Source organism: Mus musculus, chromosome 7 (assembly GCF_000001635.26).
Source record: "Mus musculus strain C57BL/6J chromosome 7, GRCm38.p6 C57BL/6J".
In the NCBI taxonomy this organism is placed as follows: domain Eukaryota; kingdom Metazoa; phylum Chordata; class Mammalia; order Rodentia; family Muridae; genus Mus; species Mus musculus.
Genome location: NC_000073.6, coordinates 69,035,271 through 69,107,359, shown reverse-complemented (window position 1 = coordinate 69,107,359; position 72,089 = coordinate 69,035,271). Strand labels below are relative to the sequence as shown.

Genomic DNA, 72,089 nt, shown 5'->3' with positions numbered 1-72,089 from the left:
GCATAGAGGGTAGATATCTGCCCAGTTCTTGTGTTGTTTAGGGCTTATTGTAAATAATAAAAGTTGAGTGTCTTTTATCCAGGAACTGAATGATCCAAGGCAGGGTGGAAACCATGGAGTGAGATTAAAATTTTCTAAAGCACTGGTACCCAATGTGGGACTAAATCTCATTCAAAAATATTAATTTCAGATTCCCAAATGGAAAACACATTCTGTCCCTTTGAGATTAGGAGGCAGGGAGTACTACTTTATGGTTTAGTAACACTCCAACCTCCCTCCTAGTCCATCACCAACCAGAGGTAGGGGGAAAGAAAGGTTGGTAGGAAATAGAAGTTATGGACCTGTTTAAAAGTAGTTCTTTGAGGATAATTCCAATCTTCATTGTCAGCAGTCCAGTTCACTAGCAAAACACCAAACATGAATCAGACACAGTGTCTCTATCCAGAAGAAACTGCAAGGATCTGCCAATCAGTATATGTCCAAGTCTGCAGAAGTGGCAAGAAGCAGCTGGAATACCACCAGAAGTTCTTTGGTGCATTTCTCTTTATGAGGTTGCAACAAGTAATGATCAGCCAAGAGAGCAATGCAAAACAATGCAAGAGCATCTTCAGTGAAGACCAAAGCCCAACGATAACCAGCAAAGGATTGTATTGCTATGAAGAGACACCGTGGCCAAGACAATTCTTATAAAAGAGAACATTTAATTGGTGCTGGCTTACAGTTCCAAAGCATGGTATGGTGCAGGCAAACATCATGTTTGAGGAAATGACAAGAGTTCTACATCTTGGGCATCTAGATCTGAAGTCATTCATAAGAAGATCCTGGAATCTTGCACTGAGTGGAGCTTGAGCCTCAAAGCCTGCCTTCATAGTGATATTCTTTCTCCAAGGCCACACCTACTCATAATAAGGCCACACCTCCTAACAGTGCCACTCTCTATAGCTAACCATTGAAACATATGAAACTATGGATGCCAAACAAAAAATAAATATAGGTACACAGAGAACTATATGAGAACAGAGAGCCTAGAAATGGGCAACAGATAATCTTTGCAATGAGGTATAGGAACAACTCATGCTAAAGCAACTGAAAATTATATGAAAAATGAAGTTCTCTACATATCCAATAATATACAGGAAGGGAGCACAGTACAGTGTCAAAGAAAACTCCAGAAAAAAATGGGATGCCAACATTAATGATGGACACTGGTAATATTAGCCCTCAGGAGTAGAAACAGAGGGATGGATGCTGAAAGTTCAAGTCCACAGTTGTACAGTACACTCTAGTCAGAGTGGCACAGTAAAACTCTCTTTCAAAACCTATAGAAGAGAAAGAGGGGAATGAGGGAGAGAACAATGAGAGGAGAGGTGGAGAAGCAAGTAGGGGGAGGAGGGAAAAGACTTTGGCCTAGGTTTAATTTGAATATTCAACATGCAAACCAATAAAAATTATAAACATAAGAAGATAAAAATGGTTGTTTAGAAATTTAAAGCAAGGTACATAACACTGAACTGTTGGATATACACATGTCTAGAAAAAATCATTCATACAGATTAATAACCTGAAAAAGAAATAAAGTATTTAGATAAACAAGAGTTTGAGAAAAACATGCAAGTACCTCAAGGGACCGTCATATGAATCCTGGTGGCACATGCATTTAAACTGAATACTCAGGAGGCTGAAGAAGGATGTGAGTTTTGTTTGAGGTTATTTTAGTCTACACAGCAAGACCATGCACACACACACACACACACACACACACACACACACACACACACACACACACACATTTAGTTTGACTGCATGAATAAGAGAGTTTTAAGTTAAACATCCAAGAAATATCAGTACAAAACCAATATCATAATCAAGCATTTAAAGACTATTAATGCAAGGCAATGATTTATAAAGTTTTTCTGTCCTCCTAGAAATTCAAACACAAATGCTATCACAGGACTCAGTGTTCTACTTCCACACATTTCCCTAAGGCTCGATATTGTGCATCCATCCAAACACTGAAGAGGAGCAGCCCTATCTGTCAGTTCCAAAACCCAACACTAGAACATACCTAGTGTCCACGCACTGGTAAATGAGCCAATATAACACAGTTCACAAATAACATGAAAGAAAAGCAATAGGAGGGGTATAAACAGCATATTTTTTTTAATTGGATATTTTCTTTATTTACATTTCAAATGTTATCCCCTTTCCCAGTTTCCTCCTAAAACCCCCTATCCCATCCCTGCTCCCCCTGCTTCTGTGAGGATATTCTCCCACCCACCCACTCACTCCTGCCTCCCTATCCTGGTGTTCCCCTACACTGGTGCATCGAGCCTTCACAGGACCAAGGGCCTCTCCTCCCATTGATGCCTGACAAGACCATCCTCTCCTACACATGAGACTGTAGCTATGGGTCTTTCCATGTGTACTCTTTAGTTGGTGGTTTAGTCCCTGGGAGCTCTGGGGGGGGGAGGTGCATGGTGTGGTTGGTTGATGCTGTTCTTCCTATGGGGTTGCAAACACCTTCAGCCATTGGGGACCCAGTACTCAGTCCAACAGTTGGCTGTGAGCATCTGCCTCTTTATTTGTCAGGTTCTGGCAGAGCCTCTCAGGAGACAGCTATATCAGGCTCCTGTCAGCAAGCACTTCTTGGAATACGAAATGGTGTCCGGGTTTGGTGACTGTATATAAATGGATCCCCAGGTGGGGCAGTCTCTGGATGGCCTTTCCTTCCAGTCTCTGCTGCACACTCTATCTCTGTATTTCCTCCTGTGAGTATTTTGTTCCCCCTTCCAAGAAGAACTGAAGCATCTACACTTTGGTCTTCCTTCTTCTCGAGCTTCATGTGATCTGTGAATTGTATCTTGGGTATTCTGAGATTTTAGGCTAATATCCACTTATCATGACCAAAAGCAACTTGAGAAGGAAAGGTTTATTTCACTGTGAGAAATCAGGGTAGGAACTCAGGGTGGAACCTGGAAGCAGGAACCAATGCAGAGGCTATGGAGGAGTGCTGATCACTAGCTTGTTCCCCATGGCTTGCTCATTCTGCTTTGTTTTGTGTCAAATTGGCACAAGTGAGAGTTATCTAAAAGGACTGAAACTCAATTGAAAGAAAAAATGCCTCCATAAGATCTATTTGTAAAATATTTTCTTAATTAGTGTGAATGAGGGAGGACCTGGCCCATGTAGTTGGTACCATCCTGGGATGGTAGTCCTGGGTTCTATTAAAAAAAGAAACAAAACAGAGTGAGCAAGCCATGATGAGCAAATCAGTAAGCAGCACATCTCCAACAGCTCTTGCCTCCAGGTCCCTGCCCTACTTGAGTTTCCTACCTCACTGCTTTTGATGATGAACTATTATACAACACTGAGTAAAATAAACCCTGTCCTTCCCAAGGTAGTTTTGGTCACATTTTCTGTTTTATTGCTGCAATAGTAACCCTTACTAAGACAAATCTTTACTTTTTGACCGTCCAAATGTGTTGTTATTGAAAAATGTTTAAAGGAAATTATATGGCTTGTCCTGATGATTAGAAGAGCTAATCTGCCAGCATTGAGAAAGAAGGTTAGATGATCAGGAGATGGCTGTAGAAGTGAGATGTTATTTGGGCCATGGGTAAGGGCCAGAAACATATATGTGTGTGTGTGTGTGTGTGTGTGTGTGTGTGTGTGTGTGTGTGTGTGTATGAGAAAGTGGGAAGACAAAGGAGACTAATATAGCCTCTCCAAAAAGTTTGGTCTTCCATTGTAGGGTTCAACCAACTTTATGCCAATAATGTATTTTTTAATGTGTTGTGTCTGTATTGAATATATGCAATCTTTTGTTTTGTTTCCTAAATGATATACTATAGCAGCTATTCATGTACTGTTTAAGTTGCTTTATGAATTACAGGTAATCAAGATATGATTTAAAGTGTGCGTGAGAAATATGCTAATTCTGTGCCATTTAGCACAGCACCCCAGACGCATGGATCCTGAGAATAGAAATGTCAAGGTACTTTTGGGGGGACTTGAAAAACATTTTAATGAAACCAAAGGCTTTTAGCTTGGGCCTGCACAGATGTCCGATAGGTGGCCCTTTGAAGTCAGAGGCTCTCAAATCATTACACCAGTTCATGAGCAAGTACTCCAGGAAGAGACATGAAGTCTCATCAGGTTAAAGACCACAGGCTATCACCTCCAATCAACCACTTTCCACCTACTCCCACTTCTCAAATATCCCTAAGCTGTATCACAGACAGTTGGATTTGGACTTGAGTTGCTCATCATGATCTTTGGCTGGCTTATAAATAAGGGCTTCCTCTTTTACAAAACTCATTCCAGATTCCATTACTGGCGTAGTGTTGGGCTGTCTTATTGCATTCTATCCCTCTGCCAGAGGTATCTGGATGCCACCAATACTCTGGCCAGAAGAGGCAGAGCAAAAGCCAGGATGGGGATTCCTCACCCTATATTTCCACTGGGGCATCAGATGCTGGAGCATGCTTGACTAGTTAAAACAAACAAACAAACAAAACAGCAGGTTCGGAGATGAATGCTGGGGTTCCCAGTCTCATCACTGGGTACCCACGCACCACTGGTGCATTGCAGGAGGGATGAAGGAAGCTAAACCCTTCTTCCAAAGTCTTGGGCACAGATGTTTTAGGTGAAGACCTTCCCCAAGGTGATCTTTAATGAAGCAGCTCACTGAGACAATCTTTGCTTGTTCATATTGCATTGTTTTATGGTGGGTGTGATTTCATATATTTATTTGAGATGAACCGGGGATTATATACCTCTTGGGAGAAGAAATACCCAGGAAGGTAAAGTCATTGGTTTAGGGTTCAGAAATGTCTCATTAGCATGGGGAAGCATTTTAGGAATCTCAGGTGCTGGCTGAACTGGTTTCTATCAGGAAAAAGCAAGTTGAACTTAAACTTTTAACCAATGCTACATGACATTCTGTAGGTAGAGGTGTGAGGGTTTATGAATTCCCCCAAAGAAGAAGAAGCCTTGCCAGTGAAGGGAGTCCTTCATACAGCACTGAGCCCTAGAAGTCTATCTGCTCAATGATAGACTTCAACCTTAATTAGCAGAGTTTTCCCAGGCTGGGCAAAGTTGACTCCGTTTGGTAACAAAGATGAAGAACAGCTAAGAAATGAAGGAGAGAAGGAAGTAGGTCACTCTGCCTTCCCCTTGGGTAGCCTTGCCCTCTAGATCTCCATTGTATCTCATCTCTAGTGCATAATTCTTAATGGTAGGAATCTCCTGTCCAGACTCAGCCCATAGTCCTATCACTTCCCTGTGTCCTTGCCCTATTAAAGGGCAGGCCAGGCCTTTTTTTTTTCCATTTTTTATTAGGTATTTAGCTCATTTACATTTCCAATGCTATACCAAAAGTCCCCCCTAACCACCCACCCCCACTCCCCTACCCACCCACTCCCCCTTTTTGGCCCTGGCGTTCCCCTGTACTGGGGCATACAAAGTTTACGTGTCCAATGGGCCTCTCTTTCCAGTGATGGTCGATTAGGCCATCTTTTGTTACATATGCAGCTAGAGTCAAGAGCTCCGGGGTACTGGTTAGTTCATAATGTTGTTCCACCTATAGGGTTGCAGATCCCTTTAGCTCCTTGGGTTCTTTCTCTAGCTCCTCCATTGGGAGCCCTGTGATCCATCCATTAGCTGACTGTGAGCATCCACTTCTGTGTTTGCTAGGCCCCGGCATAGTCTCACAAGAGATAGCTACATCTGGGTCCTTTCAATAAAATCTTGCTAGGGTATGCAATGGTGTCAGCGTTTGGATGCTGATTATGGGGTCAATCAGTCTGGCGGTTCCTCAGAAAATTGGACATAGTACTACCGGACGATCCAGCAATACCTCTCCTGGGCATATATCCAGAAGATGCCCCAACTGGAAGAAGGACACATGCTCCACTATGTTCATAGCAGCCTTATTTATAATAGCCAGAAGCTGGAAAGAACCCAGATGCCCCTCAACAGAGGAATGGATACAGAAAATGTGGTACATCTACACAATGGAGTACTACTCAGCTATTAAAAAGAATGAATTTATGAAATTCCTAGCCAAATGGATGGACCTGGAGGGCATCATCCTGAGTGAGGTAACACATTCACAAAGTAACTCACACAATATGTACTCACTGATAAGTGGATATTAGCCCCAAACCTAGGATTCCCAAGATATAAGGTACAATTTGCTAAACACATGAAACTCAAGAAGAATGAAGACTGAAGTGTGGACACTATGCCCCTCCTTAGAATTGGGAACAGGCCAGGCCTTTAATCCATGCCATTGTCTGGCTTTGACTCTCTACTCCTGGATTTGCTGGTAATCCAGCAGCCTCACCTGTAATCTGCCAGCAAAACTCTGCAAAGAGCTAAGCCCTTTACTGAACCTTGTTACCTTCAGAGGGTCACAGCTTTAACCTGGAATTTTGCTCTGATCATCTTCAAATGCTTTTCACTGTGCTCCTCTGCATGCACCAGATCAAGTTTTAAATAGCAGTTGCTGTCTTGAAGTGGCATGATCACACAAAAGAGTGACATCCATATCTGGACAGCCTTAAACAGTCCTCATCCCTGTATAAATGTCATACAGTTCTGCTAAACTCAAAAGTGCCTACTCAAATTAAGAGCCAGTTTGAGCAGTGTTTCTTACCATCACATTTGGAGGAGTCTAACACATTTTCAAGTATGTTAGAGATAAATCAATAGTCCCAGATGCCTGTTGGAGTTGAACCTGTTGACCTTCAGGATTGTCTCAATGGGTCTGGCTCACTGTCTACTATGCCTGTGAGGTTCTAAAATTAAAAATATAATTATGAAAAGACATTTGCATAACACAGAAGCATCTTAAAAACGACCTTGCATCCATTCAGCTCTCTGCTCATCATCTACCAAGTCTAGTGGTACAGGGACAGCCACAGGGTGACTTTTGTTAGGAGCCTTCTTTGTGTCTTGAATACCCCTCTAAGAAACTGGTCCTGAGTACATCTGTGTCATAAAGCTGATAGCTATTTCCCTTTTGGTGAAAACATAGTTCTGTGGGGACAAGGATGAATCGACTACCTAGTAGTTAATAAGCACAGGTTACCTCATGTGCAGATGGACAGAGCCCAAGAGCTTAAGTTGTAATGGTCTGTTTCTAGGGGCAGCTAATCACACAGGACAAGTTAGTCACTTTGACAGGTGTGGAGCCTGGAAAGATGGGCCCACACCCTTCACTGCTGAAGCTCCATCCACCACTGTTCCCCTTCACCTGTGCACACCATTAGGGGAGAAACAACGGAAGCCTGATGTCAAAATCCACTTGACTGTGTCGTAACCCCGTGTAATATGACACAATGTAAATTCCAATTACACAGTGTGCTTTAGTTGAGCAGACCAGAAGCACTAGGGAGACCTCTGCGTAATTAACAGTGAATGCACTCCAGACCACCACAGTGGAGCAATAAGGTGTCAGCATTTATGTCCATTCTGAGGAAAGCCCTTCTACGTAAATATAAAAGGATAATTACTCCAGGGTGAAAGAGTGGAGCAGGCATTGTTTATTACAGGGATTAGTGGAGGTGGGCTTTTGAATTCGCAAAGCCACCAGAGAGCAGTCACTTCAAAGCCAGACAGAGATGTGTGAAAAGCAGAACCACTTAGAAATCCTTCACCGGAACCACCCTCAGCTGCTGGCCTCATACAGCCTGGAAGTCACCTGAACCTATCTGTGGACCTGCTCCCCCACCATAAACAAAGGGGCGATCTCAGCAATGAATGGACACTTATGTAATGAACCAGACTCAACAACAGCCTTTAAACCCTTCACCACCACCGAGCTAGCCTGAGTTGCTATGCTTTTGCCAGCAAAGGCTCGAGGAGTCCCAGACTGGTATGAGAAAGAAGGCGGAGAGGAGAAGGAATACTGGCTAATCCAAAAGGGCATAGCACTTTACAACCAGCATCCCATAAAACTGGACAGAAACCAGGCAGCACCTGTGCCAGCAGCCATTGTGTTCTTTGGTAGCTTGTTCCAATCACCAAATGGCTTTGGGAATCTGAGCTCCAGTGCTTGCTGGACTGGAGCTGGGCAGTAGAGTCCATCAGCCTGGGTGAAGTCACGAGCAGCTGGCACTCTCCGCTACCACTCTTATTCCTCTCAGACGAAGTCAAGGTGTGTTACGCCTTTTCCAGGAGCCTGCGGGCAGGGAGGGATTGGATGGCACCCGCCATTGTTGTATAGCAAATATGCTTAAAAGCGTTTGCAAAAGTGCAAGAAGTATGTTGCTATAGTACACTTTTAAAGACAATTTGGAAAACAATGAACAAATGAGAGAAAGAGTGGGCAGAAGGAAGAAAGGGAGAAAGGTGGAGTGAGGAAGCAGAAAAAGTAAGACAGAGGGCAAAGGAATTTTGTACACGGCAAGCTTGCTCTGTTTTTCAGTCAGTTCTGCTTCCTATAAGATGTGGTAATATCTATGAATGCCCCCTCCCCCACTGTTGTTATTTTTACACACAGGCTTGGGAAATCAAGACAAACTTCCTCAGTTCAAAATTAATGATATTAAGCTGGGAACACCGACCCTGGAATGCCCTGATACTCCATTTATTTCAAACCCTAATAAAATATGAGAGTGGCCCTGTTTATTCAGGGTTATTTATTGGAAAATTACCACTCCATCAAAAAATTATATTTACAGAAGCAATTATCAGATCCAAGAGGAAAACAAATGAAATGAGTTCTTTCATCCAGCCTTTATTAGTGACAGCCCACAGTCTGCAACAGGCATAATGGGGGCTGTAAACCAGTGAGAGTTTAAAAAAATATGAAAGCTTAAATTTTATCAAAAGAAAAAGCTGTTCAAGATAATTTCCTGGTCATAATTACCTAATAAGCAGATTTCTGGAAATATTTTGAAGTGCCAGACATTCTGGAAAATGAAATTTTTATCTATTTCTAAGATACCAAGCTAAATCTAAACTAATTTCAACTGATCCAGGCTAAAAGGTGAGGTTAAAAGATGAGGTACGAATTTCAGTCTTATTTGCAATATCTATTTAAGCTGTGTGACCATAAGCAAGTAACTAAAGCTCTCTGAGATTATTCTTCTGTTGAGTATGGACAGTAATATAAAATTCAGATGATAGAAGGATGAGAGAAAGTACACTGAAGGCACTGAGCACAGTGCCCTGCAAGCCAGCAGCGGACAGTTGTTTGTTTTAATTAACACAGAAGTTAGGAGAAAATGTGGCTACTGCCTGCTTTTTATGTAGTTAAATAACAAAAAAAAAAAAAAAAGATCTGGATGAAATCCATTAGTACACTCTTCTCAGCTTCGAGCAGCAAATATAAGAGACAGACAGTAACTTTTACTTGCCTGGAGATAATGTGAGTCCCATAAACAGACATGAGACTTACCCCTCTGTGGATCTATATGCCTGCCTGTCCCCAGGGACGGTGTATACGTAATTTGATGCGTCTGTTACTGTCGTAATTGGGAACCAGGAAAGCTGTCCTTGTGTAGAAAGGGAGCTGAGGCTCTCTGCAATATCAATGAGGTAAGATCAGAATGACATTTCCAGCATAATGTTGGCCAATTAGACGTTGGAAATATGTATGCACCGCTCTGAACCACCTGTCATGTCTCTGGGTTTCTAATGGGAAAGAGGAGGAGGTCACCAAAGGGAAAAGCAGAAAGCATGGAAACTGACTATAAAGGCGAGGCTGTCTGCGAACAGCATGCTGAGGAAGTGCTGGCTAAAACCACTGCAGAACCATTTCACTGAGAATTGAAAAACTGCCCCCATTGCCCATGCTTGCAGAGGGTTTCTAGATTTCAGAAAGAATTTTCAGAATCTCCCAGCTGACAGCTTAATGAAGGAATGTCAGGAAGCATCCAGGGGTGCTAACCAGCCTTTTCCTGTTCAGCCAAAGAAAAGGAAGAGGAAGAGGAAGAGGAGGAGGAGGAGGAGGGAGGAAGAGGGGGAGAAGAGGAAGAGGAAGTGGAAGAGGAAGAGGAAGAAAGTCTGTGTTCTTCCAATGAGGTTTTTACAGAAATGAATTATGCCATTAAGTGCCAAGAAGAAAATTAGCTATGAGCTTTTAAATTTAAAATGATCCCCTTTTTAATTGTAAAACAGTGGCACTTAACAGCTATTGATCCTGCAGAGACGCATTAGGGAACAGGGTCACCATAACTGTTAATATTCAGAGCTTAGTAAAAGAGCATCAAAGGACATTTTAATGTCACAGACTTTCTCAGGGAGTTTTTAAAGAAGGTTTGACTCGGCCAGCCTATGAACGAAAAGGACATGAGGTAGACAAATGTAGAAATAAATGTGATAGCAATTTTTTCTGCTAATCAAATCATAACTCAAGATTGATTTTTTTGGCAAAAGTTTATGTCATATAGATTTCCAAGGCTAGTCGACATTTAAAAGTCAGAGTATACATTTCCTATAGACTGGGACGTTTTCAGATGATCATCCAATGGGGAATTTTTTTGTTTATTTTTGAGCACGCAAGTGTAAGAGAGCTTCCCTTCTGGGGAAGCCCATTCTGCTCGTGCGTGCGTCAGTATGGAAGACTGTGAAATGTCACAGGCGCTTTTATTTCTCTCCGCAAAGTCTGTCCTAGGCTTTTGAAAATTTTTTATTGGGATGATGCGGTGCTCAGGTTTTTTCAAGGTAAGAGTTACATTTTTAGGACATGTTCAAAGGTGATTTTCTTCTCTCGGTGGGATTGGGAAGTGCTGAATTTGGAGCATCCTCTGCTTGTAGCTCCTTGGAAGCCTTGTGCTTCACGTCATAAGGGTCAAGAGAAGCACTGGCCTCTGGAGTCCTCTGTTAGAACCTAACAGAACTGTTGAGGAGGTAAATGTGACTGCTTTGAACTCGAAATCCTGTATTCATTTATATATATAACACTCAGTTTGTTGTCTTTTACTGTGTGAGTCTCTCCATCCTCTGAGGGATTCCTATTACAGTAGCTTCATCGCTGTATTCACCTATAAAAACACGTTGGGATGTAGCCTTTTCAGGCAAAAACAAAATACAGGAAGATATATATATATATATGGAGAATATATATATATATATATATATATATGGAGAATATATATATATATGGAGAGAGAGAGATCAAAGAAAATAAAGGGTTTATCTGAATCATTCACTTTTTCTGTTTTCAAAATAGACTATTTTCTCATGTGTGCCCAGGGTGTTCTTGGGAACACCTGGAAACGCCCTGAGATCCATAGGCCTGTAGAATATAGCTGATCCTATAATCATGTAGATGTCTATTCTCCTGGACATTGGGGTGGACATAAGGAGTCCATTCTAGCCAGGCTACAAAGCAGTAAACCCTGAGGAATAAAACAGATGAGAAAGCAGGTGTTCTGCTGTGGTGGCCTGAGGGAGTTTAGAACAGAGAAGATAATCTCTCTGGCATCTTAAGAGGCAGAAACCTGAGAGCACACTACTCAGGGATTGGAACTCAGCAGATGAATCACGACTGGGCAAATGATGCTGATATCCTTACGACATTCAGATTGGAAGTAAGAGGTATGAGAGTGAATGAAAAGCAGACTGTCTGAGTTTGAGTTACTACTGCTCTGATGAAACACCATGACCAAAGCACCTTGGGGTTTATTTGGTTTATACTTCCATATTGCTGTTTGTCATCAGAGGAAGCCAAGACAGGAACTCAAACAAGGCAGGAACCTAGAAGCAGGAGCTGATGCAGAGGCCATGGAGGTGTGCTACTTACTAGCTTGTTCCCAGAGGCTTGTTCAACCTGCTTTCATATAGAACCCAGGACCACCAGCCCAGGGATTGTCCCACCCTCAGTGGAGCTCTGTCCTTCACCATCAATCACTAATTAAGAAAATCCTCTACAGGGTTGTCTACCCCCCGCCCCCCCAGTCTTATGGATGCATTTTTATCAATTGGGCTTTCTTCTTCTCAGATGACTTTAGCCCGTGTCAAGTTAACATAAAATTAACCAGCACACAGTCATTGAAGAACCAAGCCATAGGCAAATTCCCTCATTTCTATCATCCAAATTTATCAGGATGTGGCATCGTGTACAGGGACTCAAAGCCTAATGCCAAAATAAGAGTGAGAGTTGAAAAGAACCAAATGTCTAATATGTGGAATCTTAGGAGCAGGATCAAAGCCTGCTACAGAGAGGTTGAAATATGATTAAAATGAACGCAAAGTTCCAGAAAAACTACAATATTTTCAGCTGCACAGGTTCCGATGCTATAGCATTGCCAAATCTATTACCCCTGCTTCACCCTAGACTGCTTGAAAGTCCTATTATCAGTCAATGGAAAGACCTTGTTGCAGAACTCTCACCTCCTTTCAGGCTAACTAACCTTCATTAAAAACACTTGGTGCAAAACCAGGTGCCTTAGTTTTCAGTCCTCTTTGTGTCTCATAGTGAGTGCTTGCCCAGCATCAACAGTGAGCAAATGAAAGGTTAGGAAGCCTGCCAGGAAGACAGAGGTCAAGCCACCTCAAACAGAGGGCTGAGGATTTGGTGCTTTGAAGTGATTTGGAGAACGAGTGAAGATTCAGGGAAAAGAAGTGATGGACTTTGTTAATGAATCTAACTGGAGTTGCTATTTAAACACATGGGGGCACAAGCTGAAGGAATGAGCAAGACTGAGAACAGAGAGCACAGCTGAATAGCATTGTGGTGATTCAGGCTAGAAAGGGTCAAGTCCATGGGATGGAGAGTAGCTTGTTTGGGGAATTATCTAGAAGAGGAAAGGAAGAAGTGGTGCCAGAGTGTCTGGAGTTCTGAATCAAATGACCATGTGGATTGTCCACTGTTCCACCATTAACTGGAGCTGAGTTGACTGAATAATCCAGCCATAACCTATGAGGAAGAGAGATTATTAGCATAGTATTAAAGAGTCTCATTTGTGATATCCAGATGTAAATGGCTACCAGATAATTGAGTATGCTTTTCTGGAGTTCAGGAAAAATCTATGTTCTAGCTAGATTTTCTGGGAACAGTTCCTAACTTTACAAGTCATGGGAAGGAATTTTGGGACATTGGAGATATCTGAAATTCTTGGAAAATTATGGCCTTATAGATACACTAAACTGATAAACTTCACTATGTAAAGGAGATTCTCAAAAGAATCAGCAAAGCTCAAAAACTGCATTGATGATAGAAGGCAGATAACTGGAAAAATGCTTCTAATGCTAGATTGGAATATAAGATACTCTACAACTTTGCCTGCTTCTGTGCCTACATTCACACTGGTTTATCAAGCCACTGACTCCTGTACATTAAAGAGCTCTAGCATTACCAGCATACACATAATATCCCTTGCTTCTAAAACTTGTCCTCTCAAAGACTTCTTGATTTCACTCTACCTATCTTGGTCTTATTCCACTTAATTATCTAATTAACAAAGTTTGCATTGCAGCCTTTACTCACCCCATTGTCCCTTTCTCAGTTTTGAATGTTCTGTTTGGCCCTTACACACAATTTCTCAAAAAACAAACAAACAAACAAACAAACCTTCCCACCCGTAACACTACCCCCATAGATATCACACCTTGAGAAAACTCTTGATATGTCATTTTGTACATGAATGTGTGTGTGTGTGTGTGTTTGCATGCGCATGCATATGTACATGATGTACTTCCACCAACTAGACTGTAGAGTGCATAAATATCTGTATGATGCTTCAATTTATAATTTTATCCATATAATATATAAGCAAAGAAAGTAGAGAATAAGGAAGAGGTTAAAAGGAAAGAAAGTTAGTTTGGTAGGATGTGTTCCAAGATTGATACTTGATTTCTAAATACTAATTGAATCTCACTCACTTTTATAATATTTAACTTATCCTTTCTGTAAATAGTATACGATTCTAGGGAAGATTAAATAATATAATATGTGTAAACATAGTTTCTAAAGTTGAACAGAGTTCCTATTAATATATATGCATATATAAATTTATCATAGGTGGAAATTTGTATGATAATTCAGCATGTTCTTACTTTGTTTCCTACGTACTAAAAACAATTTAGAATAATTAAAAATTGATTGTATAATTTGTGATTCTCTGTGTGTGCGCGCGCACGCGCGCGCGTGTGTGTGTGTGTGTGTGTGTGTGTGTAGTAAAGGGAATCACAGGAAGACACAAACCAAAATCGAGGCCAGTAAGATACAAGACATGAAATTCCTGTACCTAGCTGTTGTAATTCTAATGAGAAATGTTCCTTAGAGTCTTGGGTGTTTGAACAAGTGGTCCCCAGCTGATGGCATTGTTTGGAGAAGTTTATGGTAAGTCTTCCTGGAGGAATATTTCATGGTGGCAGCCTTTGAGAGTAAAATGTCTCACTCCCAAGTTGCTCTTTGTCTCTCCTTACTGCTTAAGGTTCAAGACATGAGTTCTCAGCTTCCTGTGCCTGTCATCATGCCTGCCACATGTGGCCAAGCCTCACCCCTTGATAGACTCTTATTACTCTGCAACAGTCAGAAAAAGTAAAATCCTTTCATACATTGCCTTAGATCATGGTGTTTTTATCATAGCAACAGAAAGTAACTAATACATGGGCTACTAATTCTAGCCAGGACAGAGTAATCCCCTAATTCTGGTGGAGAGGAAAAGGCAATTTTAGACAAAAAAAATATTATAACTATATTACAATGTGTTATCCAGAAATCATCTAAAATGGAGTACACTAAGCTACTGTTTTAAAGGGGCTGAAGGAGCATAGCTTACATACATACATGACATTTTGACACAAGATATTTTACTTCTGAAGATGTTCTTACAATCTAGAAGTTTATATAACATTCTATGTTTTGTAGGAGTCAAAAGGATGGAGGACTCCAAGAGAGCAAGGCCAATAGAATCAACTAAGCTGCCATCAGACGGACTCACAGAGACTGAAGAGGCAAGCATGGGTCCTGCGTGGTATAGTACCAGCTCCTCTCTGTATATGTTATGGCTTTTAGCTTGGTAGTTTTGTGGGACTCCTAACAGTGGAAACAGGTACATCTCTGACTCCTTTGCCTGCATTTGGAGCTCTTCTTCTCCTATTTTGTCTTGTCTTGTCTTGTCTTGTCTTGTCTTGTCTTGTCTTGTCTTGTGTCTTGCACTGTTTGGATGTCATCTCATGAAGGCCTGCTCTTTTCTGAAGAGGAAACAGATAGGGGAGAGGAAAACTGGAAGAAGCAGAGAAAGGAAAACCTGTGGTTAGGATGTACTGTGTAAGAGAAGAATCTATTTTCAATAAAAAAAATGAAAGAAGCTTGATTAAATATTCAAAAGAAAGGCATAGCTTTACACATTTTATGTTTCAGGACTGGATGATCTCTTTTTCACTTGATAAATAATACATTAGAGACAGTAGATAAAACATTTTATCACGCTTATCATTGTACAAAATTCCAGTTCTGTGGCCATAATTTTTGATTTCTTTTATGGACAGAAAGTAATATTTTTCAAATTATATTATATAGTAATCAAATCACTGGTAATGCCTCTAAAGCCAGGGCAGGATGAACAGTTTTATTATGGCAGAGTGGACCAGGAAGAGATGTTTTGAAAGGCTCTTTTCAAACAAGATAGACACCAAAAGTAGGTTCTAAACAAATCCAATGTTGGAATTCCTGTCTTGTGAGGATCCATGGGAGTAAGTCTGACAGTTAGGAGGCACATGGATGAGCCAAGTGGAGAAGGTGTTTCATATGTTCTCCAGTCATAAATGCCATAGCCATAAACATCTCTCTCATTGCCCTCTGAGCCATGACACACTCACCCATTTTGAAGAATAAGGTGGGACTTCCTTTATAAAGGAGGGACAAAGAGACAAATACAAATCTTTTAATGAATGGAAGTGTGATGACTGATCTTGGTTGTCAACTTGACTACATCTGGAATGAACTAAAAACCCAAGCAGCTGGACACATCTGTGAAGGATTTTCAGTTACCTGTATCATTTAAGGTGGAAGACCTACCTTAAATCCAGTCTTGAGTTTCAAAGACCCACTGTAAATCTGGACCAAACTTCTCAGGTCATTTAAATAAAGGACACAGAAGAAGAAAGAGTATGCTTTTGTTGCATGATGTCCCTCACGTTCATAGGAATGGTCATATCTCCTGCTGCTCAGGCATTCCTTCACTGGAATTAGAGTCGACTTCTTCAGAATTCAAATATGTACTGAAGACCACCTGACACGACATGAGATCCAGCCTCATGACACAAGCAGCTATTGGATTTTCAAACTTCCATCAGGAGACAGCCATTGCTGGACCACAGCCTGTAAGTCATTCTAATAAATCACACACACACACACACACACACACACACACACACACATATATATGCGTGTGTGTATATATACACATATATACATATATGCATATATCAGTGTGTGTATATATATAAATACATATAAAAATACATATATACATACACTAGTATGTGTATGTGAACATATATATAATATATACATATATGTCTATTATATTTTTTGATTTTTTATTGAATATTTTCTTCATTTACATTTCAAATGCTATCCCAAAAGTCCCCTATACCCTCCCCCCACCCTGCTCCCCTACACACTCACTCCCTCTTCTTGGCCCTGGCATTTCCCCTGTACTGGGGCGTATAAAGTTTGCTAGACCAAGGGGCCTCTCTTCCCAATGATGGCCAACTAGGCCATCTTCTGCTACATATGCAGCTAGAGACACGAGCTCTGGGGTGTACTGATTAGTTCTTATTGTTGTTCTACCTGTAGGGTTGCAAACCCCTTCAGCTCCTTGGGTGCTTTCTCTAGCTCCTCCATTGGGGGGCAGGAGGCTGTGTTCCATCCTATAGATGACTGTGAGCATCCATTTCTGTATTTGCCAAGCACTGGCATAGCCTCACAAGAGGCAGCTATATCAGGGTCCTTTCAGCAAAATCTTGCTGGCATATGCAATAGTGTCTGGTTTGGTGGCTGATTATGGGAAGGACCCCGGGTGGAGTAGTCTCTGGATGGTCCATCCTTTCGTCTCAGCTCCAAACTCCGTCTCTGTAACTCCTTCCATGGGTATTTTGTTCCCTATTCTAAGGAGGAATAAAGTATCCACACTTTGGTCTTCCTTCTTGATTTTCTTGTGTTTTGGAAATTGTATCTTGGGTATCCTAAGTTTCTGGGCTAATATCCACTTATCTATCAGTGAGTGCATATTAAGTGGCTTCTTTTGTGATTGGGTTACCTCACTAAGGATGATATCCTCCAAATACATCCATTTGCCCAAGAATTTCATAAATTCATTGTTTTAAATAGCTGAATAGTACTCCATTGTGTAAATGTTCCACATTTTCTGTGTCTATTCCTCTGTTGATGGACATCTGGATTCTTTCCAGCTTCTGGCTATTATAAATAGGGCTGTTATGAACATAGTGGAGCATGTGTCCTTATTACCAGTTGGAACATCTTCTGGGAATATGTCCAGGAGAGGTATTGCTGGATCTTCAGGTAGTACTATGTCCAGTTTTCTGAGGAAAAGCCAGACTGACTTCCAGAGTGGTTGTACAAACTTGCAATCCCACCAGCAATGGAGGAGTTTTCCTCTTTCTCCACATCCTCTAGAGAATCCTGAATTATTCAGGAAGTATTTATTCAGAATCAGAGAGTGCAAGCCTGTAGAGTCTGGGAAATAGGGTTCATTTTCAGCAGTAGCCAAAGGGCAACAATGTTTCTTACTCCTCATCTGCATTGACTGAAACCACAGCTCTGGCCAGCACTCACAGCAACAGATGCAAAGGAACAAGTACTAGGGCTTAGCAAGGAAATCTGCCTTTCTCATCAAGAATCCAGGATAAGTCCTGGGCTGTCTACTTTCTAGGGTCCCACTTTCAGTTCATTCAAGACAAAAGACCCAGCAAGGTTCTATAAAAAGACAACATCTGTACAATTTGAGTCCTTGGCTTCCAGTAGGAACTGTTTTGCAGGATTTGTTTGGGTCTTCAATTCTTCCCTGCATGCCTACATCCATCACCATGTATTCACAGTGCCTGGGAGAGAATTCTTCCATCCTGCCAGTCTGTGTTAGTGTAAATGCCCATGTGCAGGTTAGCGAAGGTGGGTTCCTGGCAAATGCTCACATCAGTTCTAGGGGTGCCAAGAGCACAGATTACATTTCACCCAAGTCTGACAGTTTGAACCTGTCTCCTAGTCACAGGTGACAGCTTCAGGCCAAGTCACAAGACTTTGAGTGTGAGGATAGGAGTTGATTGACCCAAATCTACTGCTGATGAGAGTCAGGAAGTCCTAACACCTTTCTGTCTATTCTGGCAGGTCAATAACATTGAATTTGCACCTCAGAAGTAGAATGGTGTTTAAAAAATAATCAAGTAGCTTCCATAGCTGACAACCAAGCAAACCGAAGAGCTTGATAAGGCTGTGAATTGTCCATTCCAGCCTCCCAGACAGCAAAGCAGAAGTTCGGAAGGCCTCACTGCGCAAGTGACACAAAGGGAGAGAGAAGACAACCAGAAAGAAGGCCAAGGACAGAATAGCAGAAGTCCAGGGGTCACCTAGAAGTAGGGACTCTGTTACATGGGCCTTGTTATACTTGGAAGAAGGACTTGTTATGTAACCTGAAATTAATTTTTCATTTGAGGTGCTATATTTTGTTTGCTAAATCTGGCAGAATTAAGTGGAAAGCCAAATTTTAAAAAGAGAAAGACCCTAAATTAGTCAGGACTGCTCAGTTCCAAGAGACAGAAAACTAGGCCAAACTAGTTAAAAATGACAATAAATGTTGCAGAAATAAATGGTTGATTGCTTTTTTATCACAATGATAAGACAAATTATTTAGAAGAGTAGAAAAATGCAGAGACGCAGGGACCGATTTATAGAAAAAGAAAAAGTAACCCTTGACCCTTTCCTTACACTAAGCATGAAAGCTAGTTTAAGATACAGTAGAGCCCTGCATCTGAATGTCTGTAAAGCCACGACAGAAAGCACAGAGGAGTGCATTCATAACACAAGCCACACAAGTATGTCTCGGGACATACATAAAAGGAACTACGCTTAAAAATGAAATGGATAAATGGCAGTTCCAGATCGAGTTTCCTTCAGGCACACACAGAGTGGGCCATTCTTGTGTGAGACATTTATTGAGTGAGTCAGACACATCTGTAAGGATGTAAGTCAGGCAGAAAGCAGAACTGGAAGTTAAACGAAGGAATGGGATCTGCTGCAACCCAGCCTCTGGGGCACAGAGGCCACCTCAGCATTGTCTGATGTGGAGGTCAGGGGCAGGCCTTGTATGTCCACATATTAGCCAGTCATTTAGCGAAGCCACTCTAGAAGAGATGGATGGTTTCCAGCTATTTCTAGATGAGATGGGTCCCCTTGGCTGAGGCTAGTTCTGTAAAGTCTATTGACAGAAGTTTTTTTTTTTTTTTATAACTTACATATGAATATTTATGGTCAAAACTAAATGTTTCAATTCTATTTGTTCAAGCCACACTGATATACAATTAGTTGTAAGTCATATTTGGATGTTGGTAGCGCTGAGTAGGTATTTTCCTCATTTACATTTAAATGCTATCCCAAAGGTCCCCCATACCCACCCCCCCAATCCCCTACCAACCCACTCCCCCTTTTTGGCCCTGGCATTCCCCTGTACTGGGGCATATAAAGTTTGCAAGTCCAATGGGCCTCTCTTTGCAGTAATGGCCGACTATGCCATCTTTTGATACATATGCAGCTAAAGACAAGAGCTCCCGGGTACTGGTTAGTTCATATTGTTGTTCCACCTATAGGGTTGCAGTTCCCTATAGCTCCTTGGGTAATTTCTCTAGCTCCTCCATTAGGGGCCATGTGACCCATCCAATAGCTGACTGTGATCATCCACTTCTGTGTTTGCTAGGCCCTGGCATAGTCTCACAAGAGAGAGCTATAACTGGGTCCTTTCAGCGAAATCTTGCTAGTGTATGCAATGGTGTCAGCATTTGGAAGCTGATTATGGGATGGATCCCTGCATATGGCAGTCACTAGATGGTCCATCCTTTCGTCACAGCTCCAAATTTTGTCTCTGTAACTCCTTCTGTGGGTGTTTTGTTCCCATTTCTAAGAAAGGGTAAAGTGTCCACACTTTGGTCTTCGTTCTTCTTGAATTTCATGCGTTTGGCAAGTTGTATCTTATACCTTGGGTATCCTAAGTTTCTGGGCTATTATCCACTTATCAGTGAGTACATATTGTGCAAGTTCCTTTGTGATTGGGTTACTTCACTCAGGATGATACCCTCCAGGTCCATCCATTTGCCTAGGAATTTCATAAATTCATTTTTTTAATAGCCGAGTAGTATTCCATTGTGTAAATGTACCACATTTTCTGTATCCATTCCTCTGTTGAGGGGCATCTGGGTTCTTTCCAGCTTCTGGCTATTATAAACAAGGCTGCTATGAACATAGTGGAGCATGTGTTCTTCTTACCGGTTGGGACATCTTCTGGATATATGCCCAGGAGAGGTATTGCGGGATCCTCCGGTAGTACTATGTCCAATTTTCTGAGGAACCGCCAGACTGATTTCCAGAGTGGTTGTACAAGCTTGCAATCCCACCAACAATGGAGGAGTGTTCCCCTTTCTCCACATCCTCGCCAACATCTGCTGTCATCTGAGTTTTTGATCTTAGCCATTCTGACTGGAGTGAAGTGGAATCTCAGTGTTGTTTTGATTTGCATTTCCCTGATGATTAAGGATGTTGAACATTTTTTCAGGTGTTTCTCTGCCATTCGGTATTCCTCAGGTGAGAATTCTTTGTTCAGCTCTGAGCCCCATTTTTTAATGGGGTTATTTGATTTTCTGGAGTCCACCTTCTTGAGTTCTTTATATATATTGGATATTATTCCCCTATCCTATTTGGGATAGGTAAAGATCCTTTCCCAATCTGTTGGTGGCCTTTTTGTCTTATTGATGGTGTCTTTTATAAACCAACAAATACAATAACCAAATATGTAGGCTACCAAGAAAGGGCACCTACAGCATTTGCTATCATTGGAACTCAGAGTTAAGTATTTCCTAACAGCAGATGATGATACCACGAAGGAAAGAAGTTGCATAGTGAAAGAAAATGTTTGCCGCAGGCGAGCCTGATGAATGGCTCACAATCAGCAGATATAAATGTCCAACAGCTATAAAGTCAAGCAAGAGAATGCCTCATAGTAACACAATGATCAGCAATATCAAATACGGGCAAGTATGTGCTACCGGTAGGAATGGAAACTGGGCCAACCATTTTGAAGGTAGCATTTTCTATATTATCTACCTATATACTTACCTCACAAAACTGCACTGTAATCTTAAGTATCTACCTTCCTTATAACATACAGAGAAGAAAAGCATATACAAATATATTCAACTACATTGGCTGATTTTTTTTTTTATCTACAATCACCCAAACTCAGAAATATCATGAATTACAACATATTTATAAAACAGATTAAATCTCAGTGTAAATAAACAATGACAATTACTAGATAAAATGTGTGGGCTGCAAAATACTTGGTGTGTGAGGAGAGAGACAAAAAGGACTGGCTGAAGTAGAAACTTTTGGTTTCTTTAGAAAGGTAGTTATGTCAAATGTTTTACTGGGGCACACAGGTGAAAGGAGATCTTGTTAAAGCAAACTTGTGAAGGACTGTGGTCCAGAGGCAGACACAGGTGATAAGATATTTTTTTCCATTTTTTATTAGGTATTTAGCTCATTTACATTTCCAATGCTATACCAAAAGTCCCCCATACCCACCCACCCCCACTCCCCTACCCACCCACTCCCCCTTTTTGGCCCTGGCGTTCAAAGCAAACACTTGAAAGGATGCTTGATGAAGGGGATAAGCATTGAGTATTGGTTTGGCTGGCTCCCTGTAACTATTCTTCACTAAAGACAAGGATATATCGATCGGTTCATCTTACATAGCACTGTTGAGCTCAGCTTGTGATAACGCTGCATTGGGAGAAACTCACCCAAGAACTGCTTGTGAAGTTCCTGTGGCAGCTTGCTGCTTCCACAGCTTCACCTCGGGCCAGTTGACAAGCCTAACATTTCCTTCAGGATTGAACTACAGGTGCTGGTTCATAGATGGTATCTAGCTGTCTAGAAGACCGGACAGCAGCTGCTAAGTTGTATTTGATGTTTGTTATGGGACTGAACTGCTGAGAAATAAGTTTGAGCTCACCACCAAAAAACTATGGCTGAACAGGTTCACTTCCCCCACACCCTACCAACTCTTCTCTTCCACTCCCTCTGCTGGGTGGTGGGCTAGGGAGAGGTTGAATGCTTATTAAAAGTAGGTTGTAAGAAATTTGTGCCTGCAATTGGCTGTCCCACACTCCTGAAATGGGATTCTCAATAATGCTTAAGGGCTGAAGAGGGGACTTATCTCCCTAGGAAGGGGAAACAGAATAGATTTTGCAAGTGAAATGGGAATGGGTGGGGTTGGGAACTGGAAGGATCAGGTAGGTACTGGTAGAAGTGACTGGAATTGAGAGGCATCTCGGGGATGAAAATGAAAACCTAGTGCATGGAAACTCCATGGAGTCTATGAAAGACTCCTTAGCAAAGACTCCCAGTAATGTGGACAGTGAGCCTGAACAAGCCATCTTCCATAACCAGGTAAGGCCTCAAGCAGAGGAACTGGAACACCAACCTAACCACAAAATCTTCAACCTATAGTTTGTCCTGCCTGCAGAGTGTGTAGGGACCAGAGCCTAGCAGAACCATCATCACAGAGACCAAAGAGACTTCATCCAGAAATAGATGGGAGCAGAAACAGAGCCCCATAGCCAAACATTAGGCAAACTCAGGTAGTCATGTGGAGGAGAGGGAGGAAAGATCTGAAGAACCAGAGGGGTCAAGGACACCCCAAAACATGAGGACACAGGTTAAGGAATCAGCTGATCAAGACTCATAGAGGATCTCAGAAATCATCCAGCCTGTGGGGGCTGATCTAAGTCCTCTGCATATATGTTATGGCTGAGTAGCTTGGTTCCCTAGTCCAGCCTTGAAGTGATGGTATGTGCCTAGTCTTATAGGTTGTTATGCACTATTTGGTTGATGTCCCTGAAATTCTTGCTCTTTTACAAGGGAGGCATAGAGGAGGTTGGGGGGAGAGTCTGGGAGGAGAAGGAGGGAAGGGAAACTGCAGTGGAGATGTAACATATGCAGGAATAATAGAAAAACATATATACATACATAAATACATACATACTCTCAAAACCAGCCTGGGGAGAGAGAAGACAGAACAATGATGTGTGTTCTGTCATGCAGCAGGTGGGCCATTGTAAAGAGCCATGGAAGAACTTTACAGGGTGACAGAAATAGAGTGTTTAGAAAGAAGTGACTGGTAACAGAGGGTATGCCATTAGCAAGTTATATGAAAGTGTATACTAAATATATTTTATATTGCAATGAAAATTATACCTCACTAACTTGTATCTGCTTATAAGAAGAAAATTCCAAGACCTCCAATGTGATTCCAAGAGTTCAAATAAGATATCACCCAATTCTCCCCCCCCCCTTCTTGCTTTCCTCCCATGACTTCTCCACTGACAAACTTTCTCATTCCCTTCTCTTGTCAAACTCTCCCACTTATTCCAGATCTAATGGCCTCAAAGATGCTGTAAGAAAACTCCAGCCAAGCTTTGGGGACTGGGGTATAAACCATGATGCTGAATCATAGCATATTGACTGAACTTACTCAGGTGAGAGAGGAGACAGGGCACACTGGCATCCCTGTTTTCAAATGGGCATCGTGGCAAATGGCAGCCTGTGCAAGCAGCCTCTGGGTAGCTGAATCTTAGATTTGACATTGGATCCCCAGAAGTAAAAGACCAATTTGGGGATTGCCCTCAGCCAGTTTAAGAAAATGTTCACATAATACCAAGAATGGCTCATTTATCTAGACGTTTATTGCTGCTTTTATAAAAGCCATGATAAGTCTTAAAAAAATATCACAGACAAGGGTTTTGAGACAGACTCAGTATTGATTTTTTTCCCCTCTCTGAAGAGGTCACACTGAGAAAATAGAATCAAGTCTGCACGGGACAGGGGTGACTTAGAGGATTTTTTAGAGAAAGCATTGGTGTATAGCCAGCAGGTAAAGCTGTCTTCTTCCTCAGTCCTTTCACAAGTCTGCTTTGACTGCCTCCTGCTTCTCTTCTTGCAGATGTTCAATGAGTCTTTCTAGAAGTCATTCATCAGGCAGCTCCCAAATAAGCTCCATAGTTAGCTGCCCTGGGCACCAGCCAGCCAGCAATGTTCTTCATCATGCATCTTTTCTTTTTTAAAATTAAAAGCTATTTCCTACATTTATCCTTTCTCTGACTCAGACTTTATTCACTGTAAGTCCTGTAACAGTTAACTAGGGATGACCTTGTGAATTAACAGAGGTCCACTGTGTAGGCATTGTTTTCTCCCAATGCCTCTCTCCGCAGACACCAAGTCCAGATCTCCTCCACTGAAGTCAAACCAAGGTGTTTTGCTCTTCCTTACAATGATATGGCTGCCTCAGGTATGTGTATGACAGACTTCCCTTAGAAGCACTTCTCAAAGGGGGATCAAAGGACATTTTCACAGGGGTCATCTAAGACCATCAGAAAACTCAGATGTTAATATTACAATTAATAACAGTAGCAAAATTACAGTTATGAAATATCAATAGAGATAAATTTATAGCTGAGGGTTTCCACAATAAGGGGAACGATATTTAAGGGCTGCAGAATTATGAAAGTTGAGAACCACTGTCCTAGATGATTGTCTGAATTTGTGGACTAGGGATGATTTCCCTCAACATATCAGGAAGTAACCAATCCCTGGGGGCCAGAGTTAAAGGAAACTAGAAAGGAAGGAACAATTGTCTCTCCCTTTCAGAGCAGGGACATCTGTTTTCTCCTATCCCTTGTCTCCAACAGGCCACTAAGGGATCTCCAGGAGGCCAGACATTCAGTCTTGAGTTGAGAATGGCATTGTTAACTTGCTTGGTTCTGAGAATTCAGACTTGGACTAGGGCACATTGCTGTCATACCCAGTTCCTACTTGTATCTCCATATCTTGCTATTGCTCCTATCTTTATGGAGAATCCAGTCTGGACAGTCCTTCATCTTTACTGCAATCTTGTACTTAAATATTTTTACACACTGACACCTTGGCTTCTTTTGTGCCACAGCAGCAGAATTGTGTAACATAAAACTTTCTAGGTAGTATCATGTGGAACACAGACTTAAATAGCATCATCTTCCCAGAACAACTGTGCCCATCCATGGCCTGGACCATCACGTCCCTCTGCTTCTTCTCATGGTAGTGAACTGGAGCATGCTCCTTGAAATGGAAATGTTGTACTAAGTGAACAATGAGGACTAGGTCTTACTCAATCAGCCATCAATATTTATCATGCACATCAATGATATGTAACAATATGTTCTGAGAAAATAACCTTTATGTTAACTAACTTTGGACCTTTATATACTTTAAGGATCTTCCAACTCAATGTATGCCAGTATTTATGAGCATAAAAATGTTTCAGTTTACAGATATAAGAAAACCTCTTCCAGGAAAGACACCCTCTTCTGACCCCTCCAAGTGCCTGAACTTATGCTGCATACACAAATAGATTACACACAAGGTAAACGTACAAAGATTGATGTACACATAAATAAAAAGTAAAGTTTTTGAAAGGCATTAGATAGAAAATTCCTGTGAAAATATGTATTGTGCATAGAAAATCCCTGAGGAGTCAAAACAGAGTTAGGAAAAGGTAGGCTGGAGTGGGCGGTCTCTGTCTTGAGTGAATAGCAAGACAGGAGGGGTTTACCTCAAAAGTCTGGACAAAGCAGGGGTGTCCTGTAAAGTGTTTTAGAGTAAAAAAACGTTTCATCTGGGAGGCTTTTCCAAGATCATAAATGGTACCACATGTACACTCCTGAGCTGATATATTCTAGCACCATTCACCCTTTCTCTCCCTGAGATAGATGGATGAGCCGTAGAACAACATGGAGCTCTGACAGGCTATTCACAAATACCACCTACACAGCTGGGACTCAAGTAGTCCCCATTTTCTGAAGCTTCCACAACCCTCGAAGCAGCTGCACCAAGCATTCCTATTTCTTCAGTGAATAATCTGTTCTCATTTTTGCACTTGTCTCCTGGACATTTAGTACATATTTAACACCAAGTTGTCTACATACAACCCAACCATCCATGAGTCCTGTATTTGTGGTTTATTTGAAATATAGTTTTTCCAACAAGATTTGTGCCCTTTAACCTTGATTAGAAGTGTTTTGCTGTAATGAACTTTATACTTTTCTAGTCAAATTATCCTTTCTTTGTTTTGTTTTGTTTTGTTTTTGTGTGTTTTGTTTTGGTTTGTTTTTTGTTTGTTTGTTTGGTTTGGTTTGGTTTGGTTTGGTTTGTGTTTTTTGTTTTTGGTTTTTTGTTTTTGGTTTTTTTGTTTTTTTGTTTTTTTTTTTTTTTTTTTTTGTTTTTGGTTTTTTGGTTTTTCAAGACAGGGTTTCTCTGTGGAGCTCTGGCTGTCCTGGAACTCACTTTGTAGACCAGGGTAGCCTCGAACTCAGAAATCTGCCTGCCTCTGCCTCCCGAGTGCTGGGATTAAAGGCATGAGCCACCATGCCCGGCTTCAAATTATCCTTTTATTTGATTTTTATATCTTAAAAAAATGTTTTATGTAACAATAAACAATGGGGTTTTTCTCGTAGTTTAGAAATATTTGGATATCTATTGCTCTTACTTATAGCTACAAACAATCTAAAATTAGTGCTGTGTGTTCCTACTCTTCCAGTATGGATGATCATCAGTTCCCAAACTGTGTTTGATATACTCCATAGTTTCCCTACCATTTTCCAGTAAGTCAATCATATGTTGAGTTCACATATGCATATTGGTCTTTTTTCTGGAATCTGCATTGTTAAAATAGTGATCAAAATATTTTAGAATGAACCCATCCAATTCAGCTACCAAAAAAAATCTCTGAGTTCATTTATTTATTTTAATAACATGTCACATATTTATACTGATAATTCTTCCCATTTAAAGATAATAGTAATTGTTAATTTATATTTCCCTTTTGCTAGATTTAGTACTAAGCATTTCATTTCATTTCATTTGTTAGGCTGGATATATAATATGCATTTAAATTTTATAAGATGATTATCATGTTGTTATTGATGATGATGTTGTTACAGCTAAGAAGCATGAACGTCCTTATTACTTTGCTAGTTATTGAGATTGTTTTATGTATTGTATATAGAAAAATTGTGGGTTTGTTAATAATGCCATATTTTTTAATTTGTATGCACATATCTTGTCTTTCTTCTGCATTATCTCAAATATAATAATGAACAGTATAACTAACCGTATCTTTTTCTTGTTGCTGGTTTTTATTTTAATTTTATAGGTGTGCCTGAGTATATGAGTGTGTGTGTGTGAGAGAGAGAGAGAGAGAGAGAGAGAGAGAGAGAGAGAGAGAGTATGTGTCTGTGTGTGTATGCGCCACATGCATGCAGGTGCCCACAGGGCAAAAGAGGGTGTGTCAGATATAATGGAATTGAAGATACTAGTAGTAATGAGCTCCCTGAGATGAAATGGGTGATGTAATAAAATCTTGGTTCTCTGCGACAGCATTACTGCTCTTTTATTGTTGGCTTGTTCACTTTACATCGCATTCACTGCCCCCATCCTCGGCACCCCTCTCACAATCTTTCCCCCCACCCCTCCCTTTCTCTGAGAGGATGGGGGATCCTTCTGGGCATCCCCCTACCATCGCACATCCAGTCTTTGTGAGGCTAGGTGCATCCTGTCCTACTGGGGCCAGACAAGCAACAGCTTTTGGGATAGCCCCTGTTCCAGTTGTTCAGGACCCACAAGAAGACCAAGATGCATATCTGTGCAGGAGGCAGGGGTCCAAGTTAGTTGAGTCTGTTGGTCTTCCTGTGGAGTTCCTATCCCCTTAAGGGCTGCAATCCTTCCTCCTGTTCTTACATAAGAGTCCCCAAGCTCCATTCACTGTTTAGCTTGGGTGTCTGCATCTGTCTGAGTCAGCTGCTGGGTGGAGCATCTCAGAGGACAGTCATTCCTGCAAGCATAAGAGAGTATCATTAATAGTGTCAGGGACTAGGGCTTGCCCATGGGATAGGTCTCAAGTCAGGCCAGTTATTGGTTAGCCATTCCCTCTGTTTCATCTTTTGGTTCCTATATTTCTTGTAGACAGAATAAATTTTGGGTCAAAACTTTTATGAGTGAATTGGTGTCCCTATCACTCTATTGGGCTTCCTGCCTGGCTACAGGAGGTGGCCTCTTCAGGTTCGATATCCCCAGTGCTGTGAGACACAGCTAAGGACACCCCCACTGACTTCTGGGATCCTTCCCCATCCCAGGTCACTTGGACTTCCTAGAGATAGCCCCTCAAGCCCCAACACCAGGCAGCTGCAGATTTGAATGTCTTTCTGCTGATCATCTAGCCCTCTCTCCTGTTTCTCCCCATACCTCATCCTGACACCCCCATTCCCCTCTCCAAACCCTCTTCCACCCAGTTTCCTCCCTTCCTCTGCCTCCTCTGACTATTTTATTCTCCCTTCTAAGTGAGATTAAGTATCCTTGTTTAGACATTTCTTCTTTACATTCTTTGGCTCTGTGGGGTATATCATGGGTATCCAGTATATTATGGTAATATTCACTTCTCAGTAAGAACATACCATGTATGTCCTTTGGGGTCTGGCTTACCTTACACAGGATGATATTTTCTAGTTCCATCCATTTGTCTGCAAAATTCATGATGTCTTTATTTGTAATAGCTGAATAATATTCCATTATGTAAATGAACCACATTTTCTATATACACTTTAGGTTGTTTCCAGTTTCTGGCTATTACAAATCAAGCTGCTATGAACATAGTAGAGCATGTGTCCTTGTGGTATGGTGGAGCATCTTTTAGATATATGTCCAGGAGTGGTATAGCTGAGTCTTCAGGAAGAACTATTTTTAATTTTCTGAGAAACTGCTAGGTTGATTTCCATGGTGGTTGTTATCAGTTTGCAACCTTACCAGCAAAGGAGGAGTGTTCCCTTTTCTCCACATCCTCACCAGCATGCACTGTCACTTGAGGTTTTGATCTTCGTCATTCTGATTGGTATAAGATGGGATCTCGGGGTTGTTTGGATTTGCATTTCCCTGGTGACTAAGGATGTTGAACATTTCTTTAAGTGCTTTTAGGCCATTTGAGATTCTTCTCTTGAGAATTCACTGTTTAGCTCTGCACCCCACTTTTTAATTGGGTTATTTGGTTTTTTGGAGTCTAACTTCTTCATATTTGTTGATAGTAGCCCTGTGTTGGATGTAGGAGCAGGATTATCTATCTCTCTAGTCCTTTTGCTTCTGACTTTAGTCAATAATAAGTATTTCAACTCCTTTAGAGGGTTAGTAAAACCATTTAACCAATTAAGCAAGTCCTTTTCCACTTATAATATACAAACTTATAAATATTGGTTATGTTTTTTCTACAGACTTCATTATATTAGTGATTTGCATGTTTGCCTTTCATCCAGCAGTTTAGTAAGCACATCAGTAGGTTTCCTCCCTAGGACCACAGAAGCAATGGATGCAGGGAGTAACTCTAGAGACATTCTCTCTGTTCATGTTTTCTCATTTGCTGGAGTATCAGATGACAGTGTGCTGCCATCAGGACACATTGCCTATTGTCCTTGAGAGAAATAGCAGGTTTCTCTCTAAAGGGGCTAATATTTAACAGCAGCAGATGCTCTGACTACACTATACCCTCCTTTTCTGCAATGGAAATTTTACAGTACTCACTTCAAGAAGCTTTACATTTTTCAGGTCTTTTTGTTATTCCTGGCTCTCTCTCCCTCCCTCCTTCCCTCACTCTTCCTCTCCTGTCTCTCAACAAAGTACTAAATAAGAGCAGAAACCATTAGTACCCATGCCAAATCTTGAGTGCTAGGCTCTTTTGAAATTTCATCTACCAAACATGCTAATACATCTTTGTTGAATTGAGCCTCACTCATGTTTTCAAGACATAAACAGCATACAGTCATATTCTTTGTCAGAATTTAGTATGACTGGTCTCTAGCCCAGCTGCCAGTAGGTTACTTGTTCTCTCTGAAACCTCATAAATTGGACATGAATTATCCAGCTCTTTATGGCATCAGCTCTTCCAGACTCATATCAGAAGGGGCCATTGCATTCTGCTTACACCATCCTTAGGCTCCTCTAACCTGCAGCTCAAATTCTTTCACATTCCTCCTATAAACCAGTTCTAAATCCCTACAAAAAACAAGTGATCAGGTTTATCAGAGTACTAGTCTCACTGCTCAGTACGAATTTTCTTTAATAGTTACTTCTCTCATTTCTATGACCAAAATAAATAAATAAATAAATAAATAAATAAATAAGGAAAACATTATTGGCTCATGGTGGTAGAGAAGTCATGGCATCCTGAATGTGAGGCAGCTGGTCACGTTGCATCTGCTCCCAAGAAGCAAAGAGATGAATGCGTGTGCTTAAGGGGCCTCTTATTTTTATACACTTCAGCATTTTAGCAAGGAGGGTGCTGTCACCCACATTTAAGGTGGATCTTACCTCCACTGGAACTGCATGCTCCAAATTAAATGCTTTAATTTATGGCTTGTCTTGATTATGATGTCTCTTCACAGCAATGGAAATTTAATAAAACAGACAAATGAGGATAGACAGATAGAAAGATGGATAATAGACACATGGATTGATGGTATAGAAGTTATTCTATATTCTAGTTCTCCTGAAAGAATTTTAAATACGATGTCACTTAAAACTGTGCTTCTGTTGACTCACTAGAGCTGAAGGCAGTTGAGAACCAGAAGATGCAGGAAGAACTTTCTAAATACATTTTTTTTTACCTAAATGTTGGTCACAATCTTTCCCATGAAAAGGGTGTGCTCCCTAGAGTAGTAAATGAAGATTACTCTTATTCAAGAAACTGGACGTTGAAATTAAAATGGATCTGTACAGACAAAGATAATGTGATGACCCTTAACAAGTGTTACCTCCCCCTTATGGCTCCCAATCACTATCATTCCTCTGTACACATTATTTAATAAATAAGTATGTATGTTTTTGTCCTAATAATCAATGTAATTCTTAAGACCTCCCACAGAAACCAAAGAAGTTGATAGTATTATTAACTAAAGAAAAACACATTGTATTTCCAAGAACTCAAATCCTCTGCATTCTCCAATAGCTATATACAATCAGGAATATATATATATATATATAAAACACTTGACCTATATATGTGTGTGTGTGTGTGTGTGTGTGTGTGTGTGTGTGTGTGTGTGTAGTGCTTATTGCATGCCAAGCTCCAGGATTTAATGTAAAGAATTGGTTATACTGGTCTTGGGATTCATAAAAAATAAAACCAAGTTTAAAAGGATGGCACCAGTGGGAGATGAGAAGGTGGTGGCTGCTGTTTTCAACTTGGGAGGGAAGGAGTGGAGCTCATGGTGCTTGAGGTGAGATCTTCAATGAACACCACTGAGATGCTCAGGAGAAAGCATAGCATGGCTGATTGGGTAAGTGGAGAAAGAAGCTCTGGCAGATGTGAAAGAGGCTGGAAAGGATCAGACAAAAGCAAGTCTCTCCTTCCTCTTCCAGTCTTGTCGCCTCTTGATCAGAAGGTTAAAGTGGTGCACTTGATGCCATTAGCACCCACACTAGAGCCTTACTGGAAAAAAATCAGTTCAGTGCTAGCTAGTGTTGTTCTGCATGTATCTAACAGCATTGGAGGGACAGAATGTTATGAGTTTAATAATGATGGCTTTTCTGTTGTCCATTCTAAGTTACTATCTATTCATTCACTGAGAAACACTAGTGATTTTTTTTTTCGAGTCTTTGGCATATTAGCTTAGAGTAAACATAAAAAGATCTCTGTCTATCTCCCGTTGCTGGAGCATGGCTATGACTGGAAGCAACCCAGTTCTGACCAGACTCTTGAGGAACTAAACAGGAAACAATATAGCCGATGGATCAATAGTAGATCCATCTATTCTTTGTAGACCCCCATTCCCCACAGGTGAGCTTGAAATAGTTTTGCCAGTAAACAAAACATGACTATTTTCTAGTCAGGAAAGCCTGTCCTGCTGTTAAAGTCCAGTCCGGAAGAAGGGAAGCCATTCCTCACTAGCACATCTAATTCATATCTGGATTTCCTTCCCAAAGAATTAGAAGAGGGTTTGTGATGCTTCAGCAACAGAGAGGAAGTTCCCATCTGAAGTCAACAGAGGATTTCATTTGTCCAGATCTACGGTTTATTTATCAGCTGCCACAGAGGAAATTGGACAGATAATGCTGAATGCTTGGCTGCATCTCCCGGTCCTTTTGATTAGGATGCTGACTCTCCGATTTTAAGTGTCTGAGCCCATCACCTTTCATAGAATCACAATATAAAGGACATGCAGATAACCAAAAGCGGAAATAACCGGACTCTGTCTTTTCACCCACAACTGACCACTCTTTGCAGTGCTGCAAAAGAAATGGAACAAGCGATATTAGGTTTTTAGGGGCAGGGGAGGGAGGAAAAAACTAATTTGTCAGCCTTCTCAGCATTATTGCAGTGCTTACTCGTTTTCCTAAGGTATTAAAATAAATGGAGGGAATGACTCATCATCTACCCCACTCCTGAAGACTCAGAAGAGTCCCATAACACAAGAGGAGGTCATTCCCAGCACTGGCTGACAAAGGGGTGTGTTCCAAGAAGACCTTTCAGTACCAGTTGAACTAGAGTTACTTTTTGCCAACAAACTGGGCCCCTATAGAAAGTTAAGACCCTCTTCATGTTTAGAATCAGCAGATGGTTTTACATACAAAAAAGAAGTTAGTTCTTATGATAGTTTGTACATCCTTGGACCAGGCAGTGGCACCATCTGGAGGTGTGGCCTTGTTGGAATAGGTGTGACCTGGTTGGGATGGGTGTGTCACTGTGGATGTTGGCATAAGATCCTCACCCTAGTTTCGTGAAAGTCAGTCTTCCACTAGCAGCCTTTGGATGTGGCGATCTGAAGACTGCTTACACATCAGCCATGGAGATGCACAGTTTGGAGTTTGCCCAGTTGGTTTCTTGCCTTGCTTTGGGGATTACAGTTAATTAGTTGGGTGAATCTCAGAAGAGACCTTGAACTTTGGACTTTTAACATTATTGAGACTGCTATAGAAAGGAAGGGACAGGAGTGAGGATCAGGAAAAGGAGTAGAAACAGAATAAGTGACTTGTAGATAAGCAGACAGATGGGGGCAGAGCCATGAGGGCAGGGCAGAGAAGAGGGTGAGAGGGGGAGAGGGTAAGGGGAGAGGGAGAGAGAGACGGAGTCAGAGAGAGGGGGAGGAGGAGAGGGAGAGAGGGAGAGGAAGAGGAAGAGGGAGAGAATATGGGAACAGATAGAAGGAGACGGCAGGCATCTCTTTTATAAGCAACTAAAGTGGAAACTTCTAGTTCTTTGGAAAGTGAGTTATGTCAAGTGATGTTTTGCTGGGGCACACAGGAGAAAGAAGGTCTAGTAAAACCAACAGGTAAAAGTGGGAGATAAGCACTGAGCCTTGGTTTGGTTTGCTCTACCTCATGATTCTTCCCTAAAGACACGCATGTATTGATTCACCTGACATAGCATTGTTGAGGTTGAGTTCAATTTGTGATAATGCCACCATTGAGAGAAACTCATCTAAGAACTGCTCCTGAGGTTCCTGAAGCAGCTTGCTGGTTCTGTGGCCTCACCTCAGACCAGTTGGTGAACCTGGTGGTTTCTTCAGGATTGACCGACAGCTGCCTGTTGTGTGCTCTTTGAAAGGATTAGACTGTGGCTGCTGGTTTTGTGCCTGGTCTCTGCCTGCCTAGAGGACTGGCCTGCCACTGCTAAACCATATTCACTGTTTGCTACAGAACTGAACTACCCCCTCCCCCAAAGAAGATCAAGTTCACCCCCAAAGAAGTATTGTTGAACAGGTCCACACCCCCCATATCATAATAACTTCTCTTCCATGACCTCTGCAGGGTGGTGGGCTAGAAGAGAGGTTGAACCCTTATTCAAGTAGGTTGGAAAAATTTTTCTGCCTCCATGCAACCCATACCTGGTACACATGGCAGAAGGTACTGGCACACACCATTGCTAAGTCCCTGGGAGAAGCCTAGTGGAATCACCTGTAAGCTAACAAACAGAATGTAAGCTAGGAGCGGGAAAATATAAGACCATCATAGAGCTAAGAACAAGAAGCGTAATTAGTTGGGAGATGCTTAGCTATTCTTCATACAGCCAGAAGGACTAAGAAATGTTTTACTGTGTCTTTATACAATTCTGCTTCTTCCTATCTGTGTCTTTCTGGCCTTTGTTCTGGTAAAAGAGCCGTTGTAGTACCCTGAAAGGAAAGATAAACAGGTGGGAGGCTTAGAGGATGGATTGGGGGAACCCTCCATTGTTTTTTTCCAAAAGCCAATTTACAGTTAGTTCATGCCTAGCAAGTTAAAATAGGGCAGACTTCCCAAGAGTCTGCCTGAAGTCATTCTTTTTTTACTGCGTTTCTGAGATGATGTTATTGGGCTGTGTGAACCTGGTACTACAAGGGTGCTACCACACAAAATATCTGAAAGTGTTATGCCCTATCTTTACAATTGTTAGAAAGAAAGTATAATCTTTACTACACACAAAGGAACAGATGCAGAATAAAAATTCTAATAAAGATTGTGACCATGATCATGTCCTTTTTTTTTGTTCAACTTCATGTTCTTTCAAGAATGGCTAGTTGCCAATGTATCTGTGCAAAGGAAATTCAGAAAAAGGGAAGGGGCCAGCCATTTTCTGCCCTCAAGTTCTAGGGATGGGAGGAGTTATAAAAACTAAAGTTTCCTCAGTTTGGGTAAATTGATAGATTTACATAAAAAGTTTACAAGGTGGGAAGATATGAAATATTGGCCCTTGGTGGGCCAACAACCTTTGATAACAAAGCCCCAGGTCTCCACCCTGGATTCTATTCTAATGCACTCACAGAATGCTAGTTGTCGTGAACCCCCCCCCCCCAAATCTGCAAGGCAAAGCTACTGTGATTATTATTCAATTTCTGGATTAATACAATGTTTATATTTTCTACCTTTGTAGAATTCATATGTTTAATCTTGGTGTTCTACCCTGCACCAGCTAACTTTTCTTAGGGACGTGTTGATACTCCATTCTTTAATCGTTCATCAACCCCATTCTTTGCCCATCAGTATAACTGGAAAATTACTTCAACTATGTAGAACAGTGAAGATCTTTGTGCCTGGCTTGTACTATAATCTGATGATTAAGTGAACGAGATACTGGGCAGAAGTGCTTTCCACAGTCTAGTAAGAACTCAGCATACTTTGGCTTGGTCATTGCCTATTGTCCTTTATATATTACATAGAATCCTAAGTCAATCATTCAGCTCCAATTTTGGTATATACTTGTGATATGCTCTGAGTAACAAATGCCTCTTACTCGTCAGTTACTTCTCTGCTGTTGTGATAAAACACCATGACCAAAGCAAAGCATTTATTTGGGTTTACAGTCTCAGAGGGTTAACAGTACATCACAACAGTGTTGTGGAGAAGCCAACCGTAAGCATGTTGGCTGGAGCAGCTGAGAGCTCACATCATGAGCTTCAAGTAGGAAGCAGGGAAAGGCTCACTGGGAATAGTGTGTACTTAAAATCTCAAGCCTCAGTCCCCAGTGATAGACCTCTTCCAACGAGGCCACACACCCTGATCCTTCCTAAGTAGTTCCACCAATTGGGGACCAAGTATTCTACATATGAGCCTATAGGAGTTATTGTTATTCAAACTACCATATTTGGAGTGAATGAAAATGAGGACACAACCACTCATAGGTATGGTTGACCAGAAGGGTTTTACTGTAAATACTATGAAGAGAATATCCAGGGTTATCTGGAAGGGTCCAGACTGAACATTTCCAACAAAATAAATGGAGCCATGGGAGGAAGGTGGAGTGGGAGAGGAAGAGAAGAGAGAGAAAAGACAAGAGAGGGGACCAAGAGCATGTGAGAACCAAAAGGGCACGAGGCCAAAATGGCCGAGTTATATAGGAATCATTAGCTTAGAGAAGGAAAGTTTAGCCCATCCTCTAGCCTGGAGATGTTTAGGGTAGGGTGCAGAATGAGAGGTGGTGGGAGGAGCCAGAGGTGCTAAGATTTGTCCCAGAGTTCTTTGAGACCTAACATGAACTACCAATATACCCTTTGCTTTAGTCAGCTTTGCATTGCTATAACAAATTTCTGAGACAATCAACATGTCAAGAGAAACATTTGCTGACTCATAATTTTAGCAGTTCTAGTACATGACTGACAGATTTACTCTGTATGGGTTTCTTTTTTTTTTGTAATTTTTTTTATTACGTATTTTCCTCAATTACATTTCCAATGCTATCCCAAAAGTCCCACACACCCTCCCCCCACCCCACTCCCCTACACACCTATTCCCATTTTTTTGCCCTGGCGTTCCCCTGTACTGGGGCATATAAAGTTTGCCTGACCAATGGGCCTCTCTTTCCAGTGATGGCCGACTAGGCCATCTTTTGATACATATGCAGCTAGAGTCAAGAGCTCTGGGGTACTGGTTAGTTGATAATGTTGTTCCACCAATAGGGTTGCAGATCTCTTTAGCTCCTTGGATACTTTCTCTAGCTCCTCCATTGGGGGCCCTGTGATCCATCCAATAGTTGACTGTGAGCATCCACTTCTGTGTTTCCTAGGCCCCAGCCTAGTCTCACAAGGGACAGCTATATCACAGTCCTTGCAACAAAGGCTATCTAGTGTATGCAATGGTGTCATCGTTTGGAGGCTAATTATGGGTTGGATCCCTGGATATGGCAGTCTCTAGATGGTCCATCCTTTTGTCTCAGCTCCAAACTTTGTCTCTGTAACTCCTTCCATGGGTGATTGTTTCCAATTCTAAGAAGGGGCAAAGTGTCTACACTTTGGTCTTCGCTCTTTTTCAGTTTCATGTGTTTTGCAAATTGTATCTTATATCTCGGTATACTAAGTATCTGGGTTAATATCCACTTATCAGTGAGTAGATATCATTTGAGTTCTTTTGTGATTATGTTACCTCACTCAGGATGATGCCCTCCAGGTCCATGCATTTGCCTAGGAATTTCATAAATTCATTCTTTTTATTAGCTGAGTAGTACTCCATTATGTAAATATACCACATTTTTTGTATCCATTCCTCTGTTGAGAGGCATCTCGGTTCTTTCCAGCTTCTGGCTATTATAAATAAGGCTGCTATGAACATAGTGGAGCATGTGTCATTCTTACTGGTTGGGACATCTTCTGGATATATGCCCAGGAGAGGTATTGCGGGATCCTCCCGTAGTACTATGTCCAATTTTCTGAAGAACCACCAGACTGATTTCCAGAGTGGTTGTACAAGCTTGCAATCCCACCAACAATGGAGGAGTGTCCTCTTTCTCCATATCCTTGCCAGCATCTGCTGTCACCTGAATTTTTGATCTTAGGCATTATGACCGGTGTGAGATGAAATCTCAGGGTTGTTTTGATTTGCATTTCTCTGATGATTAAGGATGCTGAGCATTTTTTCAGGTGCTTCTCAGCCATTCCGTATTCCTCAGATGAGAATTCTTTGTTTAGCTCTGAGCCCCATTTCTTAATGGGGTTATTTGATTTTCTGGAGTCTACCTCCTTGAGTTCTTTATATATATTGGATATTAGTCCCCTATCTAATTTAGGATAGGTAAAGATACTTTCCCAATCTGTTGGTGGCCATTTTGTCTTATTGAAGGTGTCTTTTGTCTTACAGAAGCTTTGCAGTTTCATGAGGTCCCATTTGTCAATTCTCGATCTTACAGCACAAGCCATTGCTGTTCTATTCAGGATTTTTCCCCCTGTGCCCATATCTTCGAGGCTTTTCCCCACTTTCTCCTCTATAAGTTTCAGTGTCTCTGGTTTTATGTGAAGTTCCTTGATCCACTTAGATTTGACCTTATTACAAGGAGATAGGAATGGATCGATTCGCATTCTTCTCCATGTTAACAACCAGTTGTGCCAGCACCATTTGTTGAAAAGGTTGTCTTTCTTCCACTTGATGGTTTTAGCTCCCTTGTCAAAGATCAAGTGACCATAGGTGTGTGGGTTCATTTCTGAGTCTTCAATTCTATTCCATTGAACTACTTGTTTGTCATTATACCAGTACCATGCAGTTTTTATCACAATTGCTCTGTAGTAAAGCTTAGGTCAGGCATGGTGATTCCACCAGAGGTTCTTTTATCCTTGAGAAGAGTTTTTGCTATCCTAGGTTTTTTGTTATTCCAGATGAATTTGGAGATTGCTCTTTCTAATTCGTTGAAGAATTGAGTTGGAATTTTGATGGGGATTGCATTGAATCTGTAGATTGCTTTTGGCAAGATAGCCATTTTTACAATGTTGATCCTACCAATCCATGAGCATGGGAGATCTTTCCATCTTCTGAGATCTTTTTAATTTCTTTCTTTAGAGACTTGAAGTTCTTATCATACAGATCTTTCACTTCCTTAGTTAGAGTCACAAGATATTTTATATTATTTGTGACTATTGAGAAGGGTGTTGTTTCCCCAATTTCTTTCTCAGCCGGTTTATTCTTTGTGTAGAGAAAGGCCATTGACTTGTTTGACTTAATTTTATATCCAGCCACTTCACCAAAGCTGTTTATCAGGTTTAGGATTTCTCTGGTGGAATTTTTAGGGTCACTTATATATACTATCATATCATCTGCCAAGAGTGATATTTTGACTTCATCTTTTCCAATTTGTATCCCCTTGAACTCCTTTTGTTGTCGAATTGCTATGGCTAGGACTTCAAGTACTATGTTGAAGAGGTAGGGAGAAAGTGGGCAGCCTTGTCTAGTCCCTGATTTTAGTGGGATTGCTTCCAGCTTCTCACCATTTACTTTGATGTTGACTACTGGTTTGCTGTAGATTGCTTTTATCATGTTTAGGTATGGGCCTTGAATTCCTGATCTTTCCAAGACTTTTATCATGAATGGGTGTTGGATCTTGTCAAATGCTTTCTCTGCGTCTAAGGAGATGATCATGTGGTTTTTGTCTTTGATTTTGTTTATATAATGGATTACATTGATGGATTTCCATATATTAAACCATCCCTGCATCCCTGGAATAAAACCTACTTGGTCAGGATGGATGATTGCTTTAATGTGTTCTTGGATTCGGTTAGTGAGAATTTTATTGAGTATTTTTGCATCGATATTCATAAGGGAAATTGTTCTGAAGTTCTCTATCTTTGTTGGATCATTCTGTGGTTTAGGTATCAGAGTTATTGTGGCTTCATAGAATGAGTTGGGTAGAGAACCTTCTACTTCTATTTTGTGGAATAGTTTGTGCAGAACTGGAATTAGATCTTCTTTGAAGGTCTGATAGAACTCTGCACTAAACCCATCTGGTCCTGGGCTTTTTTTGGCTGGGAGACTATTAATGACTGCTTCTATTTCTTTAGGGGATATGGAACTGTTTAGATCGTTAACTTGATCCTGATTTAACTTTGGTACCTGGTATCTGTCTAGAAATTTGTCCATTTCGTCCAGGTTTTCCAGTTTTGTTGAGTATAGCCTTTTGTAGACGGATCTGATGTTGTTTTGGATTTCTTCAGGATCTGTTGTTATGTCTCCCTTTTCATTTCTAATTTTGTTAATTAGGATGTTGTCCCTGTGCCCTCTAGTGAGTCTAGCTAAGGGTTTATCTATCTTGTTGATTTTCTCAAAGAACCAACTCCTCGTTTGGTTAATTCTTTGAATAGTTCTTCTTGTTTCCACTTGGTTGATTTCACCCCTGAGTTTGATTATTTCCTGCCGTCTACTCCTCTTGGGTGAATTTTCTTCCTTTTTTTCAAGAGCATTTAGATGTGTTGTGAAGCTGCTAGTGTGTGCTCTCTCTAGTTTCTTTTTGGAGGCACTCAGAGCTATGAGTTTCCCTCTTAGAAATGCTTTCATTGTGTCCCATAGGTTTGGGTATGTTGTGGCTTCATTTTCATTAAACTCTAAAAAGTCTTTAATTTCTTTCTTTATTTCTTCCTTGACCAAGGTATCATTGAGAAGAGTGTTGTTCAGTTTCCTCATGAATGTTGGCTTTCCATTATTTATGTTGTTACTGAAGATCAGCCTTAGTCCATGGTGGTCTGATAGGATGCATGGAACAATTTCAATATTTTTGTATCTGTTGAGGCCTGTTTTGAGACCAATTATATGGTCAATTTTGGAGAAGTTCCCGTGAGGTGCTGAGAAGAACGTATATCCTTTTTTTTTTTTAGGATAAAACGTTCTGTAGATATCTGCTAGATCCATTTGTTTCATAACTTCTGTTAGTTTCACTGTGTCCCTGTTTAGTTTCTGTTTCCATGATCTGTCCATTGATGAAAGTGGTGTGTTGAAGTCTGCCACTATTATTGTGTGAGGTGCAATGTGTGCTTTGAGCTTTACTAAAGTGTCTTTAATGAATGTGGCTGCCCTTGCATTTGGAGCATAGATATTCAGAATTGAGAGTTCCTCTTGGAGGATTTTACCTGTGATGAGCATGAAGTGTCCCTCCTTGTCTTTTTTGATAACTTTGGGTTCGAAGTCGATTTTATTTGATATTAGAATGGCTACTCCAGCTTGTTGCTTCAGACCATTTGCTTGGAAAATTGTTTTCCAGCCTTTCACTCTGAGGTAGTGTCTGTCTTTTTCCCTGAGATGGGTTTCCTGTAAGCAGCAGAATGTTGGGTCCTGTTTGTGTAGCCAGTCTGTTAGTCTATGTCTTTTTATTGGGGAATTGAGTCCATTGATATTAAGAGATATTAAGGAAAAGTAACTGTTGCTTCCTTTTATTTTTGTTGTTAAAGTTGGCATTCTGTTCTTGTGGCTGTCTTCTTTTTGGTTTGTTGAAGGATTACTTTCTTGCTTTTTCTAGGGACTGATTTCCATCCTTGTATTGTTTTTTTTTTTCTTTTATCATCCTTTGAAGGGCTAGATTTGTGGAAAGATAATGTGTGAATTTGGTTTTGTCATGGAATACTTTGGTTTCTCCATCTATGGTAATTGAGAGTTTGGCCAGGTATAGTAGCCTGGGCTGGCATTTGTGTTCTCTTAGTGTCTGCATAACATCTGTCCAGGCTCTTCTGGCTTTCATAGTTTCTGGTGAAAAGTCTGGTGTAATTCTGATAGGCCTGCCTTTATATGTTACTTGATCTTTCTCCCTTACTGCTTTTAATATTCTATCTTTATTTAGTGCATTTGTTGTTCTGATTATTATGTGTCAGGATGAATTTCTTTTCTGGTCCAGTCTATTTGGAGTTCTGTAGGCTTCTTGTATGATCATGGACATGTATGTCTTTCTTTAGGTTTGGGAAGTTTTCTTCTATAATTTTGTTGAAATTTGCTGGCCCTTTAAGTTGAAAATCTTCATTCTCATCAACTCATATTTTCCGTAGGTTTGGTCTTCTTATTGTGTCCTGTATTTCCTGGATGTTTTGAGTTAGGATCCTTTTGTGTTTTGTATTTTCTTTGATTGTTGTGCCGATGTTCTCTATGGAATCTTCTGCACCTGAGATTCTCTCTTCCATCTCTTGTATTCTGTTGCTGATGCTCGCATCTATGGTTCCAGATTTCTTTCCTAGGGTTTCTATCTCCAGCGTTGCCTCACTTTGGGTTTTCTTCATTGTGTCTACTTCCTTTTTTAGGTCTAGTATGGTTTTGTTCATTTCCATCACCTGTTTGGATGTGTTTTCTTGTTTTTCTTTAAGGTCTTCTACCTGTTTGGTTGTGTTTTCCTGTTTTTCTTTAAGGACTTGTAATTCTTTAGGAGTGTTCTCCTGTATTTCTTTAAGTGAGATATTAAAGTCCTTCTTGATGTCCTCTACCATCATCATGAGATATGCTTTTAAATCCGGGTCTAGCTTTTCGGTTGTGTTGGGTGCCCAGGACTAGGTGGGGTGGGAGTGCTGCGTTCTGATGATGGTAAGTGGTCTTGATTTCGTTTAGTAGGATTCTTACGTTTGCCTTTCACCATCTGGTATTCTCTGGAGCTAGTTGTTATAGTTGTCTCTGGTTAGAGCTTGTTCCTCAGGTGATTATGTTAGCCTCTATCAGCAGACCTGGGAGACTAGCTCTATCCTTAGTTTCAGTGGTCAGAGTACTCTCTGCAGGCAAGCTCTACTCTTGCAGGGAAGGTGCCCAGATAACTGGTGTTTGAACCTGCCTCCTGGCAGAAGTTGTGTTCTGCTCACCAGAGGTCTTAAGATCCAGTGGAGTGTCCTGTGAGGACCTTTGGAGTGTCCAGAAACTCCGCGCACAAGGAAGTCCGCTGCTGGAGTGAACCGGAAGGGACTTGTGCCCCTGATCAGGCTGGGTTATCTGCTTCCTTAATTAATACAGTCTCAGGTCCCACTCGATTGGATTGGAGCAGATGCTGTGTTCCACTCACCAGAGGTCTTAGGATCCCGTGGGGAATCCTGTGTGGTTCCTTGTGGGTGTCTGGAGACTCCGCTGGCAAGGCACCCTGGTGCTGGAGTGGACCGGAAGGGACTTGTCAAAATCTTTCTTTTTAAGCTGATCTTCTCAGATATTTTATGACAGCCCTAAGAGGAGTAATTAACAACATGCAGTGATCGAAGAACTCTTCACCAAGCCACACCTCCTCAAAGCTCTGATTTTCCAATTATCTCCCCTAAAGAGCCAGCTCTTCAGCATATAGAGTCCTGGGAAATACTTCTTACCCAAAGTCCCATGAGCCTCAACACAGGGCTCCTGCCACTTCCTTTGCTCTCACGGACAATCCCCAGAATTACTGAATATCAGTAACATGTCACTGCAATGCTCACAACCTCTCCAGTGACCTCTCATCTTATCTAGAGAGATCATGACTTCTCCAAAACCCAGAGCTTCCCCACAACATCTTCACTGTCTTTGAATTTCAGCTTCTGCATTTCCTCTCGTATTCAATACCTTGGAGCATACTATATAGACTTCCCTTCTTTGTTTCTTCTTTCTCCTCTTTTGCTCTATTGCAACCCTTCTGAGGGTAAGCATTTGCTGTGATGATTTTCTATGTGGCTGTATATAGCCCATATTGGGCCCTTAAGAAACATTTGTGAAATTAATTGACTAACATGCGTTAAAGTTATTTTAAAGGAAGTATTTACATTCTTAAATACTGGAAGTTGAATGTTTACTCAAAGAAAACAGTTCAACCAGAGCGGGACAAAGATGGAATGGGGCCTAGAGCAAAGAAGGAAAACATGGGCTTTGAGCTCAAGAGACCACTTAAAGGAATGTCTGTTAAGATAGAACTAAAGAAGGAAGACTATGGCTGGCAGAAAAGATTTCCTATTTGGAGGTCATTTCATCACACATGATGGTAATCACCATGAGGAGGATTTAAAGGTATAGTTAGTCTTTTTCTACCATGTTTCTTTTTTTGGGGGGCCATGTTTTTTTTTAATTAACTATTCTGTTAAAACTGCTATTTTGATATATTGGCAGATTACTTGAGTGGCTCCATTCACTAGCTAAGCCGAAGTCCTCACTAAGCAATAGTCACCATAATGACTTCAAGATTTGGGGGGAAAACTTCTGTGTAGTTCAGCAATGAAAAGAAACAACCACTCATGTTGCAAAGTTATGTTCCATTCACTCCCTGTTAATTAACATGTCAGAAAGCTTAAAATAGGCAAACTATGGGAAGACATAAAAGAATATTCTCTAGAAAATTAAGGAAAAGGGACTCACAGGATACCAGGAAGGAGCCTGAGTGATCTCTAAGGCAGAGACTAGAGTTTCTGTCAGGGTAAGGGCATTTTCCTAGGGACTCAGAGATGGAATCAGAAACCAGAATAATTAAGGATGCATACATCCACTTTCACATTTTCTTATTTATTTCCTAGTATTAATTCCCATTTATCCAAGGACTGAACATCCTAGGTCTGAACTATTTCTCTGGCCAGAAACTTGACAGGGACACACAACATGGACCCCACCCTACACTTTCACTTCTGTCACTCAGGAGCAATTTCTCACACCCCTGGGCTACAGCTCTTCTTCACTGCGCTCTGTCCAGATGCACCCCACCAGCTCTTTAATGCACTGGGGTGTTGTCAGGCATAATGATGAGCCATCTGAATAATGACACCCATTCTAGGGTGTAAATTAGACAGCCGCTTGTCCCCACCCCACAAAGTGGAAGTTGAGTCAGCGCAGCCATTTGAAACTGCAGTCTCTGTTGCGATAAATCTCCAAGTCAGGGATGAATGAGATCTCCTTTACCTGCCAGATGGCGTGTGACCTCTTACCTGTCAACAAGGCTCTTTGGCAGCATCTGACAGCTAGCCTTCACCTAAAATTTCTGCTTCAAAATAAAAGGCCTATGCCTGCCTGAGAAGCCAGTGGATAGAGGGGTCAGGGGCTGCCTCCCACAGCTGGTAGCACACAGGGCAGAAGAGAAATGAAAGCTGCCTGGACTCTCATTCCCATCTGGGTCAGGTGCTGTTGATCATCCCGAGATGCACGTCCATCCCTACACCTCTCTAAGCTTTGAGGCCAGGCAGCCCAGCAAGACTGCGCGATACCCTGGATCTGCTCTCCATGCAACTATTTATAGCTATTTATATCTGCGGGATGCCAGCCACGCTTAGATCTGCGTGACACTTCTAGAAAGTTGCACTGCTATTTTCTCAACCTCCTAACAAGGAAGCAACAACAGACACAGCCCATCCTCATCAGGACAAGGAAGGCTGTAATTTGTGCTTGTGTGTTTGCTTTATTTTTTTTAACCTAGGATGCCATTTAGGAATCTTCAGGACTCTTCTCTTCAGGCACACCCCACCCCTCAGCTGTCTTGATTAGAAGCTCTGTGTATGCTGGTCAGATCTGGGGATTAATGACGGCTAATTTGCCTGAGGTTGGTGCAGCCCAGGCAACAGACTTTGCACAACCAGCTTTTGCTGCCATATGGGCGGAAGCAGCTGTTTCAATTACTTTCAGTGCCCAGATGTGTCAGACGAGCCACCAGTCCTCTGCGGGGTACATCAGCAGTGCGGCAGCTAATTGCTTCAATCGTGTATGGAAGCATGGTACTGGGTACTGTGAAAGGGGTTTTGGGGACAGCCGAGTGCCAGCTGTCCTCACAGCTCACAATGCCAGCAATCGGACAGGCTGAGACTAGACTTTGAGTTCCTTGCTGACACATGAATTAGCTGTGTCTTTGTCAGGTGTACACAGTGGATGTACAAAGGCAGGTAACTGTCACCCCAGGCTAAACTGTATCCACTTCTTCACAGATCATGTAAGCAAAGGACCATGGTAGTTGGGATTCCAGGCCTGATGGATGCTTAGGAAATCAAAATTATATGATTTCAAGTAGCATGCAATTCATATTGTCCATGTGAATATGAAGCTTTGAGACATAGTTTTATAGTTTTAGATGTTAACGGTCCAACTTGTGCCACACTGTATGTAGGTCATGGGCTTTTTTGTTGTTGTCGTTTTGTTTTGTTTTGTTGTTTTGTTTTTTAATTTCAGAATGAGTCAAGAGAGGAGAGGAATGAAAGTTCAGCCACCATTCATCCCTTTTTGCCTTATCCCGAGTTCCCAATTCGTGGTGGTTGTGGGCAGGGATCAGAAATAAAACCCAGAGAAGATGTCCCATCCTATTGTTTGGGGTACAGTGATAACTGAAAATCTGAGGTAAGCAGGGGAGCTGTTATCATCATCACAATGCATTTACTTAGGAAAAGAACAAACATTTGTTTTGTGCTAATTCCATGGTAATCAGGGTGATTGTACTGTACTTCCCTGCTCTGTGTTGCCATGGTTATGCCAAGCAGTTTGTGGCTATTGATGCCCGCCTGAGAATAGTCCACAGTGTTCAGTCTGAGACCTTTCATCAGACACATGAGCACTGATTTCCCTTGTGCAGTACCGCACTTCGGGAGCTCGAAATAAGTTTGCTCTCTTTCAAATGTGGACTAGGTTGCTTCTGACCTGTCTTGTGAAATGATGGTGCTCTCTTTGGCTCATTGCTTCTCTTAAGACATTTACAACCCTGACAAACATAACGCGCATACCCCACATAGATACAGACAGACCCTGTTGAACATGAAACAATAGAATAATTGAGTGAAAAATGATCATATTTGTCTATTGATGTGATATATTGATAAAATTTAGCCCCCAGGATATGCCAAGTGAACAGCTGTGTAATCTGTTCTTGAACTGTACTAGAGTAATCAGGTCCATCCTCCTTAAAAGGCTATGAGATGCCGATTTGGACCACTCCTACCCTGAGCTTCCTGATCCACTTTAGTGGGTTCTAGCTATGCAAATCTAGAAGGCAATTATTTAATCCCTTTCTCAAGCTGGTTACTCAAACAAGTTATAATATATTGCTTTATTTAATCATTACAATTAGTAGTGGTGGCTGTATGTGCTTCTATGTATTTAAACAGATAATCTTCTAAAACTATGCACATATATTTGCAAATATATTCCATCCACAGAATTCCTGGGGACCAAGTACAGGTGAATATTGATGAGATATTTGTCACGGATTATTGGGCCAACCCCTAGTCTTCTTTCCTCGGAGTCATGAAGATGGCAGGTTTTCCTCTTTTGACTGCAATATAGCAAACTACATAAACACATGGCAACATATAACCACAAGTTCTTATTTCTTATATACAGCCTGGGCAGCACTGCTCTGCATACCTTTCACAGGAAGCCCCAGAGGGCTGGAGGTGGCCAGGACTGAACTGGGCTGGGTTGGAAGTTCTCCAGACAGACATCTCTCTCCAGGCACAGCTGCTCACTTCCAAGAAAAGCCTGGCCTCCCTTCAGGTGATATTTCTTTCTTTAGACCCCTGGATCTGGATTCTCTCCAGCAGGACAAATCAGTTGCACTGAGAACAAGATAAAAAAACAAATTCCAATTTTATAGAGTTGGTCAGGAATTACCATAGGCCATGTGGTCACACTGCTATATAACCAGCTAACCATTGGAAAGAGATGGCCTGCATGTACAAGCAAGCCAAAAGAGAGCAATGGTGGCTATTCAGAAACTACACAGTGTGGTTATAGGCGGGTTCACCAACATGAAATGCAGAGATTCTAGCTGCACTAACAAATAGAATTTGTACCATCTTGGGTTGCTTTTATATTGATATAATAATAATCATGCAATCTTTAAAAACAGGAAACAAAACAAACAAAAAGCCTTCTAATTCAATGGTAATATCCACTGTATTGTTAGAACACAAGATCTAAAGGAGAGGGAGAGTTGTATTGTGTTTAAATCTTTCCACTTCTGAAAACAGTGAAAGTGGTATTGATTGGGATATTTCCTGTGTGTTTTTTTTTTCTTGCTCTTGTTTTGTAAGAATAGAGAAGAATAATTTACGCATAAGAAAGACCGCACACTGTCATTCACTACTGCCAAGAGGAAGAAATGCTCCTCCACACATCCCCATTCTTATCTGCGCTGCATTTTAACTCAACTGAGCGTGTGTATTATTGTCTGTGTCTCCTTGTTCCTTGAATCATGCTCAGATTCTCTTGGGACCATGGCTGTGTCCATCTGAGTGTGAGTCGGGGTGTGAATGAAGAAGCAAGCCATGACCACAGCCACAGGTTTCTGGAAGGTTATATCCACTGGGGAGAGCTATCCTCCAAAAGATGAAGACTTTCACTGGAGAGGAAACCTAATGCTGGCAGGGACACTAAGCTTAGTGCTAATTCTACTTGGGAAAGGTACACAAAAGAGCAGCTTAGTCATATGATGGCAGTGATGCTACTATTGTTGGACTTTCAGGACCAGATACTTGCATCCAGGTGACCTCTCTTGTTGCACATCTAAATTATCATATATACCAAGGGAGCTATGGTTTGAATGTCTGCCCCTTCTAAAAGTGACAATGGAATTAAATTATCTGGGCAATGTTTTTTGTTTGTTTGTTTGTTTGATTATTTTTAAGTTTTTAAGGGGTATAAGCCAATGAGAGCAGAGCTCATTGATGGATTAATGCTCTTGCTATAAGTTGATAAAACACCTCCCTCCCTTTCCAATCTCATTCATCTTTTGCAACATGATGATTTCCACCTTGCTATGGCAATAAAAAAGCTCTTTCCAGAATATGGCAAGTGCCTTGACCTCAGACTTCCCAGGCTCCATGACTATGAGTCATGATAAATTCACCACTCTGCTATCCTGTAATGGCATCACAATACACGGTAAGACATATAGTTTATTCTTTAGTTAATATTTTCCCCAGAAAAAGTTGTTTGAATTGTTTCCAGATTTGAGCTATTGTGAATGAAGGTGCTATGAGCATTCAAATACAGGGGGTTTGTTGTTGTTGATGCTGATGTTTTAATTAATTCATTTATTTACACCCCAAATACTGCTCTCCCTTCTGGGTCCTCTCTCACTGACTTCCTCCCAATAACCCCTCTCCCCTTCTCCCCTGAGAGGGTGGGATCCTCTGGGTATCCTGCCCACCCAGGCACATCAAGTCTTCACCAGATTAGGAGCATCCTCTTCCACTGAGCCCAGACAGGGCAGCCATGAAGACTGAGCTGCCTTCTGCTACATATGTGCTGGAGCCAGTGTATGTTCCTTGGTTGGTGGCTCAGATTATGGGAGAGATCCCAGGGACTCAGGTTAGTTGGCTCTATTGGTCTTCCTGTGGAGTTCTCATCTACTTCTGGACTTCCAGTCCTTTCTACAGCTTCTCCATAGGTGTCTCCAACCTCCATTTAATGTTTGGTTGTGGCCATCTTCATGCACTGGTTTTTATGTGATGTGTTTTCACATCTCCATCTCCCTTCTAGTTGCTCTGACTGGGATTATCCACACACATTCTCTCTCTTTAATTCTTTATCTTGGTTGGTTTTCTCACCATTGTGACAAAATCGCAGAGAACATAAGCAGTAAAGTTTGCTTTGATGCATAGACTCAGCCCATTCTGGTGATAAAAGCTTGCATGGTAGTCTGAGCATGTGGGGATGATGGTAAAAGCTTGGAAAATCAGTAATCAGAAAGTAAGAAAGCCAAGGACCAGTACCAACTCCAGAAGTCAATCATGAAAGGTTACGACCCCCTAGTGATTATACCCTCCAGTGAGAGCCCTGTCACACAGTGTTGCATGAAGCCCCAAAGGGACATCTCTGAGAACCATGTTTTCAAACTATTGAGTTTCTCAGAAGATAACACCCATTAAAGCTGAAGGACTAACTACATTTGAACAGTTATTTCATCAATAAACTATAGTCTCAACTCTAAAGGGTTGAGGGTTGTCTATGTTACCAGTGTGGCATGTTTGTTCTTATCACCTGAAAACTTTCATCTCTTAGAGACATTACCTGTTTCTTTTTTAAATTACATATTTTTTAAACAATCAGAAACAATTATACTTCCCAAAGTTATTGGTTTTATTTAAATCTTTTCCACAGAGCAGTTCACTCCACCTAAAAGAGCAGTGTCCTATGTAATTACAGTGAGATACAAATAATAATAATAATAATAATAATAATAATAATAATAATAATGAAACTTGGGGGTGTTTAGTCCTCAGAAGAAGGGACTTAAAGAATAGAAGGACAGTAGTTTATATTGGACTAACATTAAGCCACATGTTTCTTTTGTGGTTCTTACATTAGTTCCCATTAGCTATTCATTGATATGAATATGCGTCACTCGGTTACAGTGCTCCTGACGGTTCAAGCCTCACTTTAGCCTCATAATTCAAGTCCATTTTAACTCCTTTTAAAGTCTGAATAGTTTTATTAACACAATGTGCTACCTTAAGTGCCTTTGTCTCCAGCCATCTCAAGTAGAAAGTAGAAGTGACCCAGGAAGTTGATTCCAAGGCAAGACCCACTCCTGGGGATGTGTCTTTTCCCTGTAGTTAAGCCCTAGTCAGATACATGTGGACTCCCTTAAGCACCTGAGCTACATTGTCTAAATTTTACGACACCTAATCCCAGAGCACTTAAACAATAGTGGCCGAGAAAATATACAACCTCAGTAGAGTTCTTAATTAGAAAAAGAAAAGTGAAAGCATAACGCTTGCATCTCTGTAGTAAAAGGGCTTAGGTTCTTTTGTTAGGTGACCATTAAAAGAGAGGAAATAGGGTTGCTATCACAGTGAACTTTTCCTGAGCCACTAAGAACAATGCATCCTTTGTAGGAAAATAGAATAAATGGAGGTTATTATGCTACATGAAGTAAGCTCTCCTACAAAAACCACACTTGCATATTTTCTCTCATCCAAGGAAGCTAAAAGGAAGAGGGAGAGGTATTAAAAAGAAAAGTAAAAGGCCCGTGGAAAGATTTTGTGTTACTTTTCCTAGGGAAGAGGATGCCAGCAACAGGCCAATGTAATGACTGCACCAGTGTTCAATGTGGCAAACCAATGGCTTCACATACAGGAGTGTGGCTGAGGGGAGAATTACCTGCATGTGAATGGATCAAAGCCAGCCCTGAAGGGCCCACAGCAGAGGAGGTGATGAGCAAGAAGAGTGCAAGCCTGATGCTCTCTGTAGGACTCAGAGCTTGACAGGTGGGAGCATCGCCCCCAGACAACACCACCTCCTGGAGTCTCCTCTTCGCAGTAAATTTCCATGATGATGTTGCCTTGACACAGGAGCTTTTAGCTCTCAGGACCTGAAGCTTCATGTACATCTGTGGCCTCTTGAGTCTCTCTCAGAAAGAGAAAGGAGAAGGGATGCTAAGAAAGAATAACAGTGAATGTGCCACAGCAAAAACAAAACAAAAAAAACTTGCAAGTTATACGTGCTAATTAATAAACAAAAAGGCATGCCATGCTTACTGCTATACTATGTGAAATTTCCATTAATAAGAATCCTTAGAAATTGATGTGTTCCAAAGCATTTTGGTTTACCCCTTAGGTATGTCATATTCTTGATCAAGAAGTGACTTCTCTCCCCAGGGAGCTCAGTTTTCCACCTTGCCCAGATGTTCTCATGCAGTCCCTTCTGCAGGCAAAAGAAAGAGCATGATGGAAACTCTCCTGCAAGAACTATATGATCTCTCCATCGCGTATCTAAGACAGACAAAAAGAAATGGTTACAGAATGGTACCCTGAGTCACTAAAATATGCTTCTGTGGGGTTTTTAAAAAATCACCAACAAAAATGTAGATGAATGAGCCTAAACCTAGGCCTGACGCTTAATTTACCTTTTATCCCAGTCCCCACTTATCCTGAGAGACGGTCAAATTTATGTTACTACCAAAGGCTTTGTTCACTCAATGTCTTTCTTTGGATTAAAGTTTGAATGTGATTTTTAAAGCTTTTCAATAACTAATATTATACATATATTCACAATTTACTGTAAAAGAATTATATATTTAAAGACACACATACATATGTTAACATATTGTTATGACACACACACACACACACACACACACACACCACTTACCTATGTCTTTGAGTCTGACTTTCACCTCAGTTTTAGTTGCTTGTCTCACACTCAGACACTCTGCTTTGGAGTACTACTGGGAGAATACATTTCCAGTCATTCAAAGAGAGCTGACTCAGGCAATAAGAGGTGTCCAGGGTTTTCATAAAGCTGGGGTTTCACAGGAAAAACAAATAAACAAACAAACATGTGGATATGATCATGTGACTTCTGCTGGTTGTAGTAGGACATCCTTGTGCACAATTAAAGATCCTGTTTTTTTTTTTTTTTTAACTAGTGGACTAAGATCATATTAGAGAAAATTTTGGTAATCTGCAAAGACTGTGAAATATACATACTCATATGAAAATATTTCATACTCATCGTCTAATGGCAAAAATTGAATTCGTCTAATTAAAGCACATAGGAACAATAAGTTGCAGTCTTCAGTGTAGAACACAGCCAGCCCTACAGATTATTCATGTTGTTTAGAGCCCTGGCACTTGGAATCTTCTAAGGACTCATATAAATATATGCAGGGTAATGTAATGCAAATGACTTAGTGCACTAGTGACACAAATGATTTCCTTCTGTTCTGTAAAAACATGACCTAAAGGTTATAGTTTAATGGTCCTATGGGACTCTAATTGTTGTTTATCTATCCTTGAAATAATATGTCTAACTCTTGTTTTCATTCCACAAACCATACCTACATCACATTTTTTTGTAACTTTAAAGACAAATTCTTTGATAAAAGATCACAGTGAAAAGGACATATTTTCAAATATGGGAAATACATTTTTTGGCCACTTACAAGACCATCAACTTGTTCTGTCTTAATTACATTCAAATGATTTCACTGAAGATTTTTTCATAGCATCTTATGGAAGACAAAAGATGGATGCTGCACTCAACCACTAGAAATTTTTATAGCAAGTTCCCTAAAGATACAGAGTTTCTGGGTATATGGTCTGACTCCCAAGGAATCACAGGCCATAGCTGATTCAACTGCCTCACTGTGGCTTAATGAAGGCAGAGGAGACTTCTCAGTATGAAGCAGGAATCTTACTACATTGCACCTCCCTTGAACTTGGTTAAGATCCCAATTTTAAAGCCAATCACCTAACTATCCCACATTGGTCTTGCATAGGACTTTCATTGGTACTTATCAATGCGAAAACCCTACCATTGTCTCACTCCAAGTGTTATGCTATAATATAATGCCTGAAACTAGATGGTTTAAAAAGAAGTAAAATTTACTTTGTAACAGTTATAGGGATTTCAGTGTCAAAGGACTGAAAGGACTGGTAGGTTTAATGACTGGCGACCGTTACTTTCTGAGTCTCAGATGGTATCTTTCTCTGACGACCTTAGGTAAAAAGAAATGTGTTTTCACAGGCAGAAAATGGTAACATGCCAACTGAAACCATGAGCAGCTTCCTCTGTGAAAGCCTTAATCCCATGCATGATATAAAAGACTCTACTGCCAAACCAACCCCCGGCATTCCCATCTCCTAATACAACCACATCCACATCGACAACACTTGGGTTTAGAAGGTATGTATCCACCTTAGTCACATCAACTTGGCAATGTAGAAAATCCCCACAGTGGGACTCGGCTTTATTAAGAAACCATCTAGGAAGTGACACATGTACACCACTATTTCCACAGGTTTTCCCTGGCTTCCTCTTCCCCTTGCCTTCCTTCTCTGGGGAGAGGGAGTGCTGAGTGGTTTCCACGTTGAGGGAGACCCCTTGGTCTACTCCATAGCTGAAGCACAGGAAGGCCTTCCAGTGGGAGGTTAGACACGGCTCTTTAGGGGAAAGCCTATTCCATAATTTAAGCATGACGGGTCCTGATGAGCAGAGATGGTCCATGGTTTTAGAGCTTTATTGAAGAAATGCAGAGAGAAAGAGAAAAGGTAGAAAGAGAGAGGCTGTCCATGGCCACATGGAGAGAGGGGGGGGAGAGAGGGGGAGAAAGAGAGCTAGAGATTAAAATAAGAGAGGTGAAGCTTAAGAAAATAAGGAGGGGCCAAGCAGCCCCTTTGATAGTGGGCTGGGCTATCTTGCAGTTGCAGGGTAGCTGTAGGGAGAAGCAGACCTGGCTATTGTCAGGTAACTGTGGAGGTGGAGTCTAGCCAGGATACCAGAAGCTTGGGACTTTGTCTGCGTGACTGATAGTCACAGGATTATGGAGTTGGGGGCTCTGTGGTATCAGGTGCCTATGTCTGTCTGGGAGCATGGCTCACTGTTCTGTCCCTTGTAGAGTTTCTACTGGGTCTCCAGAGTAAGTCTCGCTTGATCAGAAAATAGACTGCCTTTCAACGGTCCCACAGCTGGGGTTGTCTTTGGGGTCATGTTACTGGAGATGACATAAGGATTTTGGGCACTTTGACTTTTCCCCTTTCCTCCCAGCTTCCATGACTCAAACTGCCTTTCATGTGTGTCCTTCATGTCAAGGGCCATCTCAACTTAGTCCCCCAAACCAGTGTAGCCAACAGACTGAAATTTCTGAAAATAGGGGCTAAAGTAAAACTTTCTTCCTTGTAAGTTTATTTTCCCAGGTATTTGGTCACAGAAACAGAAGCTAACACAGAGATGTATTAGATTTCTAGTCATAACATGCAAGATATGGTGATAGTCTATAAGGCTCTCCTGCCTGTCAACCTTAATGCAGCAAATGTCATGAGCTCTCCCTTCCAAATGCATACTAGAACTTTCAAGAAGCCTTTAGTAAGGCTATGGGGACCAGTCATTCATAAAGAAGAATGGAGGTTTTAGTGAATGAGGCTTACACGTAGTCTAATATCCATGAAGATATGGGCACTGAGGCCATATAGCTGCAGGAATCAAGTTTCCATAAAGAAGTGCAAAGTCTGCAGTGAGTATTTAGGGGTTTTACCTGCAACTTTAGCACAGCTAGGTTACCTTGAGGCCATTGCCTCTCTGAACTCCAGTTGATTCAACTGGAAAGACACAAGTTACCATCTCCTTGGCAAACTCTTGACAAGAGTCATGAGATTCAATGTATAACACATCTAGCAAGCGCCTTCCACAGCTCAAATTCACTAAATGTAAGCAGTTATTTCATCTGGGAATGAAAAGCCTTTTGTGAAGGGGTATGTGTGTGTGCCTGAGATCTTTCCTCAGTTTCAAGGCCTGCCATATTGTATAGTGTCAATTTTATGTGAGGACCCTAGAGTAGAGAGGGCTTGCTGAGGAGTTACAAAGCAGCCTGTTTTACTTCAACAAAAGAAAACACCAGGAGCTTGTAATGGCTCGGTCAATTAAATACTTGCTTTGAAAGCATCAGACCTGAATTTAGACTCCCAGTTCCCCACACAAATAGGGTACAGGAGTACCTAAAACCCCAAAAATGGTTGGGGTGAGGAGACAATGGGTCACTGGAGTTGCCGCTGAGAAAGTCTAGTCAGTGTTCAAACAACAATTTATATGATGATCATAAAAGATATTCAAGGATTACCTCTGGTTTCCACATGCGCATACATCCCAACACATGTGTTCATGTATACACCAGAAAACATACACACAAACATTAAAACAAAATAAAAACTAAGCAATGTTTTATAAGGAAAAGAATAGATAAGAGCAAACACATAGGGAAGAGCATTCTGCTTAACTTTTAAGAAAATTGTAGTTTATGTCTTCTCTGTGATTATGGAAGAAACAAATGGTACATTTGGAGAATTTGAGAAAAAGATAGGTGTTATCCATTCATGGGAGTTTCTACTTCTATTGATGACAAGGGGAGCATGATTCAGACCCAAATCTAGGATTTTTCCTGTATTCCAACCTACATACTAGCCAAGGCAAATCTAAGAAATGTCTCTCCATACGCCAGTGAGTTACACATATCAAACATGCTGCATTTTATTTTTTATTTCTATTGTTGACAACCAGCTGTATTCTACCTTATGACATGGAAACATAAATAAAATCTGGGGAGATGGCTCGGCAGTTAAGAGGACACACTACTCTTGGAGAGGAACCACATTTGGTTCCCAGAGTCCATATCAAGTTGCTCCCATCCACCTCTAACTCCAGCTCAGGGGATTCTGATGCCCTCTCCTGGTCTCCACAGGCATCTGCACTCAGATTCATGTACACATCTGCACACAGATACATATGTTTTTTTTATTAACATTTTTAAATATATCAATGTTGCACTATTCAGTGACCTGCACGATACATTCTTTCTATTCCAGCATCATTCACCATTCCACAGCAGCATAGTTTGATGTACATTCCCATTTTCCAGTACTCTACACACTAATATAGCTATCCCCCTTTTATTTGCAATCAATATTGGATAAATCAACTAACTGCATCTAGTTTCTGCATCATTGCTCTCAGGGGTAATTGTGAATTTTTAATTTGAAAACAGCTTATGATTTCAAGTGGTCCTTTGGTTCTCAATGAATTTATCTTTATGGAAGTACTTAACAAAGCTCTAGATGTAGCTTATTAGCCAATGGTCACATGTTCAAGAAGCTAAGGTGCTAGGTATTCAAAACAGTTGTCTGGTATTCTGGAACTATGAATACCTATCCTAAAACTCATGTATAATTTCTACTAAATAATCTTTTGAGTCTTCTGTTTGAGTCTCTGTTCCTGTTCCACTGATCCATGTTGGAGAAGATGTATGAAAAGTGGAGCCCTTCTCACTGTGAACGGGATCACATACCAGTGTAGCACTATAAAGAATCAATGTGGGGGAAAATGTGGCTTTTGTTTTCCTGAGTCTCGATTATCTCACTCAGTATATTTTCTAGTTCCTCCTATTTACTTGCAAATATGATTTCATTTTTCATGACATCTGAATGTAAGTTCATTGTGTATATGTACTGCATTTTAGTTTATCATTCATCAATACATGTTAGTATAGTTACAAATTATATGTGCATATTATCATTTAATGTAATGTAATGCAGTCTGAGTGAGTTCAAATGTTTCAACAAGCAGACAAGAAACATAGTTGGTATTCACAGAGAAATCAGAATGGAAGTCAACCTAAATTTCATAGCATATTCACAAATAAATCCAAATGGATTAGCATTATTGCAAAGCATACATAGTACTTTAAGAAAGACATAAGACCATCAAGCTCTGTATCTCAGTAACCAGCTATTAGATATAACCACACAGAATTATAACACAAATAAGTAAATAAGTAGAGAAGGAGGACCTGGACTTTGCCTGTATTATAACCTCAGCTCTATGGAAGAGTGTGGCTTGCAAATCCTTGTTCTACACAGTAGGAAAAGAGAGTCAATCATCTAGGGTGGCAGAAGTCCTTAGCAACTACATGCAGCTGCCAGATCATAAATAATACGGAAGTACACAGGAAACTGGCCAGGTTCCCACTTGAAAAAACCAAGACCCAACGTTGGTTCAAACCTGGAACCACTCTTTTTGATAGAGGTGTGTGTGTGTGTGTGTGTGTGTGTGTGTGTGTGTGTGTGTGTGCACATGCTTGTAAGTATATTTTTGTGTCTTTATGTTTATATGTGTGTTTATGTGTATGTTTGTGTATATGTATATAGCTATTTGTATATGTATTTGTGTGTTTGTGTGGGTCTGTATGTGCATATGTGTGTGTGTGTGTGTGTGTGTGTGTGTGTGTGTGTGAGGACATGGGTATGTGTGTGAATGCATATATGAATATATTTGTGTGTATGTTTTTTTGTGTATACAGGAGTATATGATTGTGTGTTTATGTGAGTGGTGTATATGTATGTATATATGCATGTGTATATGTTTGTGTACATGTTTATGTGTGTGTGTGTAAATTATTTGTGTGAATGTATGTCTACATGTGTGTATTTGTGTATGTGTGTATTTATATGGGTGTATGTTTATATGTACACATGTATATATACATATGTATATTTCTTTGTGTGTGCATTGTGTATGTTTGTGCTAAATGTGTACATGTATGTATGTGTGTATGCATGTTTACATGTGTGTATATGTGTGTAGGTATGTGTATGTTTGTGCATGACTACATGTATATGTGTGTGTGTAAATACATGCATGTGTATGTTTGTGTGTATATATGTGCATATGTGTGCATGTGTATAATAGTTATCCATATGTATGTTTCTGTATAAGTGTGTATGCATATATGTATGTGTTTATATGTGTATATATTTACATGTATGTAAATGTGCATACATATGTTTATATATGTGAACATTGTGTGTCTGTTTGTATATATATTGTGTATACATGGCATAATTGTGGATATCTGTACATGTATCTGTGCATGCAGGTATATGTATGTGAATATGTGTGCATGTTTGTGTGTGTACATATACATCTGCATAAATTTCTACATGTTTATATGTGAGTGTGTGTATATAGGTTCTTATGTGTGTATATTTGTGTATGTGTTTGTGTGTAAGCATGTGCAAGTGTATTATATATGTGTGCCTATGTGTGTGTTGTATATGTGTATATATATGAATGTATATATATACACACACATATATATTACATGTATGTATATGTATGCATGTGTGTGTCTACATGTATGTATATGTTTGTGTGGCTTCATGTGTATCTGTGTGTGTATATATATGTGTGTGTATACATGTGTGTGAGTGTGCTTTACTCTCCAAATTTACAAATGAAAGTACCATCCCTCACCTTCCTTCTACCACCTAACAATAAGATCATTCACATCCTTGAACAAGTTCCCAAGCCCAGTCTAGAGTTATAACTTTTCTGGGAAAAAAATGTTTTCCTTGTTCCTACCTCTTTCCAGTTTCTCAAGGGTGGTTTCCCTAGAAAAGCTCTGAGCATCCAACCACTGAACTTTCAGACATTGTAGACAACATTTCTCTCTTCATATATCTCTTGTTCTTCCCTCATCAGCTCCTTCTTCCTGGTATGATTGTTAACATACATTCCCTTTAGAGAAAGTACACAATTTCCTGAAGTTTATGTTCAGTGACTAAGCTATAGTTGTATGTTTCCTAACTCAAAGATTCCATGTAATTTCAGAAAGATAAATAAAAGAGAGCAGCAGTGGACAGTATGTGGCAAGTCTCAAATGAAGAGGGCCACCTGGACCACAAATATCCAGCATGTGCTCAGGACTAAAAGTAGATGAAACCTCCATAACACTGGAGTTGAGGTATCTTGGGTGCTATGAGAAGAGGGGTCTTTGTTTGATTAATCTTCCTTGGAAGAAAACAGTAGAAACCAAATTGTGAGGAACCCACAGTGAGCTTTATTTGCAGCTGCATTGTCATCTTGAGGGCCAAGCTGTTAGAACTGATGTTTTCCCTTTAATTAGTAGAGTTCAGCATGCTTCAATTAAGTCTTCATTTCACGTAGATATACTTAAGCTTGGCATCAGAAAATGAGATGGCCTTGAGAAGACACTTGGACCAAGGACAGAATGACAAACTGGAAACACACACTGCAGGCTTGGAATTTGATTTAACAAAGGAATCTATCAAGCTCACTAAAAACCAGGAGGTACAGGAAGATTGTCAGTAAAAAGGATTAAAATGACAGTCAATCCTTTTCTTGTTTTGGTGCCTAGGGACGGAGAGGGAACTGACTTTGTTAGCAAAGGAGAGATTTATCCACGTGAAGCCCTGGCTGGCTCTCAGAGTTCCCCAGACAGCTCAGAGAACATCACAGTCTATACTAAAGGTTGGTCATCAAATATTCCACTGAATGTAATTTCATTTGAAGTTTCTTATGAAACTTCACAGATTGGAGAAACCTACAAATGACGCATGGGCAGATTCCATCTTGTCAGCTTGTTAGTGCCAAATGCAGCTTTGGAATCTATAGCACCAATATTTCCATCTCAGAGGGGTTAAGAGTAGTTGTGATGGTAGACAGGTAAGCAAACATCAGAGGAACCACAGAAGAATACTGAGGGGCCATTATCAAATCACAAATCTGTTTGCACAGTCAAGGGATATATTCAGTGTAGCTTTCGTGATTTTGCAATGGAAGTCCAAGGACTAAAGAAACAAGCAGGACACATAAAAAAACAGCATCCTCTTAGTGGACAAGAGTTAACAATGAAAGCATCAGCTTGAAAAATGCAACATGGTAATACCTGAACCAGGGGAAGCTTTTCAAGAGAAGTGGCATTGGGCATTTGAGATGGAAGTTGATCTTTGAAGCTAAGTCCTACAGGATGAAGGAGAATTTTGCTAAGCCCTCAGGTGATTAAATACCTTAGGGGAAAAAGAAACTTTAAGGAGAAGGCAAATAAGGAGAGAACAGCAAGAGAGGAAGATGGAGAGTAAGTAGTACCAGAACAGATGGGTGTAAGGTGTCATGGTAGAGGAACATCAGCTTGCAAAGGACAGACACAGGAGTGGCAACAGCGCCTTTACCTCAGTCAAGCCATTTGGCGCATCATGTGCCCTCGCACAAAGTACTAGCTGAATCCTTTGCTCTTGGTAGACAAGTGGAAAGGAACACTGATATTTCTTTGACAAGCTTATGTTTCTTAACCTTCTTAACCCTCTGTATTCCTAGCAATGAGAGCATCAGTTTCTGGGGCCAATAAGCCATGCATCTGAGTCTATAGGCAATCCACAAATATACACAAGTGAGTTCTCCTGAAATTAGCTTTGCTTTGAATATATAAAATGTGCCACATGAGCTCATAGTGGTCATAATTGTGTGAACAAGACCTCCACAGGGTTAAGCCCTCTAAACTGCCAGAGTTAGATAGGGGAGGCACTCATGAAGTTCAAACATAGTTGGAGAGCTATTAGAAATTGTTGGCTGCTGAGGGAGGGGACTTGGTGCTCTGCAGGGATGGGGCCCCTAAGAGGCTTCCCATGTTCTAGTAGATAGTCCTATACCCATGAATATATTCTGTTATGCTAACTGGAATCAGTGAGTTTGAGATGGGGGAAGAGAGAAAGAAAAGAATAGAGAGACAAAGAAATAAACAGAGATGAAAGAGAAAGAGAGAGAACAGAGAGATGAGGGAGAGAACACAAAGTCAGAAAAGAAAAGTAATAAAGTAGGGGGTGGGAATAGAGAAAGAATTAGAGGACATGGAATAGGGGGGATTTGATTAAATATATTATACGTATATATCAAACTGTCAAGCAATAAATCAAAAAAAAAATACAAAGCCTACCTGATTCTTAATGGCTGCCCTCCAGTTTCCTTCTCTTACATAGTAAATTTTCTTCACTTAAATGGTCTAAAGGTGTATGATTTCTTCACCAGTAAAGTCTCACCATCAAGTTCAAGAAGGTAACCAAAAGGAATGCCAAAAGCTTGTTACGTCTGGGTGATCTTAGGCAACCCCTCTGACCAACAACTCAGAAACAGATATCCCATACATGGCTCTGGGTTTTCAGGTAGCCTGTAGTATCTGGGAAAGACATTGTTTCTCTGTTATAGAATAACTCCTTTTAAATATTTTAAAATATGGATGTGTTTATTTTAGAAAGCTTCTACAGTAGTAATTTTGCATATGTTTTTTCTAATGTATTTAGTGGGTGCTGGAATGATGGCTCAGCTGTTAAAACCACTTGTTCTCCCAGAGGACATGGGGTCAGGATGCAGCAGTACCTCATGGGTGCTCCTAACCTTCTGTAACTGCTGTTCTCGGGGACTCAGTGCCCTCTTCTGACCTCCACCAGCATTAGGTACATACATGTTACACATGCATGTGTGTAGAAAAACCAGCAGACACATAAAATATGCACATCTTCTAAATTCAAGTGTCTTTCATGTTGTTTAGCCCTTCCCTACACTCCTGCTGCTGCCCTGCTTTCCAACCGTCCATCCTATTTAATGTTTCTGTCCCCCACCTTCATATGCCTGCATTCCCTCTCTGTCTGTGTCCTTGAAATATATCCCAATGACCCTTTACTAGTTCCCTGCCTTCCATGGGAATTCCAACTTAAATACATATGTCAGTTTCAAATCTAGCATACAAATATGAAAGAAAACAGTTGGAGTTTGTCTTTCTAGGTCTGAACTACCTAATCCAGGATGATTATTTCCAGCTCCATGCATTTTTCTGAAAAAAAAAAAAGAAATACCACAATTTCATTATTCTTAATGACTAAATAATATTCTATTGTATGTAATTAGCATGTTTTCATAATCCATTAACCAGTTGATAGTTATCTAGGCTGTTTCTGTTGCCTTGATATTATGAATCGAGCACCAATGACATCTCTATACTAGGTTATAGAGTCCTTTGGGGATATAATCGGAAGTGGCACAGCTATGCCTTATGGTAGTTATGTTTCTAGAAACTTTCAGAACTGGCTTCCACAGTGGTTGTACCAGTTTGTACTCATAACGACAGCAGACAAGTAGTTCCCATTCCCCACATCTATCCCAGAATTGTCAATCTACTTTTCTTCTTCTTTTTTTAAGTCTCAGCCATTCTTATTGAGGTGAGACTAAATCTCAAAGTATTTTTAATTTTCATGTCCCTGATGGATAAATAAGTCTGTTCAACTTTTTCAAATTTTTCTCAGACATTTCCCCATCTTCTGTTTGGAGACATCTGTTTAAGACCATGTCCCAGATTTTAATTGGGTTATTTATTTTCTTGGTATTATATTTTGTGAGTCCTTTATGTATTCTAGACACTAACCCTATGTCAGATGTATAACTGGTATGGATTTTTCCCTATCTCTAGGTTGCTGCTTTACATGAAAAATGGTGTCCTTTGCTGAATACATGTTTATGAGCTACCACTTGTTATTGTTCTTAGTGCTTACACTACTAGGCCTTGTTCAGAAGGTGCTCGCTTGTGCCTAAAGGTTTAAGCATATCCCCTCCTTTCTTCTCTATTAGATTCATGGTATCAGGTCTTATAGTAAAGTTCTTTATCTATTTTGAATTGAGTTTTATGATTATTAAGAGATAAGGATAATTTCATTCTTGGGCATCTAGCTATATAGTTTGACCAGCACTATTTTTTAAGGAAGCGATCTTTTTTTCCAAAGTGTATCTTTGGACTCTTGGGGTATAAGACAGGATTTTCTGGGATAAAAGAAAGGGATAAAAGTTCAAACTATATTACACTTTCAAAAGTAAATTTTAAATGCAATAAAGGTTACATACACGAAAAATAATTTTGGAAATATATGATGTGTCCTTGAGTCTATTCTCTTTATCCCTGTATCACTTTTTATACTGTAGCACATTGTTTTGATTATTGAGGTTCTGTTGTATAACTTGCATAGTAATACCCAAGGACATGTTTTCAGTATTCAAGGCTAGTTTAATATCTTAAGTCTTTGGTTTACATACAGATTTTGAGCTTTTTAAAGAAATGTGAAGACTTGTGTAAGAATTTTACTTGAGATGTTGTCAACTCTGTAGACTCCTTTTTTGTAGATGGCTATTTTTATAATATATGATCCTGTTACTGAAGAGATCACATACTTGAGTCATAAGTTGTGGGAAATCAAGCTATATATAAACCAGAAAACTTGATCCCTCCATGGTAGTTATAATAATGTTGGAAGGGGCAGTTATATATGCTTCCAGGAGAGAAAAATAATCAACAGCCTTACTTAGCTGTGTACTCTGTGAACTAAAATCCACTGACCTAACAAGCTGTGCCCACTGCAGCAAAAGAAACAAAAAAAGTTATAGTGGTAACTGATCATTTTCTGATTGGATTTAAATACCACACACAAAATAGAACTCAATCCTGTAATTTGGGTCAAGAATCTATGGCTGGCTAGATCATAGGCCATAAGGGAGAACCCAATGCTATTATTCTTGTAAATGGGTATAGTAATAAACTGCCCCCCTACACCCAGGCACATATAAGCATCACTAAATGGCCTCAGTGAGTTTGAGAACATAGCAGCACATGAAGTTGGGGTTGAAAAGTGGTAGGGCACTAGAAGAGGAACTTGAAAGTGTGGATCTGTAAGTGTCCTTGATCATAACTGTATATGGGTTGAATCCCCAGGTGGGACAGTCTCTGGGTGGTCTTTCCTCAGATGCTGACAAGGATGTGGAGAAAGGAACACTCCTCCATTGCTGGTGGGAATGCAAACTGGTACAACCTTTCTAAATTACTGCGGTTCAATTTGTGTGTCTGATACTGTGAAACCATAAGTTTGGCTATTCTTCAGGTCAAAAGACAACAGAGCAGGACGTCTGCAGCAGGTATGTGGGTCCGAGCCTTAATTCTACCTTTACTGCATGCTGTCTGGGAAGATGCTCTCTGGCTTTGGTATTCATGTGAAGATAACAATAGTCACTACTTCATGGACTGATAGAAGCAATACATGTGAATCCTGCAAAGTCTTCCAAACAGATCTTGGCAGGGAGGGCAATCATTACTGCTTTTAAAAATTAATTATCATTCCTTTGCTGTGTTTGTTCTGCATTTCTGGAGGATAGCATATTTTTCATAAGTAAATTTTCCACTGATTAAAGCTTAACACTTTGAGCAGCCAAAGATACTCATTTTTAAAAAAAAATATTTTTGGATGCAGATCTTGCTAACTGTGAAATCCATTATTAGCACATATTGAAATAATTGAGATTGCCTCTAGGAACGATGACATTGAATATCAAATGTAGTATCAGGTTGCAATAGGAGTGGCCTCTGAGGTCAGTTTACTCCCACACTAAATGACATTAAGCCATTTATTTTCTCTGTAATTGTCACTTTTTGTAAACATGCTGGCTGCTGGTTTCTAGGTCCTGCTCCTTTCTGGGATCTTGGTTGTCAACTCACAAGGCTCAGTTTACCTGCCTCCAGTAACCCCTCAGACCTTCTACTTAAAATGCTTAAATTGTTATGACTTAGAAAAGAAGGGATAAAAGCTTATTGTTACTTAAAAGAAGCATGAGGATGTCATAGAAACCCTCTGCTTGACTCAGTTGTAATCATGTCGTACTTCTGTTCTATATAGCTTCTGGTTTTCCCTCCCAAATCCTATTAGCAAAACTTCTCTTCTAAACATACACTATATTGGTAGGATGTGTTAAGGGAAATGTGGCCCTCTTATTTACCCTGAGAAAAAGCCTCAACTTCCACAAACTCAGAAAAAAAAATAGTGTAAACAAAACTAAACAAACATACAAACAAACAGCCTGCTGTTAGCACCCAGCCAAGAGTCAGTGTGTGGAGTTTTTCCCCAATATTCTAGAAGTCTCACTGCAAGCCAGGACAACCACATCAACACCATGAATTATGTGACTTTACCAAAAGGAAGCAACTTGTCTGGTGAGATGTCTTGGATGGCAAAATGCTTGTTGCATGAGCTTCGGGGCCAGATGTTCCTTCCTAGAACAAATACAAAAATTCTAGGCAAATGCAATTCCAACATGGGGAGCCAGAGAAGCCGATCCTTAGGAAGTTCTCAAGGCCAGATAAACCTAGCTAAACCAGCCAGCTGCAAGCCAGTGTAAAATTCTGCCTTAGCAAACAAAGTGGATGACTCTTACTGAAGGATGCCTGGGTTTGACCTCTGCCCTCTGTATACATGCACACACATGTGCACATACACCCTCACACCAACACTTACACATACATTAACATGCAAGTACACACATACACACGGAGGAAGAAATTTTGTCCCTTTAGCCACAAATTAAGTTTTTTCTCATGTGCATTAGATAAATGCAAGGAAAAGAATTAACTTTCTTCCACTGATCTTCTGCTGAAATTTTTGAGATCTCAAATCAAAGGGTTTGATTATCCATACTGAATGATGACTCTACTTACTGCTAAGAGATCAGAGGCAGAATTATTGTGCATAACTATGCTCATCTCCCAAGATTCGTGTTTGGCTAAAATCTGGTTATCATGGCTGGTTTGACAGGGCACAGGGCCAGGCTATGAAGTATCTGGAGTATGCATAATAACCATAGGTCATGTCTCTTTGCTGTCTGCCTACATGATGTGTTGCTTGATGCCATGTAGGCCTGTAGCTGTCTTAATAACAACAGCAGGTGAACAATGTGTTTTAGATAAGTTACTTGTTCCCAGGGCTGGGCTAATAGCTGTAACTGCAGAAGTAATAAATTGTCAAGTCAAGTGTTTAAAGGTTTGGCTTAGAGGTCAGACTTTCATGCTAAACTTCACTGATTAAAACGTTCGACTTCTGAGGTATGGTTTCTGCATCAGAAACTGAAAGGTCAATTTAAGTTTGCAGAGAGACTGAAAAAAAAAAGCCAAAGGAAAGGTGGATCTGTGTTAATCTAGCTTCTAGGATTCTCTTAATAAAGGAAAATCAATTCAAATAGAAGTTGAGCCTTAAGGAAGGACTTTAATGGTGTCAGGAAGCAACTGTGCCTAGCTAAACCAGGGAAGAGACAAGCAAAGGACCAGCTCAGAGATGCTAATGAGAACATGAAGGGGCTATGAAAGCAGAGGTCAAGGCCTCCAGATGTCACAGTGTCCAGGACAGAGGCTGAATCTAGAGGGATTCCCCAATCATTTGATCATTCACACATTTTCATTCATTAGTATACAGCACATTTATAGTGAGTGAATCACTGAGTCACGTGTAAAAACCATCAGAAGCTCAGATGCAAAGTCATAAGTCTTGGGGTTTAAAAATATTATAAGCACTAAGCAGGAAAAGTAAAACTGAGAGAAGGGTGTTTTAGTCTATTTATCTATACTTTGAGAAGTTTATAGATTTATGTGATATATTTTGAACATATCCCTCTTTCTCCTTCAGCTTCTCCAAGACTCCCCCTAATCCACCTCACAGCTTCACAATCTATTTGGGGGGTGTTGTTATTCTTTATAACCCTCTACTCTCAGTTAGTACTAGCTGTAGGCACATGGTTATAGAGCCATTCACTGGAAAATGGATGTAGTGGTTAGAATAGGTATAGCTCCCCATGGCGTTATGTGCTTGAATGGCCCCTAGAGAGTGGCACTATTAGGAGTTGTGGCCTTCTTGGAGAAGGTGTGGCCTTTTTGGAGGAAGTGTGTCACTGTTGAGGTAGGCTTTGAGGTCACATATATGAACCCAAGCTACACCCAGTACAGAAGATAGTCTCCTCCTAGCTGCCTTAGGATCAAGATGTAGAAATCTCAGCTGCTTCTCCAGTACTGTCTACCTGGATGCCGCCATGCTTCCCACCATGATGATAATGGACTGAACCTCTGAAACTGTAAGCCAGCCCCAATATAATGTTTTCTTTCCAGGAGTTGCCTTTGTTCAAGGTGTCTCTACACAGCAATGAAACCTTAACTAAGACAATGGGCAATCACCAAGAGGTTACCCACCTAAAAATGATCCTTCCCTGGTAGCCATCACCTGAAAAATGTCCTGGTAGCTGCAGAATCCCTTGAGGTTTTCCCACATTCGTAATGTTGACTTACTTGACCTTGGGCAGACCTGGTGCAGGCAACCATAGATGCTGTAGGTTCCCTATGCACAATGGCTCAGCCACAGCTTGAACACACTGTTTTTGCAAGACTCTGGCAAATCTTACAATCTTACTTCCCCCTTTCAACCAATGTTCTTTGAGTCTTGGGGAAACGGTGTGAAACTGAAACTTGGACAAGCCATCAGAACCCTTCAAGTCTTTGAAATGTGGAGGATTGTTCTCACCATGGTTGGCAGGGTAAACCTGGGAGAGCAGAGCCTAAAAATGAGGTGGACTAAAGTCTCATGCAATAGAAATTTTTATTCAGGCATTAAATGATCTATATTCTGAAGGTATCCTGGTGGTTAGACAAAGTCATATGAACAGAGTTGACTTAAATTCAAGCTGTATACAGTCACAAGGATAAGGTCACATGAGTTTAGTCTGTGTAAAGCCACAATGACACTCATGCTTAAAAACATTATTCTAAATATGAATAGGTGGTATGCTGAGTAATATAAAGTAAACCCATTCCCTTTTCTTGCACCTGGGAGGTGCAGGAAAGCATATTCTAAGAACAACCCATGTTAAGAAGAAATAGCGATTGTAAGATTTTTGCTTTGTTTCCTTGGAGTTAGCTCACAAGCTCTCAAACATTCTCCACACACAGCTTCATTCATGGAGCACATTCCTACAGGGTATTTTTTTACTTTTTTTTAGGGAAGGGGTGGTCATACCACGCATAGTTTATACCAATCACAAATAAGTTACAGACCCCAATTCATCAGGACTTCAACATAATTCTATGAAGTGGGTATTATGTACTGTCGCTCACCATAAGAAAAAAAACTGAAGTAAATGGATGAAATATTGGCTCAGCATCACATAGCTAACAAGAGGAGAGGCTGGGGGTTAAATGCAGCTTTTGTCTGCCATACTACTCTGAAGAAAGGTCATACTTTCAGGTGGGATACAGAACAGGGCTTGAACACATGTTTGCTGTATGATTACCATAAGACAACACATGTGAGCACAATTTCAGGGGACTCAGCATGCTCTTCTTGAGAAGAAGTACCCAGGTAGGTTTTGTGTCTTTTCTTTAGGCAGAAACCAATGCCAAACCCTGGAAAAGCCTGTGGGGGTACATTCAAATAGTAACAACTGGCAAGAGTTGGGTCAAATTTTAAACAGAATTATGAATTTAATATTCTCCAGAGTTGCCCAGTTTAGGGAAATTTGTGAAAGTTTTTGCAGACATTTGAGAGATAATGTCTCTGTAACTTCTCAGTGCTACAATTGTTCTATAGTAGAAAACTAGCAGAAAGGACAATTAAGGACAACTGAGTGATATGGCCAAGCTAATTACAGATTTTGATTGATGTAATTAAGACAAGTTGTGGAATAGAGAATGAAACAGTGGCAAGTTTCAGGAAGAAAGACAGATCTCCTGAATGACCTAGAATTTTAACAAGGATCTAAGGATGGAGATGTATCCAGCAATTCAATAGAGTCAGAGAGGAAAGAACTTCTCTCCCAGAGGAACATCTGGTATAAAAGCCCAGAAGGGCAAAGCCCTGTCATGCTCATAAGTTAAGGAGGGTCAGTGTGGTAAGGACTAAGGGCTGTAAGACAAAATGAGTGAGAGAGAGAGAGAGAGAGAGAGACAGAGACAGAGACAGAGACAGAGACAGAGACAGAGACAGAGAGACAGAGAGAGACAGAGAGAGAGACACACAGAGAGAGAGAGAGAGAGAGAGAGAGAGAGAGAGAGAGAGAGAGAGAAAGCCAGAGCATGCAGGATCTTACGCCAATAGCAAATAATTTGAGAATATCTAAGCACATGAAACTCCTTGAGAAAGTTCAAAGCAAGGCATCAGATACGTTTCAAAACATTCTTCATAGACTCTACATCAAAATGGATCTGTCCTGTCTGTGTCTGTGAGAGCTAATTTGTCAGGGGGAAGGGATGACCTGTAACTGGTTAAACATGATGGCTCTGGGCACACTTCAGAGAAAAAGAGCAGTTAAATCAGAAAATGAAATGAAGATGATCTGCTGTCGTTAATGTAGGCAATGAAGGCCTAGAAGAACATGGAAGTAAAGAAATGGAATATTCTTCATATTTTCCCCCTCATCCATTCCTTACCGATGAACATTTTAAGTTCCAGTTCTAGTGTCTTCACAAACAAGACCCCTTCAGCAAATCCTGCCAGCGTGCACCACCACTGCCGGGCATGGTGGCGCAGGCCTTTAATCCCAGCACTTGAGAGGCAGAGGCAGGCGGATTTCTGAGTTCGAGGCCAGCCTGGTCTACAGAGTGAGTTCCAGGACAGCCAGTGCTATACAGAGAAGCCCTGTCTCGAAAAACAAAAACAAAAACAAAAACAAAAACAAAAACAAGACCCCACTAGTGCCCCCCTTCCCCCCGACACAATTTGCAGACATTTGCCTTCAGTCTGGTAATTTCACAATTAGCCTTGCTCTTTAGGCTTTGAGCTAAGATTCAGTTAAAGGATGAATTTTTATGGTTTGTGGATTGCAAGCCTTTTCATCCACGCACTCATTGCTAAGTTCACTTTATAGTTTCTTCCCTCTTCCATCACTCTCTTCCTCCTTTCCTTTCAACTTCTCTTCCTTCTTACCTTCCTTCTATTCCTTTCCTACTTTTCTTCCCTTTTCCCTTCCTTCTTTTTCCTTCTTCCTCCCTCATTTCCTGCCTCCTCTTTCTTCCCTCCTTCTCTCAGTTCCTCACTCCATTCCTTTCTTCCCCTTTATCTTCCTTTCTTCTTCTATGCCTTGCTTCTGCTCTTCCTTTCCTCCCCTGTCCTTCCTTATCTCTTTTTCCATCCTTCCCTCCTCTCCTCTTACTCCTCCCTTCATTCTCTCCACATTCCTTCCTCATACAATCCCTCTTCTTCCTTCTTGCTTCTCTCTCTTTCCTTCCTCACCCCTGCTCCACTCTTTTCATTTCCACTTCTGTACTTATTCTGTTGGTTCTATTATTATGGATACCCTGGCTAATACAGTTTCAGAATGGAGAAGGATTCCAGGAAAGGAGTAGAAGCTGAAGGATTCCTGGGGTAGGGTGGTGTCTGATAAATTCTATAAATCATCAAGATACCAAGACATAGGATGTCTTGAATGTCTGAAAAGGCAGATTAAGGCAGGAGGCTTACATTCTGAGCAATAGAACTGCAAAAATAATCTGAGGGACTGGTTCATTCATCTTTGTTTGCTGAAGTAGTTCAAACAAACATCAAAAAGATGAAAAGACTCCCAGTGAAATAAAATCATAGTCTCTGCATTCCACCAGGTCCCAACTGAGCTACATTAAGTGTGTGTCAACCACTGTGACTTTCAGTTTTTCTCAGGAGTAGAATGTAGATAGCAAAGGATATCTTAATAGTTAAGCAAAGTAGTACTTGAAACTATCTACCCATAAGAAACACCTAAACCCAAACACCTGCTTTCATCAGCTTCACCTGATCTTCCTTCTTAGGGGGAGTGTGTAAGGATCTTTGAACAAGTTTTGCAGCTATGTAAATTTAATATCAGCTTATAAAGCAGTATCATGCACAGAGAAAGAAATCTCTTTACTGCTTTACTGCTAATGGATACTTTTAATTAAATATAAACCCTCAAAAGGTCCTACCAGTAGCACAATGTCCTTAAATCTGCAGAGACTGTGTCTGAGAAACCTCCTCTGCCCGCTTCTCATTGACAGAAAGTCAGAGAAGGGGACTTTGCATTTCTGTTCACTGTGAACCAAGTGATATGTTTTTCTCCTCTATAAGCAAAACATATAGGCAGCCATAAAATATTTCCTTTCAACTTCTCGACAGATTTGATATAAGTTTTAGAATGTGGGAGGGGGGAAATGGAGGGGTCACTCTAAAAGATAAATTTAATCATGTGAGTTTGACAATGGTGTGTTCGTTCAGCCCCTCCCATTCTGGAAGGAGGAAAAGACTGCTTTTAAACAATCAAAGGTTAAAGTTAGTCCCGTCATTCATGTGGTTTCACTCTCTTATGCATATTGAAATACCTCAGAAAGATTTATAACCCTGGTACATACAGCCTGAGTTCCAGTAAGTGAGTCTCTTTTTGAAGGTTAAATATTTATGCTTCTATTTCCCTGCCTGATACAGACAGCAAGAGTAAACCCATGATAGTCAAGGAGTCATGGTGACAAGTCAGGGTTATAATGAGAAACGACCACAAGCTCAACATCTAGAATGTGTCCTCTTCTCTCTAGTCTTAGGTCTTTAGAAAATAAAGGGATGGGCAGATGGGTGGATGATGGACGATGGACGGATGGAACCTACTAGTGACGAATCTCAGGAAGAGGTAACTTTCTTAGATTAAGTGTGAATCCAAGTTTATATAAAATTCACCCAAACTTTCAGTCTAGATTTAGAGGTTTAGAAACAACCTCCCTCAGAAGGGAAGCAATAAGTTAGTGGGAAGTTCTGCTGCCTTCTCATTGGCAGAAAGTCAAAGAGAAAACTTTGTACACTTCTGTATACAAAGCTTCCTAGACCTCTACTGACTGAGCAGGCAGACATTATTGCCTTTCCAAACAGGGGAATCAGCGTCCTCAGTAGTCAATGAGATTGCCTTTCCTTCCCACATACAGAGAACCAGAACTTCCACAGGACTGCAGGCTCTATCCTTTTTGCTTCTTGTTATGATCATTCTAATAACAAGTATTTACACAATGAATAATAATTTAACAAAGGTTAATTACATTTGCGCTTCACTCCAATCTTTTGTGTATGTTTATGTTTATCTTATTTCAACGTCACCAAGCACTTGTCTGTATAACAGCAAAATGTACATGCTCTGAAAAAGCCATTAAAGGAAAAATGAGTATTTCTTCACTCTTCATCCACAAAACCTTGTTCCTCAGAACCAACACTCAACTCCTTCACCTATAGCTACTGACATCTTCCCAATATTTACGGATGACAACTTCTCATTACAGTTTCTTAATTGCAGAATTTATGCTCCAGAAGGTAAGAATTGAACACTCATCAGCTCTCTCCTCTAAGATACACAGTCACTTCCCTCCCTTCTCAATTTCTTGGTGATGTCACAATACAATTTTTCTTTATCATGCGTTTACTACTCTTCTGATAACTATTTAAATGAGCAGTTCTCAACCTGTGGGCCACAACCTCTTTGTGGCTTACCTATCAGATATCTGCATATCAGTAATTTACAATATGATTCATAACAGTAGCAAAACTAC

The 72,089-nt window shown here is 40.7% G+C and overlaps 2 long non-coding RNA genes across 2 annotated transcripts; one reads left to right on the top strand and one right to left on the bottom strand.

Moving 5' to 3' along the window:
* Positions 1-28,068: 28,068 nt before the first annotated feature.
* Gm34782 lies at positions 28,069-50,618 on the bottom strand. The gene is made up of 3 exons (XR_391573.2): positions 50,531-50,618; positions 46,790-46,980; positions 28,069-28,112 (listed from the first exon to the last, which is right to left on the bottom strand). It is a non-coding gene; the product is annotated as a predicted gene, 34782 (long non-coding RNA).
* Positions 45,553-50,572, top strand: Gm39029. The gene is made up of 3 exons (XR_882198.3): positions 45,553-45,769; positions 46,766-46,918; positions 50,429-50,572. It is a non-coding gene; the product is annotated as a predicted gene, 39029 (long non-coding RNA).
* Positions 50,619-72,089: the final 21,471 nt, after the last annotated feature.